At 41.8% G+C, this 70,862-nt stretch overlaps 5 protein-coding genes across 7 annotated transcripts in view; 2 read left to right on the forward strand and 3 right to left on the reverse strand.

Moving 5' to 3' along the window:
* The window catches only part of mylk5 (myosin, light chain kinase 5), a 10,261-nt gene extending 5,644 nt beyond the window's left edge, over positions 1-4,617 (forward strand). For both annotated transcript variants that reach the window (XM_038704407.1, XM_038704414.1), the window contains 9 exons: positions 24-132; positions 516-719; positions 836-1,053; positions 1,847-1,970; positions 2,730-2,879; positions 2,960-3,089; positions 3,177-3,264; positions 3,411-3,551; positions 3,741-4,617. In XM_038704407.1, coding sequence (XP_038560335.1) covers positions 24-132; positions 516-719; positions 836-1,053; positions 1,847-1,970; positions 2,730-2,879; positions 2,960-3,089; positions 3,177-3,264; positions 3,411-3,551; positions 3,741-3,946 — 1,370 coding nt within the window. In that variant the 3' untranslated portion in view covers positions 3,947-4,617. The remainder of the gene's footprint in view (positions 1-23; positions 133-515; positions 720-835; positions 1,054-1,846; positions 1,971-2,729; positions 2,880-2,959; positions 3,090-3,176; positions 3,265-3,410; positions 3,552-3,740) is intronic.
* Positions 4,618-16,833: 12,216 nt separating this feature from the next.
* On the reverse strand, positions 16,834-17,554 carry LOC119892252 (complement C1q-like protein 3; the record flags this gene model as incomplete). Its single annotated transcript, XM_038704435.1, has 2 exons — positions 16,834-17,261; positions 17,350-17,554. Coding segments are annotated over 2 exons (492 nt in total), but the record flags the coding sequence as incomplete, so codon positions are not given.
* A 619-nt stretch (positions 17,555-18,173) lies between these two features.
* si:ch73-141c7.1 (coenzyme Q-binding protein COQ10 homolog, mitochondrial) lies at positions 18,174-22,208 on the reverse strand. Its single transcript, XM_038704423.1, has 5 exons — positions 21,951-22,208; positions 21,285-21,437; positions 20,600-20,792; positions 19,841-19,942; positions 18,174-18,738 (listed from the first exon to the last, which is right to left on the reverse strand). Exons 1-5 carry the CDS (start codon positions 22,052-22,054, stop codon positions 18,586-18,588), a joined length of 705 nt encoding a protein of 234 aa, XP_038560351.1. The 5' UTR covers positions 22,055-22,208; the 3' UTR covers positions 18,174-18,585.
* Positions 22,209-23,429: 1,221 nt separating this feature from the next.
* Positions 23,430-28,001, reverse strand: hsd17b1 (hydroxysteroid (17-beta) dehydrogenase 1). 2 transcript variants are annotated; one of them, XM_038704448.1, is made up of 6 exons: positions 27,874-28,001; positions 27,369-27,530; positions 27,115-27,294; positions 26,858-26,951; positions 26,626-26,713; positions 23,430-25,232 (listed from the first exon to the last, which is right to left on the reverse strand). In XM_038704448.1, exons 1-6 carry the CDS (start codon positions 27,968-27,970, stop codon positions 25,077-25,079), a joined length of 777 nt encoding a protein of 258 aa, XP_038560376.1. In that variant the 5' UTR covers positions 27,971-28,001; the 3' UTR covers positions 23,430-25,076. The 2 variants fall into 2 exon arrangements, with proteins under 2 accessions (XP_038560376.1, XP_038560372.1); XM_038704444.1 differs by having other exon boundaries at positions 26,530-26,713; positions 27,874-28,000.
* Positions 28,002-47,236: 19,235 nt separating this feature from the next.
* stk17al (serine/threonine kinase 17a like) lies at positions 47,237-59,098 on the forward strand. Its single transcript, XM_038704461.1, has 7 exons — positions 47,237-47,569; positions 50,969-51,181; positions 55,034-55,178; positions 55,978-56,104; positions 56,211-56,259; positions 56,582-56,761; positions 57,388-59,098. Exons 1-7 carry the CDS (start codon positions 47,457-47,459, stop codon positions 57,677-57,679), a joined length of 1,119 nt encoding a protein of 372 aa, XP_038560389.1. The 5' UTR covers positions 47,237-47,456; the 3' UTR covers positions 57,680-59,098.
* The last annotated feature ends 11,764 nt before the right edge of the window (positions 59,099-70,862 follow it).

Below are 70,862 nucleotides of genomic sequence, written 5' to 3' on the forward strand. Positions count from 1 at the left end.
AGCCATTGTGTCTTTGTGTGTAGATTTAGACAAACCACAAGAAGAGGAGGCCCCTCAAGCATATATCTGTGTCACTATTGACTCTTCTCACAAAGTCACAGATCACTACAACTTGCAGGAGAAACTGGGAATGTGAGTATCTGTCAGGAACAACCCCCTTTTTCCACACAGGTTTTTTCAGAAAGCACTTTCTTTGGAAATTAAAATAAACAAGAGAGCTTAACATTTCAAGGGAAATTATCTGTTTTATTAATGTTGATTATCTGGAAGAGGGGAAATCCAGCCAAGCGCAACAGAGGGAGGATTAAAATATATGCATGTAGAGACACGGCTCTCTCTGCTCTTAGTACACCAATGCAGGTTTGAGAACACCAGTGGCTGCAGTTAAATTGGCAAATTAATAATGGAAAGAGATGTACGGTATCTCTATTTATGATAGACTCACACTACCACATTTTTCAACACCAATTTCGTAAGGTCCAGAGATAAAATGACTGAACTTGTCGCTTCATTAGGGGAAAGTTCGGGCTGGTGTTCAAGCTAACCCACAAAGAGACAGGACGTGTTTGTGCTGGGAAGTTCTACAAAGGCCGACGTGCCAAAGAGAGGGAGGCTGCCCGTAAAGAGATAGAGTTGATGAACTACCTCCACCACCCCAAACTAGTTCAGTGCCTTGCAGCGTACGATCACAAGCCTGAGATGGTCATGGTCATGGAGTTGTGAGTATCATCATGAAAGCCCTAAGTGGTTGCATTCTCACAGCACCTTCACATTCTGATTGTACACAAAGAGATGTAATAACCATTTGCTGTCACTGTGGTATGTCTGTCTGTAGTATCGCAGGCGGGGAACTGTTTGAACGTATTGTGGATGACAGCTTTCAGCATACAGAGCCTGCCAGTGTGCGCTACATGCAGCAGATCCTGGAGGGGATTGCCTACATGCATCAGCAGAACATTGTCCATCTGGACCTCAAACCTGAAAATATTGTGTGTGTTGACACCACTGGCACCTCCATAAAGATCATTGACTTCGGATTAGCCAGCAAGCTTGGTATGTGAATTGAAACTCTCTTAATATTTACTTGTCGTTTTAGTGTGTGTTTCTTTTTTGTTTCTTTTTTTTTTTTTTTTAAACCTGTCCTGCCCAGCAGCCTGGTATAGAGTATAATGACCTGGATACCATATTGTGCCAGACAGATTTTACTTTAACAAGAGAGTATTAAAATACTCCTTTGTCTGTTTTATTATTTATTTAATTATGTATTGATTTGTCACCGGGCCGGACAGGGGGGCAGACACGGGGATGGGGGGGCACAAACAGACAGCACAGAGAAAGGACAACACCTGTAAGAGAAGGGGGAAAGGGGGATGGAGGGTGGGGACAACAGGGAAAAGCTGTGGGAAACACCAATTGCAGAAAGCAACGAAACCTGCAATAGAACAGAGAGGGGGGCTTGGGGAGGAGAAAAACAACAACAACAACAAACACAAACAAAAAAACAATAAAAATAATAATAATAGTAAAAGACAACCAGCCGAACAGCAGCAATAAACAGCTGACATTATTAAGACAACTAAGAGAACAATGAAAACAAGAAACAGTCACACACACTAAATAAGCAACACAACACAGCCACGAGAGCTGGAATAATAATTAATTTAAATAAGTAACTGAAAGAAAGGCATCAGGAATAGTTCTACCAGGGACAACCTAAGTTTGTTTGTGTCTGTGTGTCTGTGTGCGTGTGGGTGAATGTGTCTGTATGTGTGTGTGTGTCTCTTAATATTTACTTGTCGTTTTAGTGTGTGTTTCAATATCAAATTATGTCATTTATATTTAACAGATGGCGACACACCTCTGAAGGTGATGCATGGGACTCCAGAGTTTGTGGCACCTGAAGTGATCAACTATGAACCTGTGTATTTGGCCACTGACATGTGGAGCATTGGGGTCATCTGCTACATATTGTGGGTCACATTATCACTCCCATAGCCCATGCTACAGTAAATGAAGAGTCTGACATTTTGGGAAACATGCCTATTAGCTTTCTTGCAGAGTTAGATGAAAATACCACTCTCCTATTTACGTATATGAAAAATGAAGCTGCAGCCAGTAGCCAGTTAGCTTACACAGAAAAAAGGGGGGAGTGAGCTTTAAAGTGCTTTAAGATGCTGGTTGGTGGATTTTGTTACCTTCAGACAGAGCTAGGCTAACTGTCAACCCCTGTTTCTAGTCTTTGTGATGAGCTAAACTAACTGGATGGTGGTAGCTTCATATTTACAGTAAAGCTGCATCAAACGTATCATCTAACCCTTAACAAGGATGCGAATATGCATATAAACCAATATGTAGAACTTTTCCTTTGTACATTTTTTTGTGTCACGCATATACAGTGTGTTTTTTTGCATCTAATTTGGTGAGAGCAGATTTTCTGACAGTGACTGGGAAATTTAAAGCACACATCACATCAAACTAGAATTCAGTCAGTTCAGCCTTTCATCAAACTGACCTAATCCACTCAAAGTCAAAAGGCCTCAACTACAACTCCCAATAACAACTTTGAGAAATGTGAACAACAGACTTATAGGACTGTGTTAGTAGTGATGGTCATGATGGATCAACAGCCTGTTGTTCAAATGTTTTACAGACTTTTATTGCCACCTAGTGGATGAGGGTTGAAACAGTCACTTTCATGACACTGTTGTCTTTCTCCCTCTGGGCTTCAGACTGAGTGGTGAGTCTCCATTCCAGGGTAACAGTGATGCAGAGACCCTGGCCTTGGTTACAGCTGCCCAATGGGAATTTGATGAGAGCTTTGATGAGATTACAGACGAGGCCAAAAATTTCATCAGCTCTTTGCTCAACAAGGACACTAGGTGATTTCCTTAAACATACAGCTACAGCACGGCCTCCAGATAACGTCTTATCCTCACTTAACTAAAACACTGTTTCCCAGGCGGAGGATGTCCTGTGTGGAGGCACTAGCCCACCCTTGGATGGCAGCATTTGACTCTGGAGATCTCATCACCACCAAGAATCTGTCCAAGGATAAGATGAAGAGGTTTCTAGCCAGGCAGAAGTGGAAGGTGACATGCCAGCACAGTACTTCTATGTTTTGTTTGATGTGTCGTTTTTGTTTTCTGAACAAAATGTTTTACATTTTTGTTACATAGAAAGCAGGCAAGGCCATGTTAGCCCTGAAAAGAATGGCTCTGCTGTCTAAAGGTGACAGCGCTGGATCCCCCACCAGCCCTGGAGAAGGTAAGATAATAAAAAGAATGTGAGTACATTCTTTTAGTATCTTATCAGGACCATTTTGGTTTCCTGGTTTAATCTGTCTGTTGAGTAGTTTGGGGTTTTTCCCCCTCTTTCATCCGCTTCCTCTTTCCTCCCCCTGTCTGTCCCAGACTCACCCCTGAGCCAGGAGGCAGAGCATGCCTTGCAGTCACTGGAGCTAAAGATGCAGGGGCCACCCCAGTTCACCCAGAGCCTGGAGGACCAGACAGTAGCTCAGGGATCCACTGCTCGTCTCTCATGTCACCTCACAGGTACACACAACTTCTTGAGTCCTTCATTGAAGAGCTGGTGTCAGTTTAAAAGGTCATAATTCGGGCCTCAAAGACTTGCATCTTGACTTGCTTGTGGAAGAGTTGACTTAAACTTTCCCCTAAAAGATGTAAAAACTTTGTGTTGCAACCTTTCGCCCCTGTCCTCACACCACCCATCTATCTTGGCAGGATACCCTGACCCAGAGGTGGTGTGGCTGTGTGGTAAAGAGCCTGTGATAGAGTCAACCACAGTGCAGATCGAGTATGAAGAAGACGGCTGCTGTACCCTGGTCTTAGCCAAGGTTGGCCCAAAGGACACCAACGTTTACACCTGTAGAGCCACCAATGACCACGGGGAGACATTCTGCTCAGCCAAACTCATTGTTCAAGAGTAGATTCATTAAATCTATATATGCAGAGATAAAATGTGTAAACATAATGTTCTTGAGTGCCTTGAACAGTTGTATTGTACTTTCTTGTGTTAATACAAATCGGGACCAAACTGTACATCCTGTACTGCTGGAAATACATAATGCATGTATTATTATATAAAAATATTTAAAAAATGTATGAACAGAAGAATATTGTTACAGAGCTAAGCATAGATAAAGGTTCATATTTGTTCATGGGACTAAAAATTGGTTATTCACTGTCTTCAACCATGAATCTATTTCTTTATTTTGTCTTATGAGTGAATCATTTAAAAATTTCTTTCCAAACCCATCATCTGGCAATATGGATAAATAGATATCCCTTTAGAAAAACATACAGGCTTGCAACCTGTTTGAATGAAACTATCTGAATCACATAATTTTTGACCAGGAAAAAGACTTAAGCAGAAGATTTTTTTCAAAAACTACTTTTAAAAAATTACGCAATGGAACAATATTTTTTTGTGTGTAACAGATAAACACTGTACATCCATTACAATATCCAAAAGACATCTTTGTAAAACCAAATGTGCAAAAAATTAAGGGGTGTCAAAATTTTAACACAGCACTGTAAGTAGTAACAGTTACCTTAGGAATGTGTCTTTGAATTGTATTAAAAGATATACTCAAACCATCATGCTGTATGTATTACATGCTACATGTCATTATTTTTTCACAATGTGAATGTAAGACTGAGATGTCGCTTGAGTTGCTGCAGACCGGAGACCTTTGAAGTACGTGCCATTTACCAATGCTTTTATGTACACATGATTTATGAGCACTTGTACTGGGGCAATGCGAGGTGTGTTTTTTCAAATTACTAGTGACTATAACTGCCAAAGCAGGAGAAACTGCGCATTTTGGGCTCATGAACAGAGAGACACAGTTGAGTGGAACCTCCCATCCAACACAGAAAAAGGCAAATGATCGTTCTTCATTGCTTTTTGCCTCAATTTGCAGGTTGCCATCATAGATTCTTCGACAATATGCTGAGAAACCAACTCCTCAAGAATCTCCGTTTTAAGAAACTCCTCGTTCGCAGTTCTGCTGCAGTAATCCTGTGATCTGCTCACACAGACTGTAAAGTAGCCCACTCTCCTTTGCAAGCAACTGATACTTATGACATTCCTCCAACCCACACTTTATCTGATGATGATTTTCCCATGTTTTACGCTGTACATGGATCGGCACAGAAACCCCATAAGAAACTTTTTGGACAGCAAATGTTCCCAGTGTTTCATCAACACATATATTTTTTAGATGTGAAGTAATATCCCTTAGCCTCGCAAGCTTCTTGTATAGGCACCCAGTGCTTTTATTGTTAAAGCGAGTAATGTGGGCACCACTCCCACTTTGAACTTCTGACACGGTGAGATGGCAGTTTCATTGTGTCATGAGACACTGCAGCAACCTCGACTGAAGCCTCAAGTGAACAGGCATCTGTGCTAGAGACCTCAGGTTGTGAAGCTGTTGGAATATTGCTTGATACTGGTGAAGCTACAGGGGAGTGGAGAGAAGCTGGGATTCGAAGTGTGTAACAATAGTCTTGATCAACAAGTCGCATTAGACTCCATAGCCTCTTCCAGCAGATCCAGGAAAGTTGGGTGAGACTCTGAGTTAGGTACTGCTGACATTGCAGGTGGAGAAGGGGGCATTGCCAGAATCGTAGGAGGACATGTGTTGAAATTTCCTGGGAAGCAGGAAGATACAGCTGTGATGATGCTAATTGAGGAGGCACCGCCCTTTGCTGGCTACCTGCGTGTCTCGTAGCTTTGTGTTGTGTGTAGCCTATGTATGAACAATCTTTACTGGGTGCGCCATTAATGAATATTTCAGATTTTTGATTTTAAGGTCTTCAGCTGGTCATATTTGTCGAAACCTTTCAGCTCTAATCAGGACTCTTGATGGGTGCATTACTTTTTTATGTCTTGTCCTGTGTGTTCACACTGGTTGTCCTTTCTGTTTATATTATACAGTATGTTGTGTGATGTGAGCTGGTGGCAATTGAGTTAAAGTTAAAATAAAGTAGTAATCTAATCACAATAAGGGTGGTGCCACTGCCAGTGGCAAGGGAGTTCCCAGTCCATCCATCCATCATCAACCGCTTATTCTGTGTACAGGGTCGCGGGGGGCTGGAGCCAATCCCAGCTTACATTGGGCGAAAGGCGGGGTACACCCTGGACAGGTTGCCAGTCCATTGCATCACAGACAAACAACCACTCACATTCACAGCTAAGGATAATTGTAGAGACATCGATTAACCTAACCTGCATGTCTTTGGACGGTGGGAGGAAGCCAGAGCACCCGGAAAAAACATGCAAACTCCACACAGATGTGGGGTTTGAACCCACAACCTTCTTGCTGTGAGGCAACAGTGCTACTGCCCCACCGCCCTCCCACACATTCCTCCTGTATAATTGTTTTTTCACAGTAGGGGCAGTGATAATGACATGCTGGTCTGCACTGCTTGTTGCAACTGCAAATGATGTTGTTGTAGGAAAGATGAAAAAAATCTGTAACATCACTATTCAATTAGTAAATAATGCAAGTTCTATAACAATAAACCTACCTTAAACATGCAATGCAGTCTTCACAAGGGCATCCATGTGTCTCTGGATCTTCCTGCTACTGTAGGCTTGAATTTGGGACACAGTGAAACAATGTCTTGATCTGGAGACCGAGACTAAGTTTTAAGAACATCAACCGTGCCTCAGGTGGTTGTACTCAATGAGAAAGTGTGTTCAGGATGCAAAACAATATTCAAAGTAAGTGAAAAAATATCTGACATTGGGAAACTTGTTTGTTGTTCTTCATTTATGAAAATGATTTCCCTCAAAGTTACTTGTTACAGTAATTGACGCTTCTTCTATCAGAATGAACAGGTAAAAAACAAATGTACATTGTATGTCCATTTTGCATTTGATAGAGACATTTTAGATGTAAGTTAGCTATTTTGTCCCCATAATGAGAACAGCTGCCCACATGAAAGCACAGAAGCACATGGATACGTGTGTAGTGAACAACGGTGTGGATTTGTACATTTTACATTGAATAAATTTGGAGCTACCCTAAATTCCTTTCTCCTCCCCAGAGAAGAAGGGGAGGGGTCAAAGTTGCTTTCTCTAAGTGCTACCCCGACCATAAAACTGGCACCTTTTTGATTCCGAAGCTGATAACGCGGGGCCTGACTGTTAAACTGACAAAGAGACACAAACCAGCCATTGGCATTTCCCTGAACAGCCTATCAAAACTGGCCCCCCACACGTGTTACCGTGGCAACTGACCTTATTCTTTGTTTTATTACCACATCAAAAAGGAAAACCCCTGTCTCACCTAAGTGTGACATGGTCCAGACACTGAACTTTGGATGACAGAGGACTGCAGTCTCCAAAGACTCAAAGCATTTAATTAAATCTAATTAAATCTTTAGTTACCTGATTACGTTTGCCTCTATTTGAGTAGTTATGTTAGCTGTTGTTGCTGTCTGTTGTTGATATTAGTGCTGAAAAGAAGTTACTTGTGCAGTGTTTTTATTTTCAGCAAGACACTCCTTCATCTAATGTAATCCAAGCTTTCCTCATGTAACCTGAGCTCCCCCAAGTGGGCGAAATAAGTATTACATGCCCTCGTCGGAAATGCCGTTAAATGTATAAATATCCTGACCAATAATGTGACAATTGTTTCCTGTTACCAAATGCTTAGTACAGTACAACCGTTCAACCATTGAGGTTCGATTGTGGAAAATATTTGATTATAATACGTGCAAATAGATTTCTTTTAGACATTAAGTTTAGAAAGGCAGTCCCATGGGAAACCTGAGACGCCCCCTGGGAAACCACGCCCAGCGTACAGCGTGCCTCGCCAGGCAACGCCCAGACTCGGCCAGCGAAACAAACAGGCCCTTTTGTTCGCCTGAAGCTACACACCTGAAGTGCCGCGACATCGATCTGCCTTCAGTTTGTTTTATTTTCTTTATTTCTTTTGTTTGTTAAAGTTATCAGTCCGTTAAGTTACACTGGACTAATTCAGGAACGACCAAGTTCCATTTTAAGCCTTTTTCGTCGAGCCAACTTCACCGAGGTCAGACCAAGCCACGTGGTCTCGCCAGCTACAACGAAGGAAACCTGAAAACAGCCGAATTGCCAGACGGAGGAGGCGTTTTCAATCAGACACGGAGAACCCTGGAGAATCCCTAGCAAAAAGCCAGGATCGGCAGCTAGAGTGGGACCCGTGCAACAGGCCAAAAGCAGACTGTCGACAAGCAGTAAGACTTAACACACGTTCTGTGATCAGATGTCCATTGTAACTCCTAAAATCATAGCATTAGTTTACTTTCAGTAGCTCTTCTATGCCATATGAGTCAAATGCTTCCCACAACCGAACCTCCAGGCTCATTGTTCAGCAAATGTTTGTTCCCTGTATTCAACCATCTTTTTATCACCTTTAGTTAGAGAATAAATTCACTGTAATATAACCAAGAGCTGTGTGTGTTGCCTATTTATAGTTCCTGCCAAGAGAATTGACCCTTTAGATATGAGACTGACTGACTGATTTAAGATAATTGAGCGATTATTAACTAACTAATTGTATAATTATTCAAAACTACCTAGAGGTCCGGAGACTCTAGGATTATAACAACTCCGGTGGTGCCCTAAAACGAGGAATTAAATAAAATGATTTTATGAATCTTAAAAATTCATAATTGGGTATCAATTCTTAGAAATGTATTAAAATGCATAACTAATAAATTTAGGTCTGCTACACGTGTTTAACATTGAGAACTCCCGCTTTGATGAGACACTAATGTGGTTTACACACTTTCTTTGACCATGATGTTTTGAATGGTTACTCGCCTCACAAAAGAGTTGCCACAGATGTACGGTCAGTATCTTTACTATGGTGCTCAGCAATAACGACTGTGTACCACACGACTTCTTGAAGGGGAAGATGTTGATGTTTTGTGTGTGACCTGTGTTTTTGTAGATTCTTCTTTTCTTGCCTGTAGTTTTCTTTGTGTTTTGATGGGTCTGGTAGTCTAGTTTGCACAGCTTTAATTCAGTTTGGTTAGGTTTAGTTAAGGTTTCTATGAAGATTCTCAGTCATCCAGGTCATAGTTATCCAACGAAGGTTAAAATCAAGGGCAACTGGACTTGGTTGAAGATACTGGAAGACGTTTCGTCCCTCATCCAAAGGACTTCTTCAGTTCTGACTGCCTGGCAGGGAAACTCAGCTATTTAACCTCAGTGGGGTCATTGGCCCGGGTCATCGATACCGCTGGTTCGTTAGTGTTCCTGGTTGCTGTGACGACAGTCGTTACAGTTGTTAAGACTACCGGTGGCCAAGACTGAACGACCATCGTTGGTATCTTCACCTGAGGCCAATAGGTTACGTTTGTTGAGTTTCCTGGGAAGTGATGAAAGGACAGCATTGTAAGTGGGGGATAAGTGGTGGCGTAGACCCCCTCCCCTGTTCAATGACGGCTTCTCAACCCTGGGTTAGATGGCTTCCTTGACACCTCTTTCAAACCATCCATCTTCTCTGTCTAAAATGTGCACCTGGTGGTCCTCAAACGAGTGTCCTCTGTCCTTCAGATGTAAGTAGACTGCAGAGTCTTGACCTGAGGATTGGTTTAGGGTAGCGGGAAGCTTCCAGATTCTACGGCACTTTATGGGCTGGGTCTGGAGGACTTCCCTTTCTTTTGTTAATTTTGAGTTTAGGGTTGATTTTGAGGCATTTTTTTGTAATTTAATTAACAAACTTTATTTTTTGTTTGCAACTCTTTGATTCTTACTATGTTAGACCTCTTTGGTAAGGAGCTTTGCTGGGGGTTGTAACATCATGCAAAAACAATAATCCATATATACAAAACATCACAGGCACCAGAATTGTTATATTATTTTTAAATTTTATTTTCTATTGAAGTTTTTCAAACATTTTTACCTTCATTACAAATAACCATAATATTACACCGCATTGTAGCTACAAGGACATGATCAAATCAAGACATTATGAGATGAAAATAGAGATACAGGCATTGCACAAGGAAAGCTTGGCATTTATTCTCAAGCAAATTTCTCTAATTTGCTGCTTTTTCAGCTAAACACAGAATGAATAAAGTGTATTTTCATTTTACTGTCAAAGCATTAGACCCATTCAGACCTAAAATCCTGTTGTTTAAATCAAATAGTGAAGAGCAGAAAACCACTGAAGGTAGTTCATGCCATCATCATAGACCATCCTGTTTGCTTGGAGCTCCACGTACACGTTGTCTCCCACCTCGAGGGGATGACCACAGCGTTGCTGCCCATGTCATTGGCATCAGACCCTGTAGTGTCCCAGACAGATGTTAGCCGTTCACTGTTCTTCATGAGGCTCACAACAGAGTTGGGAACAGGATTGAGGTTGTTGAACATGGAGAATCGAAAGAAGTACATTTCTTTGACCATTGCTGTGAAAATACCTGCCAAAATGAGGATAATTGTTTAAATTTATTTATTTAAAACTTACTTTTCTCTCTGTGTCTCTTTCTCTCTCTAGTATACACTACCTGTTGAAGGATTGTAGCTATTGCCAGTGTTGGAAAAGACCTTCTTATACTGCAGTGGGGCAGCAGTGGTGAAAGGTCCAGTGTTTCCAAAGCCAGATTCCCTGAGAGCTGCAGAAAAGGCCACCTGAGGTGTCCTTGAGAGCATCACATTACCACAAACACATCAGAGGTCAGAATTTATACAGCAAAGAATTATTTCCCATCTCTTTCCCATTCTCATTAAAACATTTGCTCTGTTATCTCCAGTCAGGTTTTGCAGCTCCAGGACTTTTTTTTCAGTGTTTTGCAACTTATCCTCCAGGAGTGTTATTTTTTCCGCCATGTTTGTGATTTTCTCTCCCACTGCTCCCAGGTTTTGAGTGATGGAGGTGAGACAGCAGGTGTCACAGCAGCTGGCTGATCCTGAGCATTGACGGACGTTTTCATTAACTTGCACTTCACATAGACAGCAGCTAAATGTTAGAATCAAGACTGCAATCTTCTTCATCCTTGTGGTTTTGAAGTCTCTGCTTCTATGCACTCTTTTTCTGTCAAGCTTCCCCCTTTTATACTTCATCTGACATTGTCCAAAACAAGAAATACCAATTTCAGGAATGACAACATTTTCTTTTGTTACAAAGCAGGTAAGGTCACGTTAGCCCTGAAGGGAATGCCTCTGCTGTCAAACAGTGACAGCTCTGGATCTTCCACCAGCCCTGGAGAAGGTAAGACACTCACATTCTTCATAATCAGGACCATTTTAGTTTCCTGGTTGAACATGTGTGTACAGTAGTCTTGGGACATTCCTCCTCCTACATCTGCTTCCTCCTTCCTCCCCATCTCTGTCCCAGAATCACACCTGTGCCAGGAGGCAGAGCATGCCTTGCAGTCTCTGGACGCAAGATGCAGGAGCAGTAGCTCAGGGACCACTGCACTTCTTATCTTCAGAGCAGTGATTTTGAGACTGGAGTCAGACTGAAGAATAACGAAGACTTTACTTAAAACTTAAATCTAGACACATTGCTTTGAAAGAAATATTTAGATAATGTCAGTTTAATGTTTACCGTTAAGGCCTGAATGATTTGCTCTTGACTTTCTAATGAAGACTTAACTTTTCTTATTCCTTTGAACGACAGGGCTCCAAAAACTATTAAAACCACATCAGTGAGCCACACTGTTGCACTGGGTGACATTGTTCTTCATTACCATGAACATAGTCATTGTAGATTATTTAGAGTCAATCCCATATACATTGTCTTGATGCCATACTCAATAGTGCACCAAATCAGCATCGGAAAATAGTCCCCAACAAACATACAATTTGTTGTTTTTATTCACTGCTATCCTGCTTGAGTAACGTTTCCTAAAAACTACAGTTTTCAGCAGAAAGCAAGGATATAGCTAGCCTTATCTTTAGCATCAGTATGCAGTTTCTTATCTAATAACTAGCAAAATGACAGTAACCCATGGTACTTTGGCCTATGATAGGCATAAGTGCTGAACTCACTTTAACTGGGTTCCCCTTCGAGGGAACTCGAACTGCGTCGGTTACGACACTATGGGAACGCCTCTAGGCGAAGCAGGTCTGAACGTGAATGAAATCACTCCAATCCTATAGGCTTGTTGCTAGAACGGTAAGGTGTGACGGAATAACCGGAGGAGTATAAAGCACACCTGTACACACTCATCATTAGCTTTTTTCTATTCAGCAGGCGCTCTGTATGTTGTTTGAAGAAAGCTCCAGTCCTACAAGCAGTGTGTCTTACATGAAGAAGAAGTCTACCAGCATGTCCGGCAACCAGATGTACAGAAGGTGTGTTTTTTTTCTTGCCCTCGGTACATCACGGATGGAGAGTCTCATGAGATGTGTGTCTCATGTTTGGGGATGGAGCACGCCCGGGCAGCTCTCGAGGGGGCTGCCTGCGCCCATTGCGAAGCCCTTTCCGTGCGGGTACTGAGGTACAGCATGGCTCTCTTTTCCGAGGATGGCCGGATGTGTTTTCCCCGTGGTGTGGGCCCTGCGGCCGCTGGGGTTCACAGCGTGATCTGTCGGAGGATTTCGGGACGGCTGAGGCTTTTTCCCGACCTTCATCCGCTGGCTCCGACGCTTCCTTTCCTCGTTCGGGAGCCCGTTCTCGGCTTCTCCCGCTCGCGGTTTGGATCCGGAGACGCAGCAGCAATCCGACTCCGAGGAGGCGGACGTGCTCAGCGTAGTGGACGATGACTTCTGGGTGTCGGGGTGGCGTCATATGGCGGCGCCCGACTATGACGTGCTGCTGGAGGTGGTGACTAGAGCCGTGGCTAAGCTCAACATCAACTGGCCACAGGAGGAGAAGACACCACAGGCTAGTGGTAAGCTTAATGAAAGGTTTCTTAAGCACCACGCACCACCTCCACGCCGGTCTCTGCCATTCTTTCCTGATTTACATGATGAACTGAGTAATCATGGGGCAGACCCTTCTCTACATGGCTTTCCACACCCCGATCACTGAACTAGGGACCGTGGTTATGGGAGGATGCCTCGGGTGGAGGATGCGCTTGCGAGCTATCTCTCCCCTCGACTTGCGTCCTCCCTGGAGGAGCCGGCGTTACCCTCCAGCCATGTTGCACCAAATCTACGCTCGTGGGGAAGGCATACATGGCAGCGGGCCAGGCAGGTGCGAGCTTGCACACAATGGCGGTGATTTAAGCCTACCAAGCCGACCTGCTACAGGAGATGGTTCAGAGGGGGGGCCCCTCTGAGGATGATCTGGCGGAGCTTCGCAGAACCACGGAGTGTTAGACGCAGGGCGAAGCGTTCAGCCAGTACCTCCCTCGCCGGTCTGGACCCAAGGCAGCTGAGGCTGCCAGGTGTAGGTCCCTTCCCTCTACGAGCTCCTACGGAGAGGAGAGGAAGTAGAGTGTCGCTTCTCGGGGGCCCCCCGAGGAGCTGGGGCAGCGAGACGGCGCTCTCACCCTCAGCCTTCTGAGAGACGCGATCTGAGGACCGTCATCCAGTCCCGACGGAGCTGAGGGAAGACCGGGGTAGGGGAGTCTTTCTCCCCTCCCGCCCCCAACGCAAAGAAGAGTGTGCTGGTGCCCACCCAACGGACTACGTTCCTAGGGGTTGTATGGGATTCGACAATGATGCGGGCACAATTGTCTCCGGCAAGTGTCGACACCATATTGGCTGCCGTGAAAGGGGTGAAGTTAGGCCACGCCATCACTATAAAACACTTTCAACGAGTGTTGGGTCTCCTGGCGGCTGCGTCCAGTGTAATACCATCTGGACTGCTGCACATGAGACCCCTGCAGTGGTGGCTAAGGACCAAGGGTTTTTCCCCGAGGGGAAATCCTCTCCGTCTGATTTGGGTTACGCGCAAGTGTCTTCGTTCCCTATCAGTTTGGAAGGAAACTTGGTTCCTGTCCCAGGGGCCCGTGCTGGGAGGGTCTTGTCGCCGGCTGGTCATTTCGACATACGCCTCCCTCACGGGCTGGGGCGCGGTCATGGACGGCCGCTTTGCAAGGGGATCCTGGCAGGTGCATCAATCCGAGTGGCATATCAACTGTCTCGAGATGTTGGCGGTGTTCCAGGCTCTAAGGAGTTTCCTGCCCGATCTCCAAGGCCACCACGTCCTGGTTCGTTCCGACAACACAGCGGTGGTAGCCTATCTGAATCACCAGGGCGGTCTGCGCTCGCCGCCCTCTGTACAGACTGGCGCGTCAGATCCTCCTGTGGTCCCAGCAGAGGTTACTATCGCTCAGGGCGATGTATCTCCCGGGGACGCATAATCAGGGAGCAGACCTGCTGTCGAGGCAGGGGCTGAGGCCCGGGGAATGGAGACTTCACCCCGAAGTGGTGGAGCTCTTGTGCGAAGAGTTCGGCCCCATAGACGTGGATCTGTTTGCGTCTCAAGAGACTACGCACTGCCCGCTATGGTTTTCTCTCGTTCCTCCAGCCCCGTTGGGTCTGGACGCCATGGTACATTCGTGGCCGAGGCTACTTCTGTACGCTTTTCCCCCGTCGCTCTGCTCCCGGGGTTCTGGAGCGGGTCCGCCAGGACAATGTCGGCCTACTTCTCGTAGCCCCGTTCTGGCCAACCCGGGTGTGGTTCTCGGACATCATGTCGCTCCTGGACCTAGAGGCGGGTCTAACAGCCGGAGCAGTCGAGACCCTCCTGAGCTCCAGGGCCCCGTCCACACGGAGGATGCATGGCCTGAAGTGGAGCGTTTTCTCCACTTGGTGTAGGGAGCGGTCGGTGGACCCTGTTACCTGCCCGGTGGTTCAGGTACTTGAGTTCCTCCAGGACCGGTTCTCTGCTGGTCTTTCCCCTTCCACCGTCAAGGTGTACGTGGCAGCTATTTCGTCTTTCCACACCCCTCTGAGGGAGGGGTCCTTGGGGAAACTTCCCTTGGTTGTACGTTTCCTCCGTGGTGCCTGGAGGATGAGACCTGCGACTCGGTCCAAGGTTCCCACTTGGGATCTGGCGGTGGTTCTTGGGCTTTGCAGGATGTTTGTTTAGCGGCTGGCTGGGCCACTCCGCACACATTCATTCGGATTTACAGTCTTGACCTTCCTTCGGCACCTGGCACTCGTGCGCTCTCTTCTTAGTCGTGCCACTTTATTGCACACAGGGGCAGGCGGGGTTTTCGGTTTAGTGGGTATCTCGTTCCCATAGTGTCGTAACCGACGCAGTTCGAGTTCCCTCGAAGGGGAACGTCTCGGGTTACGTATGTAACCCTGGTTCCCCGAGAAGGGGAACGAGACACTGCGTCGGCCCGCCGCACCTCTCTCCCCGCCTGAAGCGCCTGCTTCATAGTTTAAGCTAATGATGAGTGTGTACAGGTGTGCTTTATACTGCATATACTTAGTCTTGGCCGAATTGTGGACTATCTGGCAGTTTGCGTCAAGCCGCACATCCCAGCAAGCCGCTCTCACCAGGGCCCACTGGGAGGCAGCCACAAAGCCATGGTTGCGGCGTCAGTTGCCAAGGTGGGCAAAAAGTTTTTTGAACACTAGCACCCCTGCGGCTAGCCCCCAGCCTGTTTCCCGGCCCGCTAGCGCTGCTAGCCCCCAGCTCCTCGGTCCGAGCACCTCAGCCCAGCTGCGCCTCCAGAGCACCCAAGCTTTGGGTGCCATCCTGCTCAGCCCCCAGTGAGTTTGCTGCCTCACTGTTGGCCGTCCTGCCAACCCCTTGAACTCGGCCTGCTAGGCCGTCCCACTGAGTTGTCTGGCCCCCGGCCCAGTTCTCAGGCCAGCCGCCTGAGGTTCCCCCGTCTGGTCCCCTGTTCTGCCCGCCTGCTGAGTCGACCTCTGGGTCGGCCGCCTGAATTTGGGCCCCTGAGACTCGTGTTTTGGGTGTCTTTGCCCTGAGCTCCATGTAAACCTGTTTTAGTTTTAATTAGCTTTAATTGAACTGCATCTCCTCTCGCCTCGCCATTGTCTGCATTTGGGTCCTCACCTCAGTCTGCATTCAGCGCCCTGACCCGTGACAATGAGGGTCTTTCGTGTTACTGTGATGAAGTTTGACATGTAGTGCAAAATGGAGGCTTTTCCCAATTAATGGATGTTCATTTTCTTCAGAATTCTCAGATTTCTTTCTGAGCCATGGCAAGGGCACTCAGTTTTCGACAATCTGCTTTACCCGAGTTCTGTTTTTCGGGGCTGCTGGTCTTCCTTCATGAGGATGAAATGGGGGGGGGGGGGGGGGGGGGGGGTGTATGTGTTGTTACAAACCATGTGCAGAGTCATATAGGCAAACATTTGGGAAATGAAAAGAAGGTCAACAATACCTCTTGGACTTTCTGTTTGTAGGTTGAATTTTAGACTGTACACAATGCCATGGGAGCATGCAACCAAAGACCATCCACCTGTGGGGGGGGATGTTTTCTGGCTATTACTGATCTTCTTATGTCACACTTTATTCAAACTTACCAGCGGTATCCCACAATAGAACAATACACATTGCCAACTGCACATGTGCATACGAGGGCTGTTCACTAGAGTGTCTGTATGGAAATATGAAATCTGTGGATAACTCAAAATAAAACAATCTTAACTGTTTGAGTTATATAAAACTCGCTGAATGACCTATTTTGCTAATCATTGTCATTTACTATGGTGGAGTCGAGAGTTAATGTTGTCCAGTGGCTTTGGCCCAGAAGACCCACTGACCTATTCAGCTGAATTATTGTTCAGAAAAGGATTCTGTGTATGCATCTACAAAACCTCACATGCACAGGTATTTTTGTATTGCTTTTATATTTTTATTTTCTTTTGTATTTTTTGAAACATACAGGCATTTTTATGGTCAATACAAATAATCACAATGTTAGGTGAAAGTACAGATACAGGCGTTGCACAGGGAAAGCACCACATTTATTTTGATAGTTATTAATAACTGTAGTAGCAGTGTGGATAAAATGTATATTCCTTTTACTTTAAAAGCATGAAGACTTCTTCAGACCTGAAATCCTGTTGTTTAAATCAAATAGTGAAGAGCAGAAAACCACTGAAGGTGTTGTAGTTCATGCCATTATCATAGACCACCCTGTTTGCTTGGAGCTGCACATACACGTTGTCTCCCACCTCGAGGGGGATGACCACAGCGTTGCTGCCCATGTCATTGGCATCAGACCCTGTAGTGTCCCAGACAGATGTTAGCCGTTCACTGTTCTTCATGAGGCTCACAACAGAGTTGGATTGACAATCAAGGTTGTTGAACATGGAGAATCGAAAGAAGTACATTTCTTTGACCATTGCTGTGAAAATACCTGCCAAAATGAGGATAATTGTTTAAATTTATTTATTTAAAACTTACTTTTTCTCTCTGTGTCTCTTTCTCTCTCTAGTATACACTACCTGTTGAAGGATTGTAGCTATTGCCAGTGTTGGAGAAGACCCTCTTATACTGCAGTGGGGCAGCAGTGGTGAAGGGTCCAATATCTCCAGAGCCAGATTCCCTGAGAGCTGCAGAAAAGGCCACCTGAGGTGTTCTTAAATGCCTTCCATAGACTCCAAGACTATTACTGTAACTCTGCCTCAGACACACTGTATGCCCCACAGTTTAAATAAGTATTTATTGCAGTTTATATCGTGAAATACATTGTCTGCTATCTAGAATATGCCTCCTATCATATCTTTGAACTGTATGAGCTCCCATTGTCTGTGGATGGACCATGTCTCGGTATGCACTGTGACATAACCTTATGTGTATGTCTCTGCACCAACACCACCAGGACTGACTGGACAAATGTGTTGCAATGCTTGTTGCAAAACCAACTGATATTGTTCTTTGTTTGTACTGTGGGCTGTTAAAATGGTCAAAGTTGTTGGTTAAAATTGTCGTTTTCGATGTAAAAATCAGCACAGTTTAACATGAAAACAAACCATCATCTACCAAGTAAAGCTAGTTGTTTTCAGAAGCTGAACAGCTTGATAGGGAGGGGAGGAGGAGCGCTGTAGCCTCAGGTCATTGGTACTGCGCTTACGCAACTGTTCTAGAAAGAATCCCCCCCCCCCCATACTCTCGCCCAAACACAACAATTAGAGATGTAATCCACTGCACTGAAAATTCTTGCTTGTGTATTGCAGAGTCGCTGGGGTCTATTGCACAATTATCAAAAATAATCACACAAAAAATGTTATATTTATGAAAAGGTAGAGCTATAAATGACACTTGGACATAGATTTACCAAAATAAAAGCTTTTTTATTCCACAGACGAAAAAAAATGCTGTACAAGAAAATGCTCGTTTTTAGTTGTTTACACACTGAGCAGGAGTCACTTGTCTGTACATTATCCCACAGTTACATAGAAAACATTTGTGTTCAACATGATAATTTGCATCCATGCATTTATTCCTATCCCTAAAATAAATAAATACTGTATGTACAAGAAAGCAAATAAATTATCTTGTGGATTATATATGAATAGTTATAAGTATATTCCTAGTGCATGGCAACTCAAGTATAACATATAAGTGAGTGCACAAAGAAGATCCAGTCTCCAGTGTAAGACAAGTGTTGATAGTAGTTAGAGCAGGGTTTGGTTAAAAGTCCCAGTGGATATGAAGGACAGGAGGTCAAAAGGGTCGCCTCATATCGATCGCCTCCTCAATGACGCCACTTGCTGGTTGCTGTAAAGTGTCGCTGCCCGTGACTCAAAGGCACTGACCATCTGCTTAACCACTTCTTCAAAGAACACGCTGGCCAGCTGTGAGTGCAGTAGAGACTTGAACGCAAATGACACCTATAGAAGACACAGGAGGGGGGCAAACATGTAAGCTGTAAACTGTTTGTGAGACTGTTTATTCGATTGTGAGTTGCATTGATTTCTTGTATATCTATTGAAATCCAACCGTAAAGGAACTTTGGAGCTGGAAAGTGGGTAAAAGGTGAGCCACAGGTCATACACATTCACATTCAGGTCACTTGCAGACCTAGAAGCAGAATGCCCTCTGTCTCTCAGGCAATACTTCATGCTGCTTTCTATCTCTGTGGGTGCACTGCCTAGACAGCCAAGGGCGAGAGATATAGTGATCCTCTTCAGTCTGCTGTTTACAGACTGTCTCCCCTTAGAAGGTAATTCATGTGACCTCTTAATTCATGACCTTAGGTAGGCTTTATATTTTAACATCCAATAAGATGGTTATACATATTTAGGCCAGTAGAGGATGATCTGTGGGGGGTACATCGTAGACTCTATGGGGACAATAAAGGGACAAATATTGTGGACCAAGAAGGGATCTTCAGATGTGTTTTTGGCATTATCAATTTGTACTGCATGTGCCGTTCTCCTCAGCCTGAGATCCAGTAAATACTGCTGTGTAAGACATTATGAGTTTCCTGAAACCACCTTCATCCATAAGGGTTGACCAACTCACAAGAAGAATTTCCTTCACACCAACCACTTCCTGGCTGACACTAAGGTAAGCTGAACCAACAGTAAGGTCAAACTCATGCAGCTCCTTAACACTGTTCCCTGCCCTGACAGCTATTTCAGGCTTCCAGGAACACCAGCATGCTACTCAAGACTAAATGTAGAGCATAATGAGATTTTACGCAACACTTCCTTTCAGTCAGTAATCCATTCAGGATTCGTACAGGAAGGAAGACATGGAATCAGTCTCTCCTTAAGCAATCTTGTCTATCAGTCTCATGGACGAGTCATTCATTTTACTGATGGATTCACTGTCACTGCTGTTTCATTCCTTTTGTTGTTTAAATTCTATTTTATTGCAGTATTATACAATTTCCCATTTCTCTATATATCAAATTGCTGTGGGTGCTGCAAAAACCTGCTGTCCTCTTGGCCCTCTTGGTCAGATATTCATTTTATCTTATACACTTACATAAAAATCCACTTTGCAGGAGTCTGGTAGATCTTTGGCTCCAGGGGCAAACCTCCATATTGTTTCAAGATGGCTGAAGAGGGATCCATCAGTACACACAGCCTGTTTTAGAGAGATGACCCGTTATTTATCATTGACTGTCAAAAGGCCATGAGCATAGCCCTGGTCAAAGCCCAGACTAAGGTGTTGTAATCTTTATTCTCTAGAGGAGCACAGAATCAAGAATCAATAATCATGTAGTCTACTAATGCAAACTGTCAGTTTAAGGTATTGTGCATGATGCATACATAATGACAAAAGTAAAATGCATACAAAGAGTGTCATGCTACCAACAGAACAGTGTTTCTAAAGAAATAAGACATTTTTACTGTGAAATAGGATGTTGTAGCAGAGCCAACAGGAAGTTGTGAAAGAAAATTGCAGTTCTTCTAATGCCTGCTCATGCTGGTTCTAAGAAAACTGTACTGATGCCAGTAAGAAAATGCTTCTCTCTTAAAACACAAAGTCAAGATAGTTGTTCCCAAGCATTAATATTATTCACTTCCAATGTGTGCTGGTTTGTGGCAACCTGAGCCTCATTTTTGACCATATTAAGGTTTCTTAGCTTCAGTAATTTGCAGCGAGACAGAAATCATAACAGTGGAGATTTTTTAACAAGCACAGGAAGTGTGCTTTGATAAAAAAAATAGTGTATTGTCTGAGAAAATAAGTGGATATTTTTAATAACTGTTATCTGGAGTTACCAAGACAAGGACTTACCCTGACTTGGTGGTTTGGGACAGCGGTGACCTCAGAGGTGTAGCGCTCCACAATGGGGGGGAAACCTATTTCAAGCTCTGCCCGGACGTCACCATTACGTCCCTTCATGACCCGAGACTTCTTGCACCAGGGAACAAATTGCTGGTACTGGTCCACGCTGGCCACAACATTGTACATCTGCTCTGGAGTATACCTGAGTACAGCCACATGAAGACAGAGACACATGCAATGAGATGATATTGCCATTTTAGATTTGTGTGAGTTTGTTTTTCCATTTAATGGTCAGTTTTAAGTTTCTTTGTAACACTTTTTTAGGTTTACTTCTACACAGTATTTATTTAAATCCTATTTTCATATAAATCATCAAATGGTTGCAGATTAATATTCTGAATGTTGACTAATCAATTCATTGACAGTTTTTTTCAGCTCTATTCCTCTCCAGGCCTCTCCAACCTCTCCATGTATGAAGTTAAGATCAGGTGTTTGATGTTTACATTTATGTAATTTTTCAATTAGCCAAAAAATGTTCCTTTACCATGCACGTGAACAAAAACACGTCATTTGATTTAGATTTTAAATGTCTTATTTACTATCACATACACTACTTTCAGTTAAATGTAATATTTTTTAGAGGGTTACTTGTCTCATTTCAGTGGTTTGTTGTTTATTACATCGGGGCACTCACCCTAATGTCCGGCACTCGGTATACTCCATCCTGCGGGTACTCATGGGAGCAGCAAGGTTGATGAAGCTGCGGCTGGGTGTGCTGATGGGGGTGGCGGGGCAGAGAGGCAGGCTAGCCCTTCTCACTGCCAGGACCCCACAGGAGCCCAAGTGTCTGAGGAAAGGAAATAACTATAAATATAAATAAATAATATATACACACAAATTAATTTGTGTCACCTGATGGATCAATTTGCATTTTCCTGTGCATATAGTCTGGGTGATCTTAAGAATAACAGTCCCCCACAGTATTTATGTTGTGAATTAACACTGTTTGATGTGTGAGCATAGTATTCATAACACTTTTCTGATCACTGAATTCACTGTATTCATATGTCCCTTCTGCTGATGATCATGCTGACTTTCACATCACATGAGCTATTTTGTCTCACTGAGGAAACTTCTTGACAGTTTATTGAATAAAACAAGTACCACAACAGGGAAAAATGCCTTAACTAGTTGTGCTTCACTCACAAACACTGGACATCTAATTTACATTCCATCCATAATAAACGATCTCCGGATTTTTAAGATAATTAGCCACATTTCAATAACCATGTGGCTGATAAGACTGAATCCAAACAAGCTCTATTGAACTTTCACCTTTTTTTGTCCCATTATCACTCACCTGATATTTGCTCTTTTAGCGTTTCCTCGCACAACTTTTGATGAGTGGGCTTCAGACATCTCCAGCAGCGCCTTAAAGAGGAGAGGAGTCGTTTTGTTGGGCATGGTGAAGTTTATGCGTTAAAACAAATACAGGATCCTAGGAGAAAAGTCTGTATTTTCACCCTGGCAGCAGCAGCAGCAGCAGCAGCAGCAGCAGCAGCAACCCAGCTTTGTTCTGGCTGATTAGGCGCTCCACATGCCCACTAAAGGCCAACAGTGACGTAACGGGAGATTGGCTCTGGCCAATCAAAGAGAAGGGTTGATAAAGTTTAAAAGTGAGATTGATCTCTCTTAGCTGATTCTTGAAGGTGACAGGTAATTCCTAAATGAACAAAATAACCAGTTAAAGATATTCAGAGACTTACAGGTTTTAGTGACTGACGACAGGAAGGTCAAATTAAACTGTTTAACAATAAACTTTTTTTAAAGAAGAAAAAAACAGAAGTATAACTATACATAGTGTCAAGACAGACCCATCCATTTTTATGTTGTGATTTTATGTCTTTTTGTAAACTATTCTGTAGCTTGTTTTTATGATTTTTAAATGAATGTGTTATTATAAGTTGTACTGTTATCAAGGAATGCAGGTTTACAATAAAACTTTGCGAGGCCATGACTCATGAACAGAATTGAGATTGACATTTTTACTTTTGTTACACAAAAAATAAATGATAAGGAAATCCAAATTTGTTGCCTTATTTGGCTTATTGTAAGCCAGTCTGGCACACTGAGTTCCCAGGATTCTGAGAGGTTTCTAGGAGCAAGCCAAGGTCTATGATAGCCTACTGTGGGGTTTAGCCTGTGAACAACTGAAACAAGGACATGACGCACCAGACTTTGGTGCTACACAGGAATAAAGGTCTACTTTTGATTTAACTTCATTAATGTTTAAAGCAGAGCAGTAACAAACAGCATAGACTAAATAAAAATGTTTAAATGATAGTAGCAAAATTAAATGTGATTTTAATATATTTTACGACAGCCTTTACCTAACTGATCTCCACAATACTAAAGGGGTTGACAACTCTTAGTGCTGATGCATTACGTGGCTGTGGTAACGGCCAGAACTAGTCATGCAGGATCCTCTTCAGGATCTGTAGACTGGAATTAGGGCACTTGATCAGGGAGGGATTTAAGAACCTCAGTCAATCCTGTCAAAGATAGGCCCAACACGTAACTTGGATGTACAGACAAGCTAACCCGTCTCAGGTCATAAGAGAACATACTCATGGGCTGATCCAAGCCCCAGCTTGATCCAAACATTACACAGGAGATGGATGCGGTTCCAGCTGGCTCTCATTCAGTCTTTGATCCCTGAACTTTATACTGTTCAGTGATTCAAAAAAGCCCAACTGAGGCATTAATACTTCTTCCTTAGTGTTACGACCCCCTGTTGGTCTAGGGGAGTGGGGGCCATAACATATAGGCACAACTGGTATAGATCTTAAAAAGGTAACTTTTATTGGTAACACGGAGATGCAGACAGGTAACAATAAACAAAAGGAGGGTGGATGAGGGTGCTGCAAAAATAACAAACCAAGTTAAAATAAAAAGGTCCTCAAAAGAAGGCCTGTGCCTATCCATCTATTTAAGCAGAGTTGATTCTTGCTACAAAAAGAACACAAAGAGCACAGCACCCACTCCACCTGGTGAAACTAACACAATAGTAAACAAAAATACTAAGTGGTTTACTCCACTGCGCACAATGTAGAGCTAACAAACAAGGTATGCAAATTGTTTCACTAAACACAATGTACAGCCAACAAGCAAGGTATGTGGATTGTTCCACTAAACACAGCTAACAAGCAAAGTATGCAGTCATACCAGCAGCACACAAGTCAATAGGCGGTGACAAGCTGCCTGGAGCAACAGGTGGACTCTCCTTATGAGCAGGAGGTAATCAATGTGGTGACGAGCCATTGGTTGAGTGGAAACAGAGGGAACCAATGGGTGGGACTGATGTCAGCACCCCAGAAACCAGGAAGTAGGCAGGTCTTCATTCCACAGGGACACAGCCTACTTGGTAGAGGTGAGACAGAAAAGGGGAAACACAAAGGTGACAGCCGTGACACTTAGTAACAAGAAGACTCTTCTTAACGTTTTTAGATTTCTACTGAAATATGTACTATAGGTCATTTTTCTTTCTACAATCCTGAATTATGTGACATTAGCTATTAAATCTGAAAAAAGTCTGTTTATGCAATTTCACTGAATATCCGTTTTATTTCACTCATTTTTTAACCCTTATGCCCTACTCAAATTTTGCACCCTCTAGACACCTTCATGGCAAAAATGTGCATGCACAAATAAACTGCTATAAAATCTTTATACATCAATATTTTTTGTCTGCTTTTTTTTCATAAATCTCTTAACAAATGTATTAATCACTCAATTCAGCCAACAAACCAAAGAACTAACAGTGTGCCTATATATGTCACCCAAAGTACAAAATATATATAACCATGCAAACCTCTCAGATGAAGACTCACATGGATTCCTGCTAGACTTCAAGGATTACAACAGTTAGGTTAAAATACTTTAATCAATTAAGGGGCATTTTAAGGCAAGTGCAGAACACAAAAGATATACAACATGTAAGATAATTCATTCATGTAAAAATCATGAAGATTTTCATTTTGCTGCCAGTGGAGAAACTTATGGAAGCCTGATTTCATACTTTGGAATGAGGAAGTTGTTCCTGTTTGCTTAAAATAGCCAGTCAAACATTACATAAGAAAATTCTTAGAGTGTTTTCCCATTAACAATGTGGTAAAAACCGGTCCAGAAGCACGCCTAGCCCAGTGTGGTAAGAACACTCTCAAAGGACAGGAATGCAATGCTGTCTAAAACACAATCCTTATCAAATGTTTCATCACCAACCAGAAAATGGTCTATTTTTACATTTATATTGTGATAAGGAATGTAACCTTTGATAAGTGACATACAAAAATAGAACCATGGAGTCACTCCCTCCTGTGAACTCTATTCACGCCACTCTGAAATTACTGTCCTTTCCGTTTGAGCAACTGTGAAAGAGCAAAATGTTGACTTCTGACCATAAAGTAAAAGAGCTAGTCTGCACAATTTATTGTTCCTCAGCTGAGAAAATGATTTTGCTCATAGCACTGATGTACTGCGTGCCATCTGGTTGTGTGATCTTCAGTTTGGTGAGCGGTGGCACTACACCGCTGGTGAAGTATCTGAATGCAGGGCTGGGTGACTGGATGGCATCTAGAAAAACCTTGGAGACCAAAACAAACACAAAAGTAGTTAAATGAAGAAATGCTCTTAAATTTACACATTATTTTTGTAAACTTGTGATAAACTATACCTATATCAGGATTCTGATCCTCTACTGAAGAAAAAGTAGCTATATAAAATACACTATTACAAAAAACACTATCAAAATGTTATTCAGGTAAAAATCTAGTAAAAATAAAAGTAGTATGATAGAAAAATGCACTTTAAGTATTATTATTTTTTATTTAAAAAAGGGACAGCGTGGAGTGAAACATCAACATTACCATTTGATGCACTGTACCAGATTATAGCTTCAAGCTAATTCACATCTGCAGTCCCTTGGCAGGTCATGTTTAATAACAATACAATAATAAATACATTTGCTAAGGATTACTAGTTCATTAGAATGCCACCAAGATCACAACATCGCCAAACAGCATCCCAGTCATATCGCAATGTCCTCCAAAACAATCACAACATGACCCTGAGCCACTTTGCTCAGTCCCAGCACAAATCAACAGCATACAAAGTTACATAAACACACAAAGTTACATAGAAAAAGACACAAGTGAACTACTCACAATGAAACATAAACATTTACCGTACTAAAGTAAAAGTACCATGTGCAGAGTGGCCACATGTTTGTGTGATATTATTATATTATTCAAGTGTAGTTGAATGAGGTGGAGCTGATTCTAATTACTTTATATACTGATGGCTTAATCTATAGCTGTGCATCATATTTTATTGTATTAACTGGCGAATTAACTGTAAATCAAGTCAAGTCAACTTTATTGTCATTCTTAAGTGTTCAAGTATAAAGCTGAACAAAATGTTATTTATTGTGGACCAATGTAAGAATATACAACAATCCACAGCATACTATAATAGACAGAGAAACACAGCCCTCAGACCATTCACATAATACAATGCACAGTAAGTAGTGAATGGTGCAAATACATGTATTGTAAATGTAACAGTTTGCACTTAAGTACAGTAACTAAGTACATGTGCTTAGTTACACTGCACCACTGTCCCATGTAAATACTAATGTGGAATTGTGCAAGCTATAAAGGAGGTGTTTAAAGTCATGCACAAAGTGTGACCCACCTCCAGCATGATAGAGGCTTCTCCCTGTCCACAGCCAGCAAACATTTTATTTTTAGGTAGCAGACCAAAGAAACTGTTTCAGAGTGGTGTGAAAGGGTTTAACTGTAAACCAGCATTTAAATGTACCTCACACACCCAGAATTGCTTCATGTGTCTCATGCACTTATGATCTCCTGTAGACAACATACCTTTACAATGTCCTCAGTGTCCTGTGCTGCATTTTGGAAAACAGAGTCACAGTGTTGCAGGTATTTTTCATAGAGGCTGAGTGTGTGGGTATCAACCTGTTGGAGAGATGCATCCCCGAGCTCTGCTTTCTGCAGGTTGACCAGGAAGTCGGTGTTGACTGGACCACACTCAATGAGACTCACACTATGGGATGAAGTATCAAGTCAACAGTCTCTCCATATTTTCAGTTACTAGATAAAATAGTGTGGGTATTTTTTTGGGGGGTTTTTTTACACCCGATAGCCTCTAAACTAAGGAAACTAAGACGCAGATAACTTTAAAACTCACTGTATATTGAAGTGTTGCAGGAGGACAGCCAAACTCTCACATGCTCCCTCTATTGCAAATTTACTGGCACAGTACACCTCATTAAAAGGGAGACCTGTAAAAAAGCATGAAGTAGAAAGGTTATTTTGGCAATTTCATACAGGGCAGCAAGCATCAGCATGACTTGTTTTTGGGATTTCTGTCCAGTCATTTAAAAAAACTGCACATGTGGAACACTGTAGACATTCAGTGATTCCTCAACCATTTAGTTGTCTCACCATGAAGCCCTCCAGTGCTGCCTGTGACCAGAATGCGGCCCTGGCCTCGAGCTTTCATGTCTGGCAGGAACACCTGGATGGTCTGGATGGTACCTAGAAGGTTGACCTCCAGAATCTGCCTCATCGAGTCCAAGGATTGCACCTCCAGCGGCCCCATCAAACCCACACCAGCATTACACACTGTGAGTAGTGAGTATAAGCCCATGAACACACAAAAATGACGATAATCAAAGCACATTGACACAAGAGCATACCCAGAATGTCCACTCGTTTCTCCACAACCCTGTCCCTCGCATCCAGGATGGACTGCTGTCCTGTCACGTCCATTTGGAGTATGTCCAAGGTATCTCTGTGCAGGCCTTTAACACACTCTAGAAGGCGCTCCTTCTTGGCCAGGTTTCTCATAGTGGCATAGACTAAACAGAAAGCAGCACTTAATTTTTTTTATACAGATGCAAAAAGGAATACACACATTGGACTCAAAAGAAATAGTGGATGGTAATCATAATGCTTTTAAACATTTTGTATTTATACAAATCACATATTGCAGAATATCTCTGGTTGCAGTGTCAATGCAAGTTATTTGTTTAGTACAGTATTATATACAGCGCAATACAACATTACATACTATACAGTCTCCATGAACTTTGAACGTCTTTAACATCGACACTTGCTGACTCAGTGCAAGCTCTCTATGAAGACGCCTTAGCACAGGAATACAACAAAAGACCATCATTAGTTGATGTCAGCTGTAGTTACCTTTGAAGGATTTGTTGGGGTCAGAGGCTAGCTGGACAGCCAGGCTGAGACCGATTCCCGAGGAGCAGCCTGTGATCAGCACCACCTTTTTGTCCATGGAGCCTGGCTAACTAATGTTCGGCTTCAATACAGAGCAGCGGGACAAAAGAGGATAAGATGAGGCCATGTGAAAACACACATCTCAGTGTTTTCATGTCTTTCGCTATCACAAGGCCAGTTAATCCTAAACATCTTCTCGTTATCCGCCACCTGGAGTCCTCCCATTATTTTCTCATGTCCTTGTTATTATAGTTAAATTTTTCCCATTGAGACATGTGGGAAACATTACTGCTTTTGTGTGTATATGTGTGTGTGCGTGTCTAAACGCTCAGTGATGATAAGTGTAAATTAAATGTATCTTTGGAGATATATACTGAACAAAATCATAAACGCAAACACTTGTTTTTGTCCCCATTCATCGTGAGCTGAACTCAAAGATCTTAGACTTTCTCTATGTACACAAAAGGCCTATTTCTCTCAAATATTGTTCACAAATCTGTCAAAATCTGCGTTAGTGAGCACTTCTCCTTTGCCGAGATAATCCATCCACCTCACAGGTGTGCCTTAGGCTGGCCACAATAAAAGGCCACTGTATTGGGGGGTGTCCGGGGTCTGGTCTGAAAACCAGTCAGTATCTGGTGTGACCATCATTTGCCTCATATAGTGCAACACATCTCCTTCACATAGAGTTGATCAGGTTGTTGATTGTGGCCTGTGGAACATTGGTCCACTCCTCTTCAATGGCTGTGTGAAGTTGCAGTCAGGTTGAGACCCTGATGAGGACGACGAGCATGCCGATGAGCTTCCCTGAGAAGGTTCCTGACAGTTTGTGCAGAAATTCTGTGGTAATTGCAAACTTGTTGCACAGCTGTCTGGGTGGCTGGTCTCAGACGATCTTGGAGGTGAAGATGCTGGATGTGGAGGTCCTGGGCTGGTGTGGTTACACGTGGTCGGCGGTTGTGAGGCCAGGTGGATGTACTGCCAAATTCTCTGAAACGCCTTTGGAGACAGCTTATGGTAGTGAAATGAAGATTCAATTCACGGCCAACAGCTCTGGTGGACATTCCTGTAGTCAGCATGCCAATTGCACGCTCCCTCAAAACTTGTGACATGTGTGGCATTGTGCTGTGTAATGGAACTGCACATTTTCGAGTGGCCTTTTAATTGTGGTCAGCCTAAGGTACACCTGTGCATTACCCATGCCATCTGATCAGCATCTTGATATGCCACACCTGTGAGGTGGATGGATTATCTCGGTAAAGGACAAAGGGCTCACTGACACAGATTTTGACAGATTTGTGAACAATATTTGAGAGAAATAGACCTTTTGTGAATACAGAGAAAGTCTTAGATCTTTGAGTTCAGCTCAAGATGAATGGGGGCAAAAACAAAAGTGTTGCGTTTATAATTTTGTTCAGTGTATGTACTAGACTTTCTGTGACCGCTGTGAGTTGGTGCGCCCTGAGTCATTGACCACATCAAGACAATGAAGCTGAGAATAGACAGAAAGGAGCACAATGATTTTGAGTAAATGATCTGGAGACCTTGCACCCTTATCCCAGGTTTGTTTTGAGGGAAAGTTTTGTTTTAGGCATGTCTAACAGTGTGTGTAACAGAGTTGTCATTCACTGATGCTTTTCAGTTCTGGTAGTTTTGATTCAGACAAACCATCTGACAACATATAAAATTAAACAAAGTGACAAAGTAATCTCAATTCAAGTTTACATATTCTGAGCTTTTAACCGCATCTAAGCTCTGATAAAGGTAGCAAGTGGACCGTTGAGATTATTTTTCCTCACACATACTGTTTCCAAGATTAAGAATGAATGTCCATGCTGGAAATGTGTAAATGATTTTAAGTCTTGCAAATCAGTGGATTCAGGAGACTTCAGGAGATTCGAGTGCTGAACTAAGATAGTTTTCATTGTCTAAATTAATCTTAATAAGTCCTGTCATCTGTGATCACAAGTGTTTTGTATTTAGGCATGTCAAACAAAGGCATTGCAAAGAAAATGTTGTTGCATAGAGAGGAAACTAAGGGGAAACTTGGCCCAAGTAAAAGTAAGACTTTCCAACAAAAACCCAGGTGCAATAGTGTCTATTATTCAGAACAAGTAATCCATCATGCAAGTTCTGAACAGTGACTGGAAAATATGTTGTGAGTACAAGAAGTCATCATGTGTATGTGAGTGAGCTTTCACTAGGTGGCGACAGATCCTCAGGTAAAAATGATTCATCTATCAGAGTTTGTGTAAATTTAGTAATTATGAATATAGGATCTATCTATTATAAACTGTAACAAAGAAACACTGGACGTGCCATTACATTTTGATAACTTCTTAGGTAAAAGAAGTGTCACTTATTCTCAGGCACTGTCATATAGAGTACCCTCTATATGTATACAGTATGAAATTTTACTTCTTTCTGTTATGATACTTCTTGCATGAAAGTTATTTTGTAGCTTCACTCCAGAGCCAGTATTTATGTTAAAATTGTAAACAAGTTTTCTCACTGGCCTCTGCTATATCTTCCTCTTTTGTTGCTATCTTTATGCATTTAAACTGGTTACCATCTCATTTGCATTCTCCTACAGCTGAACAGTCAAAAGAACTAGCATCTTTATGCAACATTTCAGCAGACTGATTTGAAAAAATTTCTTCTGCTTATGGGAGCAAACCAAGTAGGAATTTCCTGCCATTTTGTTGTGTTCCTCTCCTTGAGATGGCATCAGCTTGGCTGCTGTCCCAGAGTCTGGGGGACAGATAACAGCAGGCCGACCTCTTTCAAATATCCACAACTGCCAAGCATTGAACTGCTTGACCTCAGACGTTAGTGAGTTTTAGCTATTTTACAGTATAAATCCATTTGTTATTTTTATGACATGATTATCTTGTTCAGGGTCATGAAGCTTGAATACACATAGAATACTTTGCCATTATGCATGTCTGCATGTTTCATTTTACTCTTCCTGTGAAGCAGTCCAAGTTTCTGAGGCGGCAGTGTGGAAAATGCTTTAACATGAGTGAAAAAACAAATGTCAGTGTCAGTCTCTTCTGTCCTCTTTGCTCTCTCATTCATGCAACACTCAGAGGTTCTTCTGAATCCATCCTGATAACATGGTACAGTCTGGAAAAACCTTTAGAGTAAACAGACTTTTAAAAACCTTACAGTTGCCCAGGGAAAGAGCAAGGACATCCCATGTGCAGAACCATGGGTCTCTGTGGCAATTTTTGGAGAAAGTAAAGTTTTTGTTAAAAAGGAGACAGCAGGCTGGCCTCATGCTCAAGGGAGAAATACATGTGATGGAGCAGTCATGGATTCTGCACTGTGACTGCAGTGCCAACAGCAAAACAAGTATCTGTTACTACTACAGGAGGAAAAGCATAACAGCTTCCTGGTGTCAGTCCATTCATGTGCTCACCCTGTGGAGGACCCAAGTGAATCACATTGGACTGTGTTATTCTAGGGCAGATACATGTAATGAGTGCACGGTGCTGACACAATACAAGGTTTGTAGCAACACTGGGTGGCTTCAGAAGCAGATGTACATGACAGGATGTCCCATGTGAGAGTGATGAGCAGAAGTGAAACAGCTGAAGATCTGTGCGGTGGATGTGGTGAAGCTGAAATGTCACGCTATACCTGGCAGTAAAGTTTAAATGAGGCAAATTTTACTGAGGGCGTTTCAGCTGAACTGAATAATGCAGAGCTTACATTTCTCAGAGATGTTGTCTCATAAAATAGGTGCAATATAAAATAGTTTAGTGACCTTTGGAAGCTGATAAGATAAAATGTGTTCTAAATTTTGAAAAACAGTGACGTAGTTCAGTGTCTGTCATTCTTGTGATCAGCTAACACCAGCCACCGTCAGCCCAGTAAGATGAAAAAGAAAGGGCTCCATCAGCCCAGTAAGATGATGAAGAAAAGGCTCCCTAAGGACACACAGTTTACAACATATTGATCTCCACCATGGGCACCTGTTGGGAATTACTTCTGCATGTACATGAAGCTATGACATCTGAACTTGCGACCAAGAGTGCATGACAAATAGTAGAAAAGCTAAACTGTCAGGAACTACTCATTGACATTCATACAGCGATGTTTCCATCTGATATCAAATGAATTCTTCTCTGTCTGAGAGGTTTTATTTCACTTTTGTGAAACCACAGTTTGAATAATTTGGTCTAGACCTTTTCTTGCCTTCTGAACTCACAGTATATACATTTAATCTATTTCTTTTCTTTAACTATGGCTCTGATAATTCTTTAAATCTGCAGCCTCTCAAATATTTCCCTGGAGATGAATTATTTCTGGTTTCTCTACAGAGTTTTTCTATTTTACTATTGTATGTATGCAAGTATGTAGCTCTTTGCTCACTAGTGTAGTAAATGTCTGAAGTAAACTGTCACTGTTTGAAAGACGTTTTAACCTTGTGTTTTGCAATTGGACATTGTACTCATATATTAGATGTTGCAGAGATATGTGGTAAAAATAGAAAGTATCCGCTGTTCTGCGAAATCCATCCGGCCTACAGGACAACTGGGACTGGAGTGGGAGATGAAATAAGTCCCTCCTCTGAGAATTTAATCCAGGATGATGAAAACTCAAACCAAGGAACTATAACTTTATATGCCTTTTTATAAACTGCAGACTGGCGAGAGATGTGGCTCAGACTGATCCTTCTGTTCTGATGACATATGACAGGTTTACTTCGATGAAGGGTAAAGAGAGAGCCTGAGAAATCCAAAGTGCATTTTTCACAAGGTAATATAAAGGGAGTGGGGCTCTCTCCTTTCTGGTAAAATCATCATGCCTGAAACAGGAGAGGACATGTGGAAAGTATGGTTTTGAACACACGTACACAAAGGCAGAATCAGCAAGTTTTAAATTTCTAATCTACAGAATGAAACCATTTTAGTACAACATGCTCAAACTGAATTTTTACAAAGATAGATTTCCTACCTCGTAATTTTAGAATTGTACTTACATGCTCCTCATATTATTATATCTGAAAGTATTATCAATGAGAAAGCTGCAAGTCCATAATTCATTGTGCTTGGTGTAAGAGTAAGACTGAGAGAAACAAATATATAGTCATATTTCAAGCAAAAGAACATCATAATCTTGCTGTGAGTCCAACGGAGGGGTCTAGTCAAAGCAAGGTCAAAGGTCACTCAGGTCCTGTCATGAGAGGGGATTAGGGCATCATGTTTTTTATACATGTATATTTTCCCAGAGTTTTTGATATATGGGATAATGCAGGGGTTATGGTTGCCTGCTGGACATGAGGATTTACGCCATCTGTAACCCTCAGGGCCATTGCCTGACCTGCCTTTTTTGCATTCCAGTTTGTGCACAAAACCTCAGAGCTCCAGGAAATGGCAGGGATTGTGTCATGGGAAATGTCCCCTCCGTCTATAAACCGCTCGGGGCATTCTTTCTCTCTGTTGCATTAAGTACATCCGGTTCCTGGCCTTCAGGCGCTCGGGTCTGTCCTGGGACTAGACCTGACCTGTATTTTGCTCAGAATACTCATGTATTAGGCATAGCTTAAACTGGAGGCCAAAGCAGGACAGTTTCTGCTTGTATGCATAACTCCTGCAGCTGTACCATCATGGGGACTTTCTTCAGTCGACAGGCACAAACGTATCTGAGCTATGTATCAGGAGCTTGTTCCACTGAGATATCCAGCTTGTTAGATAACATACATGAGGAAATTCTAAGTGCAGATCTCATCAGTAGAGGTTTGCTGGGTCAAATCCCTGGTCTGGCTGGGAAAAAACTGTTGCAGACGAGACTATGGTTGCGACTAAGGTTGCAGTTTCAAGGGACCAGAGGCTGAATGTGAAGCATGGAACCACCAACAAGTGTGCAAATGCTAAACATTAAAACAAAGATAGAAAAGAAGAAAAACAGTATTCTTTAAATATAGGGTGGCTGTATTGGTATATTATAATTTTCCTTTCCTGTGAAACTGTCCAGGAGCACACATTCCAGTGTTTTTTCTTTTCTCTAGGCTCTCTGCCTCTTTGCTCCAGGTGCAGCAGGTGGAGATTGCCAGGCACTCCATGCATCACAGTACCTCACCTGTGATGTGGTGAAATGAAGTGATGGGTGGTGTGTTGGGGCACGACAAGTGACTCAGCCATGCTGGTATGTACCTGATATCATATAAAAAGAGTTCTTGGCAGTAGATGCAGGCATGTTTTAGCACCACCACTCCGCTCAGTTGTCACGCCAGGTGTTGTCTTTTTTTTCTATCTCATAGTGTCCCTCAGTCTCTCTTTTTTTATCTGAATCATTTCAAAATAATGCTTCTCCATGTGCCTTCTTGCCTTTCCACTGATAGTGATGAAATCAGTGGCGCTCTCCACCCACCACCTAGTAACCTGGATACCCTCTGTTTACAGCTGTGTCTGGACACACTGTAACTAAGTGTGTAGACATAACAAGTTGCATTGTGTTAGCATGCATGACAGTAAGTGGCAAGACTTCCTTTACAGACCTTACCACAAACATAAACACACATAACACACCCTTTTTTTTAGAACACGCAAACACTTTCATTTGCATTTTGCAGCCATAATTGCCCCTGCCTCTCTTTACCCAAAAGCTCTTTACAGTGTTCTCATGTGCAAATGGTTACCAAACCCACTTCCCCTGGCTCTCAAATGCATACAGTTCACACAAAATGAGATTAACATGCTCTGCATTGGCATATGAAGTGCTTAGAATAATGAAGTCTTGTGTTGATATTTGTGCATTGTTTTTTCTTTTGTTTTCTGCTGAGGATACCCCACCTATTTTATCAGCTTGCATAAGCTTAAAGGAAAGCTGACAGGTGTCTGTCACCTTAGAAAAGCATGAAAACAATCCATTTTGCCAGCCCATCCCACAGTTACATAATCACTGCCTCAACTTTCAGTTCCCAGGAGCCAATAACACAATGTCATAAAGTTTTACACCTGTTGCATGCAAACTTGCTGAATGCCTATCACCGTGAGCACTTTTTCTCACTCATTCTCCCAACTGACGGGTTTATAGGATAATATTTCCTCCTAAGGCCCAATATGTCTCTCACTCCCACAGTTGAGAGTTAATCCTTATTATTACCTCAACAAATACTTCTCTCACACACCTGAATAGAAAAAATGTCACCTTCATTTCTAACATACCTGTTCTGATTTGTCATTGTTTTTTGGTGTTCTCATTGGTTGATTCCTCCTTTGTTCTTCCAGTGAAACGGAGATAGCCTTGCCCCACAATAAAAAACTAAGACGAAACTCCACCTTGTATCTCTCCAACTGCTGAGAGTATCTGGGTGCGATGTTTGCTATATGCGTTTGTTACACGTTGTGCTGTGATTACTGACAATTTCAACTAGAACGGGTGGAGAAAGAAAGCTTTGTTTTCTAAAGGACATCTTTAAAAGGTTTAAAGTGAGAAGTCACCTTTAAAGTTATTAAAATGCCTCGATTTTTTCATCAATTGGTGACAACACATTATGTAAATTGGTTTGGCCCAGAAATCACAATATGAGGCTGATGTCTTGCCACATGAAAGTGCAAGTACAAGTGAAATTCAAATACCATAATTACTCATAAAAATAAAAATATGCCCCTTAAAATCTAAAATACTTTTGAGATCCCTTAGCACAATAGAGAGTTATGTGTTATCACAGGGCACTTCTACTCCTAATAAACTAGGGATTATGTGAATGCACTTTTTCTACACAAGCTCCCAGTCTGAGCTAAAGATGCAGATACAAAACATTCCCAAGGACCATCTGGGTCTTATCACCTCTCAACATCGTTTCCTTCACATAAAATGACCAAGACCAGGAACCAAGTCCCTAAAGTATGGTGCTACGTGCTTATCACACATCACTCCCTATTCTGTAATGTCAGTGAACCTTTATTTTATTGCTAATGTGAATGAGAAATTCTCCTGTTTTCTTCTTCTTTTACTAATACTAATCTCATGCTCGAATGTTTTCGTCTTTTAAAGTGATTAGAGGGAGAGTTAAAGGCTAAGGTACATTTTGACAGAGATAAAAAGGGTTTCATTGACATGTTGGTGAATTTCTCAGACATCCTTGTGGTAGATGGCAATTAAATCTTTCTTGTGGTTATGAGATGACAGAGCGAAGGTCAATAGAAAGCTCTGGGAATCGTGCGTTGCTTCACGATCCTCCGGGAGCTGCAGAAGTCCTGCAACATGAGCAGATCTCTCGGCTGTATCTGGGGTAAACGGTTTTGCTGACAATTTATCATACTCAGTAATTATTACATAAGAACGTTTTGGCCTATAATTTGGGTTTAGAAGGCAGACTTCTGTGGAGGCAGCAGAAAACGTAGCAAAAGGAGAGGAAAAGCCCAAACGCATGATTATTAGCTGCTGGTTATATGAAATGTTTTTTTCCGTAACTTCTCCTACCCAAGAAATGAAGTTGACAAGTGACATGCATAGCAATCTTCATGATGGGCATGACAGGAATGTATTTGGCGTTACAGCCTAAAATGGAAATTGCACTGAGCTGATGGGCCAGTTTGATGAGTTTCTGTTCATCAAGCTGTTATGAAATCACATTCACATTCCTTCCTTGTTTACAGCTTAGTTCTGGTTAGGGACAGGATTAGTGTGTCTGAAAGTATGGGTGGTGGACATGCCCTTCACACAACAGTTCTGTCAAATGTTGTTTGATCCTGGCTTGAGAGTTTCTTACGTGTCCTATTGTGTAGAAAGCAGGTATACCTTTGCAAAATCACTTTTCAAACCATTGCTTTAATTAGCCATTTATAGAGATAATTGTGGGGTTGCCGGATGTAAAAAATCCTCCAGCATTTTGCTTGGTCTTAGCTGTTTAGTCCATCACAAAGGTTCTTCCAGTGCACTTCCTGGAAAAGAGCTGCAGAGCATCCAGTGATGTAAGAAGTATTCAGATCCTTTTCTGGTAAAAGTATCAATACAACAATGTACGAATACAAAATAACAAGTTAAAGTCCTCCAAATCATACACATCAAAAATAAAGAAGCATTACAAGCAAAATGTATTTAAAGTATAAAAATACTTGTTCTGCATAAAAATACTTGTTCTGCAGTAAATTGGCCCCTGTAACTGATATATTATTTAATACTGATGCATCAATGCATATAAATCACTTTACTGCTGGTCGAGGTGTAACTAGTTTAAACTGCTTTATACACAATTAGGTATTTTAATCCAATGCTTCCCAACCTAGGGGTCTGGCCCCTCCGGCAGGTCACAAGATATATTTGACCTTTACTTTTTCTGGGAGTGTATGTGCATAAAAGCAATGAGGAAACACACCTCTGGTCCTCATCCTTGTGAGCTTTGAATTAATTTAGTTCATAACTGTCTTTGCTGTCTGAGTCTCACAGTAAACTCAGCCAGATCATATGACTGACCTGTCTCCTGGGTCTTTGATCAGTGCTTCGGATCAAATACTGCAGTGGACATATACTGTTCTCCTCATTAACGTTACACTCCAGACAAAGGTGAAACTACATCAAAGGTACTGGAAAACACATGAAAGAGATGTCAGGCTTGATTTGGGGAGGTCATTTTTTTTTTTTACAAGATTTGTATTCTCCTTTCTATGGGAGAACTTTTTGTTCAAAGTCAAATCTTTGATCCGACAGCTGTTTTTGAAATGATAACATATGATATGACTTTATTGCTCACACTACAGTTTGGCCATGTAAATAAAAAGAAGATGAGACCCTGAAGTTGTTCTTCAGTTAAGCAATAAAGTGATCTGTTGTTTCCAAAAAAATCATCTGTCTTCAGTGCTTTAACATGGATGTGGCAGCAGATTCCTCTGGCCTGGCCTTGCGTCAGCAGGGGGATTCCTCAAGATCCAGCATCTGGGCGCTGCATTCTTGCCGTCCCTACACATTGCCATCACAGCGCTCACGAGACACAACACATTTTGACAACCTCAGTCGCAGACAGAGTCGTTTCCTGTCCCCCAGCTGGAGTGAGGGGTGTGAGAAACATGCTCACTAAGCTCAGAGTTATGGCCAGAGAGGCGAATGGTAGCACAGAACCAAAAAGCCCCATCCCACAGTGACGATGGCCCCTTCTCCAACAGACACTCTACTCAACAGACGAGGAAGAGAGACAAAGGAGCAATTCAGTGTCTGTTAACACAAGAGGCCCTGTCTATAATAAATACTGAGCTATGAATGAAGATAAAGATATGTAGGCTTTGTGACCAAACATGAAAATCCTACTCTGAATCCTCAGACAAATCATTGGAATTGATTAGGAAGAATATACTAAATCCTAACAGATGGTGCTAACGCTTGCCTTTATTTGTGTGGGTTTCAGGGTCTCAAATTAGAAGAGGGCCTGTCTGGGGCGGCTGTCCCAACAAAGTGGTGACACGCCCTCAGTGTGGCCACAGATGATGGCCCAAAGGGCGGCGAGCTCCATCTGAATTCCTGCCAGAGTGTTTTATGCTCCCATTCAGCCTGAGGAACGTGCTGGATACCCTCCAACTATTTACATATTATTTATAGGGAAATAACATTTACATATTCTGTCGCTAGTTGCCACCAATATAACTCCAATTACAGTGCATGTACACTTAAAATCATATATTCATAGGGTTTTAAAACAGTAGCGCAAAATGTCCGCTTCTTCTAAATGGAAGCCAAACAAATTCCTTCCTGTGGAAAATTGTATGTTGAGACCTGCTCAATTCACTGTGGGTCACTTGTCTGATTTGTGATGTGATCAGCTGAAAGCTGAGGGGGGTGATAAAGATGGCAGGAGGAAGAAGGCTGGGAGGAAGCATGAATAACTGGCTGTCGAGGCAAGCTATAAGTCTTAGCTGTGGGGTTTCTGAGTGCTAAGCTAGTGGAAACACACACATACGCACAGTGCATACACTTAAGTCTAGGTGTCTCCCTGGGAGGTCTTGTAAGGGTAAAAGCAAAAGGACTAAAGAAAGTGAGAGCATAACATAAAATTATGGGAGCAAATGAGCAGCCGAAGTTCATGGGGGTCACGAGCCAGCCTCTGGATTTACTGAGGCTGAAGAAGTATTTGTTTTCATGAATGACAACAACAGGAACACAAGAACAGTGTCAGGGCCACAGCCAGCTCTGAGCTTCAGAGTCTTACATGAGCATTCAGGGGAGGAAACAGGTCTGCATGATTTTGGTTAATTTTGTGTGAGCTTTTTGCCTTCTGTGTTAAAGCAGGTTGGTCTCTGTCCAACTCTTTCATCCACTGCAAATATACTTAAGGACATGCAATTTGGTTTGGGTATGCAAAGTCCTCAGAGGATGATTTCTGTATTTTGTTGATCCCTTAACTTTCTACCACCACTGTCAGGACACAGTGCCCCCTAAACAACACTTTGGTCAAATACTGGAAACACAGAAAACAGCTAGCTTAGGCCTGTCAAGTGGTATCAAAATCCACCTACCAGCTGTAAAGCTCAGTAATTAACATGTTATTTTGTTGTTACTTTGGATAGAGCCAGGCTAGTTTGTCCCCCCCTGTTTCCAGTATTTGTGCTGAGCTAAGCTAACCAGCTAGTTGTAGAGGACAGATATGAAGTCAAATATGTGATCAAATACAAAAACACCAATACAAACATGCACAGGAACAGGCAAACACAAATCACACATTTGCTTAAAAGCCAACACACATGCACACTCTGGCCCTATTTGGTGCAGTGTAAACTGTTAAAATAAGCATTAATTAATACACAATAGATTGCTGGGGTGTCTCATGCGAACCTGTGACCTTTTAGCTCCTGAGACCTACCTTGTGCAGTTTTCTTCACCATTGTGTTTTTTTATGAGGCCAGTTATGATTTTTCACTTCATTTTAGTTTGAGACCATCTCACAAACTAAAACCACAAAGCTCTCTCCAACAGCCTTGTGGTGATAAAGGGCAGAAGCTAACCTCTTTAAAGATCTACTTGGCTATGGTATAAAGCAAACAGATTTCAGATTTCATAGTCATAAAACTTTTGAGTTGTGTGTTTTAAGCCTAATTTCTGAGCTTATGGCAAGATGATGATAAAAGCTGGTATATGGTGGTGGAAAGTTCGTGTATTTGTTGTGTGTGTGTGTGTGTGTGTGTGTGTGTGTGTGTGTGTGTGTGTTTGTGTGCAGCTTGTTGCACTGTCACTACGGCGATGCAAACAAACAGAGAACCGAAGCAGCACGCTTCAGCAGGTCATCATTAGTAGCAAGCCAACCTTTGACCCCTACCATGCCTCAGATGACATATGGTCGCGTCTACCTGCTGTTACTAGAGTCACTGGGCTGTGTTCCCCAATGTGATGTAAATGCAGTGACCTGCAGCACCAGTTAGATTTGTTTCATGTAGACTGTAGGCTCATTGACAGAGCGGGTGCAGGTTTAAGTACAGCTTGTACTTTTAATCTATCAGTTTTTTCTTTCCCGTGGTATCGTGTGTCCATCTGTCATCTACAATTGCTGTGCAGGGGAATATTTCCTTTTATGAAACAAACCTACTTTTAAAAAAAATAATCAGGAAATTCCCCTGGCAAGAGCCTGCCACAACAAATAGCATAAAAATGTTAGCAAATGACTGTTGTGGCTGATTTCCTTGCATACATGCATCTTTTGTGTGTGTGTGTGTGTGTGTGTGTGTGTGTGTGTGTGTGTGTGTGTGTGTGTGTGTGTGTGTGTGGTGTGTGTTAAAGTGCTTGTTTACAATTCTTAATTTAGAGGAGTTGGGCTTTACAAGAGGATTTTCTTTAAAGCATCATGAGTTATCAGTTGTCTTCATCCCCCCTTTCAATTTATCTTTGTTTCTTGACACTTATTTCTCAATGATATCTCTGTCTGCTGGACTAACACCACTGTATTTCTCAACACTTAACACCCCACCTCCTCCTACCTCCCATGCTTAGTTGCCAATTAAAATAATTTTTTTCTATTTCTCCTCTGAGTCAGACATTCCAAATGGATTTCTCAGCTTCCCCATTTCCTCTGTTTCTTTCTCTTATCCCTCTTCTACCCACTGGCATGTCTTCTTCTATCACTCTCCTTTGCGTTTCTACCATTTATATTCTTCTTACCCTTACTGACTGTAGTGTTAGGTTTATCTGACCATCTCAGAAAGGAGTGGGGAAAAGATTTCCCTCCACCATTTTTATCTCGGTTCGCTGGGAAATCATGTTTATTACCGTCTGACTTTAAAAACTTTATTTTTCCATGTCATCAAGCCCCAACTGAAACAACAGTAATTTGTTTGGCAACCAACCCACACAGATAAGCTTTTGATGGATGGCCAAGGGTGCAGGGCTGTGTTAGCCAGTATTTTTCATCTGGTCGAAGAAGGTGTCTGCTTTTTCAAATTCCCAAAGTTGTATTTAATTCCATTGGACATTATCTGAATAATACTAGTATTATGTAGGCATAAAGCATGTACAGTGAATTGAGCAGCGAAAGGCTTAATGCTGGCTGTTGTTGGATTAATGAGACAATGATGTGGCTGTGAGGGGGGATGTAGACCGCAGACAGAAGCAACAGCTGAGAACGCCCTTTCAGTTTCTAAGTTGGTTTGTCTGGGCTGTGTGTCTGTCCATGGTTAAGCCTGGCTGCATCTGTTAATGCCCACACCCCAACAGCCTCTGGGGTGGTATAATATCTAAATCTGCATGCAGCTATTTTGGCCAATCTAGACAAGCTTTGTTAAGTGGTTTGGAGAGTTATTGCACGTACAGTTAGTGAAACAGAGCTCAATAACATGCTGCATATATTCCATACTTCGTTGAGACAGAAGAAAAGATGATCTGATAACTTTTATCCTATATGAATACAGTACTGCATGGCTAGCTTTTGTCACAGCATCACTTACACAAGTCCATACTAATTCATCTGCCTGTGTTGAACATGTTTATGCAGTTTTTTCCCATATGCCTGAAGGAAATAAGCACTTTACCACAATCACTGCCTTTACGTGCAAACAGAGTCTAGCAGACGTGCACAGCTATAGTTATGAATTCCTCCTGTCTGGGAGGTCACATTGCCAGAGAGCGAGGCAGGATGTGGCAAAACGTCTCTTCTTCTGCCTCTACCTGAATGCAGCTTTCATCTTCTCTCTGTCTCATCCTTCTCTTCCTGTGCTGCAGGTTTGCACCAACCCACACAGTGTGAGTTTCAAGAAAACAAATCAGTTGCTGCAACCAGAGGAAAAAAGTCTGTAAAAAGGCAATTTCATATTTGTGGGCAAAAAAGATGTGCACTTCACACTCAAGCTTTCCACTGCAATCAGTCAGCCTGCAATTTTAACACAAGCATTTCCCAGTGCTCTACTCTGTCTTTCCTCAGTGTTTCCTATGTTGCATTTATCCTGAACATTATGTCCATTTTTCCCCGTTGGTTTTCTGGTCCGGAGAAATGAATCAAAACCAGCTGTTCAAAACACACCCATATAAGTTGCCCCTTTGAAAATATGAGTGCACTGAAGGTGGCTGACTTTACCACCATTGACGACTGTAACACCCATAGTGTCCAACATGACTGTTCTTTTTGGCTGAGATGCAATCACAAGAGACATTTTACAAATGAGACTCCACTGGGATTGAGAGAAGTTGAAAAACATGTTCATTTACTCACTTGAGACATCAGGGTACAGGGTTCAACAACATTGGCATTCGTTTGGAGCTCTCCTTTCTCTCTACAAACTCCAGCCTCGTTAGCTGCTAAATCCTTAACTGTGTTCACCAACCAGCTGCTAACTGTGTCTGTCTTTGGAGTTGAGAAGGTAGTGATGCGTAACAGAGTTTTTAGAGCTTTTTCTGTGAAAGCAGCTGCCTTCTTTGGCCAGAAACAACGCTATGAGAACCGTGAGATTGTTGGGGTAGCTTGTAAATGCATGAATTTGTTTTTTGCACTTGTATGATTGCAATTAAAAAATATTGGTGAAAATAATACCTACCATTCAGTTAGTTAGTTAAAGATGAAATTACAGATGTGCTCTCTATTCCAATAAAATAAATAATAAACAGAATGTGTTGAATCTTTATGCCGACAATAGAAAAAAAACACTGTAACACCTTTCCCCTACACATTCAGAAACATTACCTGTGGACTTATCTTTTCTTTATTCACAAATATTATACATAACCATTGTCATCATGAGGGACTGTTCTACCAGAAGTTCCGAGCTAACTTCACATTACAGAACAATAAATGACAGAAATCCAAGTTGAGGATTCTCAACAAGGCCACACACCACTTCCTCTCCAGGCCTGTTTGCCATGTGCTGTCTTTAGATTACAAACAAGGCAAAGATATCTCCAGCCTATTCTGATGTCTTATTTTTATCCCTGCTTCAGTGTTTTTTACTGTTGCCAAAAGGATTAGGAACTTATCTTTTAATACCACTTGAGCGTCAGCTCTGCACGTCATCCTGCAGTCCTGAGGTGAATGACTCCCAGCACCAATGTTTGTGAACACACCAATCCTCCCGTCAGGCCACAGAGGAGATGTTTGTCCTTATTGTTAACCACAGTAGTTGATGTGGCAGAAATCCCTGCAGTTGTAAGGGAGAGAGAAAGGCTTAAGATGTGGGTGGTGTGTTAAGCATTTAAATCAACCGGAGCAATTTGGCTGTTTAGTTTTATGAGGTGTGAGACCTTTGCCGCTCCATTCAGACTGCTTTACACTGAGGTCACCGTATATGGATTAGAGATCACACCAATGTGGGACCTAGGCTCACCACCGTTACACCACTGCACAAATGATTCATAGAGTTAATAAAAGCATGACATCATGCTCTCAGTCTTCCTTATCCCTATAAGTGGCAACATACACGCTATCTACCCAAGCAAATTAGGGTCTGCCAGTGCAGAGACATAGAGCTTTTTCGCCAGTGTTGTTTGTTAATTACAAATTGAACAACACATGACAGATAAGATATGTATTCAAGCCCTTTATAAGCAACCAAAGAAGACAGGGAACACTTATCGACTGAGGTGAGATTACCAAGTAGCCCTCCTGAGCCTGAACCCTTTCATTACATGGAATCCTCTTTCTGCATAAACAGTCATTTACAACTAAGAACCATAAACAGAGAATTTATACAGCTTGCAATAATGCTCTGTAAGGTTTCAGCATTTTGCAATTTTGTCTTTTAGGTCTTGTTAACAAGTCAAATTTCTTAAGAAAGGTTGATTGCTTTTTCATTCTCATGTAATGTTGCTTGTGTGAAAGCTACTATCAGCAGCCATCAGGTGTTATCCATCAAAGATGGAGCAAAACAAGGGTAACCAGGAAAAGGAAGCATTGAAAGAAACTCAAAAACATTTTTATCATTGAGAGCTGACTTTCATCTACCTCTTTAAAACACTGTCTAACAAGGACACCTCATCAGTCAGACATTTGCTGGTGTCAGATGATGGCCTACTTCCTCAGTTATATCTCCACCATGTTATAAGCCAGGGGTGGAAACATTGTGGTCCTTCAAACATAAAGGAAAAGTCTGGGATGTTATCAGAATAGAAGGCTTTAACATGACTGGACTGGCCTCCAAGTAGACTCATAAAGGAATCGCAGTTAACGTTTAACAGCACAGTGTAATGAGACCCCACCCCCTCTTATTACACACCCATGGGTGACAAAAAACGAGAGGAGAGAAAGGATATCTGAAAATATGAACAAAAGACTGCCTTTCATTCTAATACATTTACCTGAGGGACTGCTTAGCAGTGTACATTTACCCTGATCCTGCAATGGTCACTTCTTTAACACCAGATTGCCTTTGTCCCTCCATCCTCCACCTTTTACATTCTCTGGCTCTTTAGCAGCTCTGCTCTCAGAATGGCAACATTTATAAAGAGCTGTGTGAGGATAAGATGCCTGCTCTGTGTGTTAAAATTAAGAAATTACATTATGAGCATCCCTGCACTTCACACAAACAGGCAAAGGTTGAAAATCCTTCAAGTACCTTTGTATCCTAGTTAAAGATCCTTTATTTACATCAATCACATCCATTTTGTCTACACTTTCTGGGAACAAATCCATTTGTTACTCTACAGCCAAAGTCTTATAAAAAAACAAGAGTTGTGTTTTCTGACCCAGTCATGACAAGGCTTATTTGTTCCAGTGTCTCAGAAAGTGTTTGCGTTCCCCAGGTCATGGCTGAACTTCTCGTATTTATGTTAGCTAAAATGCAGGCTGGCAGGCTAATTCACTGGTATGTGTTTTCATTAGGTCTCTGGGGCCAAGTAGAGCTCCCTCACTAACGGAGACCCTGTCAACTCTGACCCCAGCTTTAATGGGAAGGCTGGCAGAGAAAGAGGGTCAAGGCTTCAGAGTGGGCTCAGTTAGACTTAAGGTAACAATTTGAGGAGGCGTAACAGGTTATGTAATCTTGTCGCTGGACACTGATGACTCTGAAGGGTCTGAGGAATCTCTACTCTCAATAGGTCTCTTTTACATCAGTTGCTGTTTGTGGCAACAAAATTAGCTTTGGTATGGTAAGATTAGACAAATCCTGCTCTGTTTGCTAGATAACAGTAGGGCATGTGACCAACCACTAGCAATGTGCTCAGCCACGGGCCATAAAACCAGTACAGAGGGACCTGTCTTCCCATCATTTCTTCTTTTTATTCACTCCATCCCTTACCTCCCCTTCCCTTCCATCAAGGAAGCACAAACACTCATCTCCTCATTTAGAAACATGAAGAATACAGGCTGGTATGAGTCTCTCCTTCTCCTCTTCAGGCCTTTGAAACAATAAGTTAACCATTGATAAACACATTTTAGTAAGTGATAAGTTGTAGGCTCAAGCTTTACAAATATAAAACTGCTCTTCATTCTTTAATATCATTGTAAATAAAAAATATTTTGCTTTTAGGCAGTTGGTCAGATAAAACAAGCAATGTGAGGATGTCAAATTGTGATCTTATCAATTAACTATGTTGACTGACTAACCACTAAATACCAGTGGAAATAATTATTATTAATGATAAGCAGCAGATGGCAATGACTGACATCCAACATGAGCTTCTTGCCAACATGCAACAGTATAATGCTTTTGAGGAAAGCAAACACATCTTGCTGTCTCACACAAGGTGTAAACTGATGCAGAAAACCACAGCCTCCCCCACCTATTCCTTTATTGTCTGAAATTGAATCTCAGTTGGGGGAGATTTGCTGTGTGTGTGTGTGTGCTGTTCTGTTTGCTTCAGGTCAGTCCAGGCCTTGGTCAGATTCACAGTTTCATAGCTTTAGCTTCAGCAAGCCTCTGGAGCTTAGGTGACACATTTCCCATGGAGTCCAGGCCATCGTCACACAAGCCATGAATACCAATCACTTTTCCTCACTGGCTTGTCTTCATGCTCACTATCCTGACTACAGGGGGACTTGTGAGAGTGAGTTTTCTATTTCTGATTTAGATATTAGATAACAGAGAAAAAACTGAATCATGTGCACATGATTATCACTTTCCTTTCCCTTCCAAGCCAAGTATCTTTGGCTGTCTCACGGACACTGATGAGTTGTCAAATGGGATGTTTTGAATTCTTCTTTAATGACACGCAAGTTCAAAGGACAGACACACAACTCTTATACACCAAGGGCACCAGCATGACTGTTGTGTGAGAAAAAGTCTCACCATAGCACGGGCAAGCCCAGAGCAGGCAGCATGAAAACACATACCAACAATGCCTACAAGCTAAAAATGTTTGTGTGCTTGAGTTTCTATTTAAATATGAATATACTGTGCTTTGTTTTGACTTTATGTTTCTTTAATGAGTAAATATTTGGGTAGGTGGTTACAACATGGGGTGAGAAATAAGAAAAGAAAAAGGGTTCAATTACTGTTGAGGTTTGGTTACCATTCAAGTGTATTATTAATTAGACCTAGCAAACATATTTTAACTTTACCTATACCTTATTTACTTTGTTTACATGATCTTTAAGACTGACAAATGTCTGTAAATCTAAACTGATAGTGTATATCTTAACTTTTATTAGACAGCTGTAAATTGTAAGGGTGTTGACCACCCTTATGTTTTAAAGTTTTATGTGTGTGTTACAGCACTTCATGTTTATTCAATATCATATTTTTATTACTTTAAGACATCACAAGAACTATCAAACAGAAACTAATGATAAAGTATTTGTTTATGTTTGTGTACCTGAGCAAATAAGTTGCTGTCACTTGAACGCACCACTTGCCAGCCTTTTACACCTTGGGACCGTCCCCGTCGTCTTCAGCAAATTCATTGGCTTTGACTGCAGAGCGTCAGCGCAGGGGGCTGGCCCTGACTAGGAGTTTATTGTCAGGAATGTGTAGTAGCACTCAAACTAATTTACCACACCGAGTGTGTCACGCTCCCGCATCATCCTCTTACTTGGGACGCGCTTACTGGATTACCTCCCGGTAGTTTGACAAAACTGCTGTTGGCTCTAGTCGACTCTTTATCATGCTAGTTTTTACTTGAGCGGACCAGAAATCGTTTTTGTTGTGTGGGTTTTTTTGGTGGAAGAAGATTGTTTCATTCCAAGCACGACTTCAATGCCAGATTCCGCAACGATGAGCAAAAAAGGAATGCTGACAACAGTCCACACGAGGATAAGAACTGAGCCGTTCACAGCCAATTACGAGTTGGTCGGCAAAGAACTGGGCAGGTGAGTTTGTTTGCTGCGTGAATGACTTTGTTCGTGTTCTGGCGGAGCGGAATTTGCCATATTATCTTCTGTAAATCTGGTAATCATATTATTATATTTGCTCTCTGCACATATTAATGGGACGCGTGTTAATTGAACATCCCCGGAAAAGGCGCAGATGGAGACGCGCTTTGGCACGCGCAATGGTAATCGATAGATTGATAGAAAGGTACTTCTTTCATCCCCGTTTGCATCTTTGGGTGAAAGTTTCTGAAATGTTTTAAGACTTTATTATCTCTTAATGCATTTAAACTTAAAAATGAGGTGGACAGTTATGAGTTAAAGTAATTTTGTGAGATAAGGAGGGACTTAAAGCTAAATTTGCACTTGCCCCACACACTGTTCTTATATATCTGACAGCATGGAATTTATCTCTGGGTTTTGAAACTGCAAAACTGACTTGTGTGGTCCAGTAGATTCTAGTGTATGTGGTGTTGAAATAAAATAAATAAATTTCAAATGCCATAAGTTAGTTTGGTTTTTAATGTATGGCTGTATTACAAGTGGGATGTATAGTGACAAAATGTACACAAACAAGGCTAATGAGAGAACAATATATGAAAACACAAATGGTATCCATATTTACCATCAGCCACTTTTCTATGTCTCATCAGCCAAATGCATTTTGTGGGTCACACTCATTGATGTGTGTATCCCAGAAACAGAAGTGCACATTCCAGTGGTATTTAGGCGGGGATTCCCCAATGTGCCAGACAATAATGAATTTCCTCAAATGCATTTTAAATGACCAATAGAGCTGCAATTGACATCTTGGGGTTTCATTTAACCCGACAGCTGTTTGACTGCCATCTGTGCCAGTTCTGCGTCTGTCTCTACAACTCCAATTTTCACACAAAGGTTGCTCATCTGCAGTGTGTGGTGGGAGAGACTAAATAAAGAGTAACTTGGTAGCAGCCGGTTTTCCTTGTTAGACACCCTGGCTAGGGTGACCTATGGGAGGTAGGCTTGAAGCTGCCTATGAAGTGTTGGCCACAGCAGCCTCTCCCTTCTCTCACCCTCATACCTCAACCCTACATCCTTCTTCCCTCCTCTTCCCATGAGTCCAACCCAACAACATCCTGAGATCAGGCCTCATAATCGTGTTAAGTGCAGGAATGTACGTAGTGCTGCATGCCAGCAGATCGACTATATACATATATATATATAATCTGTACATTAGGAGGAATGTTGACCATTAAAACTTGTAGATGCCTGAGTTGAATTCTTCCACCAAAAGCTTTGTTTAATTCTCTTGAAGTTTTAAGGAGCAGGAAGGCTCATTAGACTTATTTTCAAAACCTTCTCATCAAGCTTTGCATTATGAGTTGTGGGCCCCTACAGAACTGTGCACAAAAATATGCTGCGGCCAACTCGAGAGCAGTAAGAGGATCTCATGTTGTGTGTCAGTCTGTGAAACAGGCAAATGAGAGCTGTGAGAGCTGTCATTTCTCGTTGCACTCCAGACATGAGTCAATGCCCCTGACTGAGGGAGACAACGTGCAGACTCCACAGGAAACCAATTTCTCAGTCAAATTATCACCATCTCCAGTGCTGGAGAGGAATCAGTTTTGTGTGTCACAGTAAAGTTGTTGATTGATGACAGACTAGTTTCAGACAGATTCTACTGATGATAACCTTGCAAATGAGCTGTTTGAGCTGCAAAATTGTGTCTGTGGATCCAGAGTTCCCTCATTAAGGAAAATAAAGAGGAACTTAATGTGTAACAATAAATAAATTACTTTAAAGGAGTGTGATGTGTATAACTAGGAGGTTCTGTGCATCTGCCTAGTAACATGGCTGAGTGTGAACATAGCCGGCTAGAAGACAGCCGTGTTTAGTTACCCCTGACCTGTTGTCAGTCTTTAGAAAGACCTCATGTTGCTCCTTTCCGTGGCCAGCGGTCATTCCTTTTCACTCCATATGTAGTTCCCAGCCCACAGTGAGCTGCTCTGAACTTGGCTAATTAAGGATGAAAAGGCTCTGACGGTTTTTGCCTTTTCACTCTGAACAATGAGTCGTCACCATTCTGTGAGACTGTTAAATGGAAAAAAGAGAAGAAACAGACCTCAAAGCAACCGGGGTAGTAGCCAAAACAGAACCAAGCTCTGGCCAGAACAGTTGCTGTTTTTGGTCCACAGCACAGAGGGCTTGGAGTAACGCTGTGTGGGAAAATGACAGGCACCATGCTGACTGGACCTTTCTGACTTGGCCACTTCATTTAGATTCTGCCCAGTACATAGTCCTCTTATCACATCCCGTGTTCACTTTTCCTAAGCCTTCTGCAGCGTATCTGTATTGTGTAGCTTATTAAAATATTGAACTGGAATAAAATGTTGAGGTTACCATGTCTATTTTAACATGCTGTTTAGGCTCCAACCTGACTGTAACAGTAGTGACCCCTTGCTTGGCCTACCCAGCTGCGGTCAGGTGGGTGGTCCTGATCTCGGAGCTGCTTAGTTAACCGACTGGTCAGCTTTTGTACAATAGTCAAAGGAGAAGTAGACTCTGGCAGAGGGTCTGGGTGGAGGTGTCAACACAATTCCATTTGTCCTTGCTGCTGTCAACTGCGAAGAAAGGGAAGTGAACAAGGCCTCATTATCGGCCTGGGAGGGACAGTTGATGATTGTGGTTGGCTTGACACAGGCAATTCTGGACACATCGGACATCCTGCCCACACCCACGGCTGACCCTTAACACCTCCTATGAATCCATCAATGTATATGCAGAAAAATGAATAGTAGTGATAAGGTTGTAAAAGTGGGTGTTCTTTTCTTAATCTGTTTGTTTGTTAGCAACCAAGCTGTTGCATCTCTTTGTGACCTACAAAGTGGCCATAGCCTTATCAGGTCTTTGCCCACTATTCAGCATCTATCTTGCCAAGACTGTCAGCCTTATCTGCCTCCTGGCAGACCCTCCTGAGGGCTAGAGGAAGAGGAGGAGAACAGGGGAAATCTCTACTGAATGTTTAATGACGACGCCTCCTTGGCTAAGTATATCAATGGTTAATAGCAGTGGCTGTATTTTCAAATGATGCCACTTAACCTTCTTATCTCTAAACTGTTCTGTAACCTCGCCTACAGTGTTGCACTCGTGGCCGATTGGCCAGTTTCCAAATGTCTTGCACTGTAATCTAGGTTTCAACTCCTAGCAGTTTAACTGTCATGAGTATGTCCAGTAAGTTTAGCCTTTCATTTGCTGCAGTTTAAATGACCTACATTTATTCCAGTGGTCCAGTTGGCTACTTGGATGCAGAACACAACCGTTTCTGACCAAATATATTTGAAAAGCCAGTAATGTGGTTGTGATTATTCTCTCTCCTCACTAATCACTCCCTCACTCTCTCCCCTCTTTGTTTCTCAGGGGAAAGTTTGCAGTGGTGAAAAAGTGCATTGAGAAGGCAACAGGGAAGCAGTATGCTGCCAAGTTCCTGCGAAAGCGACGGAAGGGCGAAGACTGCCGCATGGACATCTTAAACGAGATCGCTGTGCTGGAGTCGGCCAAGGCAAACCCCTATGTGGTTGCACTGCATGAGGTCTATGAAACCAACACCGAAATCATCCTCGTTTTGGAGTGGTAAGGCAGTACTGTAGATATTACAGAAACAACACAAATGTCTTTTTCAATGTTCTCTGAAAAAAAGATTATATGTCACATTTCAACATCCTTTTCTGTGACTCCCTTGCACTGGCACTTATATGATTAAGAAGTGATGGTGGTAATCTAAATGGCCTTTAAAAAATTTCTCCGTGTTTTGAGGCATGCCAGGAAAACTGAAAAATGATTAGGCTCTCACTCATTAGGGAGATGAAAATCCTTTTAATCATCACTCACTAAAAACTTTCCACGACTGGAGTTTTTCTCATGTAGCATGTCTGAGATATTTGAGGACGCCAAACTGGCTTCTAGCAAACTTATTGATTCATTTCTACTTAATAAGCAACTATGTTTGAGTTAGTAGAGCCTCACATCAAATCATACATTCATATCATGCAACATCCTGTATTTAACGAGAATATCACTACTTTTGTGTTTTCATGTGGATTTCCAGCTTTCATGTATTTGATCTGTGGGGGAAAAAAAAACCTTACTGGCTTAGTTATGTGCTAGGTGCTGATGCTACAGCTGAATGTCACTCAAGACATTCTTACCTGCAAAAAGAACCAACAACCACACACGTGTGAAATGCATAGCCTTGCACTATTGTTACACAGACTCTGCCTTAAATGGAAATTCTCTCTCTCTCTCTGTGGTTAGTCACTTGTCTCGTCGTAGCCTCAACACCTCACGAACTGTCATTTTAAACATCAATGTTGCAGAATCACACCACGCTGATATGAAAATAACAAGTGTTGAGCTACAAATGAGTCAGTTACTGTGAGAACAGACTGCTCAGAACTGTAGACTTTGTGTTGCCTTTCAACATGCAGGTGAATTGGTCAGCGGCTGAGTCGAGTTGCTTGTGCAGTGACATAGTCATTCATTCTGTCTGTTGTGGTTGGGTGTCAGTAAGTGTTCTCTTACTGCTCTAATGACAGCCTCTAATTAGGATTAGGAAAGGTCATAGCATCTTAATTACGTTGCTCGCCTCATTACAGGGAGATAACACTGGGCAATTAGGCTTGAACCACGTTCTCCTGACCCTGAACTGCTTGCTTGCTATTCAGCCAGGAAGCCCTCTCCTGCCCAGTCCCTCAGTCATCCCCATCACAGACATGGAATTCCTCCGCAGAACAAAGGCCTCTCTGTGGGGTGGGGGCTGTGTTTGACCTCTGACTGAAGTGTGAAAGGGGAAGTAGCACCACAGTTCACCCCTGCATGCCTGCAGAGAAAACACGACAGGAGATCAGTCAGCACTGGTCCACAGAGTCTTCAAGCATAAAATCAGCAGCCAGCACATGCACAATATTTTAGCACTTGATGAGCTTTGCTTTTAAATGTCAACTCATTCTTTTGTCAGTTAGTCTCTATTGCACTGTGCATTTGTCCTAGAAGCTGCAGGACCACTCGCAATGAGACCTCTGACCACTGAAAAGCTGCATCTTCAAACTGTGTGACCTCAAAATAAGTTTCAAGAATTGCAAACCATTTTCCATTTCCTGTGGGTTTAAATGTAAGCAGCAAGCATGGCTCCCAGAAGTAGAACAACATCACGCTGGTATAATGTGTTGTGCATGCGCGCACACACACTTCTCGTAGCCACAACCACATCCTTACTCATGTCAGAGAAATGGAAGCGAGAAGTTTATATTCTAATCATCTTTGAAAGTGTAGCTCCAGCATGCGTCAGTTCCACAGAAACTCCCGGCATAATGACTAGTTTGAGAGATGAAAAATGAATGTGCATCACCTCTGACCTCTAAAGCTGTTTATGCACAGTAGCTGAAATGGTCACTGTGATGAATTCTCCAAGGCTCACTGTCATTCGTTTTCTGCTTTTCCACAAATACGAAATGTCATTGTAAAAGAGTGGGTTTTAATTGCACTGTATTGGAGTATAAGTACTGCCCAGAAAATATAGCCAACAGACAGGTTAGCCTGTTTGACACAGTGATGTTAAAATGACGTCAATGAGCACCCAGCTTGGTGGTCAGCCAAGAAGGGCTATGACCTGCAGAACTAAAAAGAGATTGACTTGGTTTACTGCTTTTAAAATAGAAACATTTTTGCCTCTTTGCAGTTTAATATCCTTTTATTCAGAGATCGAGGCTCATCTGTTCTTGGCTCTTGTCTTCAAATGGTTGTTCAGCTTCTCGGTGCCCTCCTATTTTTTTTTTTTCTTCTTCTTGCGGCTTGGTGCAGAGGAGGATGTCTCCTACACACTGAAGTAGTGTGTACATTAAATTTCTAGGAAGGACAGAGCGCATGGAGAAAATATTCAGACTTGAGGCAAGTATCGGATCATTCCTAAGTGCTTGACTAGAATGTGTGCAGTTGGTTGAATTTAAACAAGACGGTCTTTATCAAGATTTTATATCCTCTCAGGGCTTCTGCTGACGGCAAATACTCTGTCATGTCACGTCTTTAATTGTTCAGACAGTAATAGGTCAAATCTATGTTAAATTGACAGATTCAAGTTCATTTTCTATATAACACCAACTCAGTAAGAGGTATGATGGGTTTTTTTCTATTGCACTTTTCAACAATTAAAATACACCCACACACACCTTTCATTTCCTCTCCCAAATGAAAACACTAATAGCAGGCTTGCTTGCATGTAGTATAAATGTGCAAATCAGTGTAAACACATTGAGTGCGGAGTTTCATTGTAAGTCTCTGCAGCTCTCTAAACTCTTTGGGGATTGAGAATGTCAGCAACAAGCGGGGTAGGTGGCAGGTCAAGTATTTGGTGCTGTGAGCAAAAAAAAGAGAACTAAATATGGACCAATGATGGATATCCGCAAAATCCCGCACAATCATGGGTGCTATTTTCACAGCTGAGGATAGTAAAGGGCGCAGAGGGATTGGGTAGTGCTGGTTATGTAACAGTCATGCTCAGGGCCTGGTCACAAAGTTTTTTTTCCTCTAAAGATAAAAAGCATGTGTGCCATCTAAATCCCCCACACATGGTTCTAGTTTTTTTTGGTTGAACTGTCAGCTTTAGGCACTAATCTGACTGATGGCGCATCCACCATAAATCCAATGTCTACACTTTACTTAACGTTGTTACACAAGCGCAGCAAGACCAGGCAGGAGTCTGACTATTCCTTCCACAAAAATGTGAGAAGTCACCAATGAGTTGTCTAATTACTAAATTCCACAAAGGGATAATCCCTTACACCTAAGTTGTTTAAGCCAACAAGCAAAAACGCAGGCTGAGGCTCACACAGTACTTGATAATACTTTCCTGCCACCTTCTCTGGCTCCATTTGTAGCTAAAGAGCTGTTCCTTTCAATATTAAGAAAATGTTTCGGCTTTGATTAGTTCGCCAGTGTTTGCTTCTGTTTTCTCAGCCTGCAATATATCAGCCTGTCTAAGGCATAACTGATCCTGCTGTAAGTTTATATGACCGTTCTTATCTCCTGTAATATTCCCTAGAAGGTACACACACAGGCGGGGTACAAATAATTATATTGATTCATGCTGGACTCGCATGCTATGTGTAGATGTGGATGGACTTTGTTTCTCCAAGCCAAAGTACACTAATGAGGAGTGTTAGGTAGTTTTAAAGAAAGTGGAAATGACTTTAGGTTTGTTCACTAAAATTGCACTAATGGGATAGGTCGGAATTTGTTGTCAACTTGTGTAATTCAAACTGAGAGGAAGGGCGTATCTGTAAAGTTTAAGTGCAATTTATTATGATAAGTTGAAATGAATAATCTTAAATGAAAGTCAGCCAAACTAAACTCCACTGGGTGGCTATCCATGTACAATGCTTTTCTTCTCATCTTCTCATCCTTGTTTTCCTTCCTGTGCTTTCCTTTCAGCGCTGCTGGTGGCGAAATCTTCAACCAATGTGTTGCAGACAGCGATGAGGCCTTCACAGAGAAAGATGTGATCCGGCTGGCCAAGCAGATCCTGACTGGGGTGGCCTTCTTGCATCGGAACAATGTGGTGCACCTGGATCTGAAAGTAAGTACAATGAGAGATTATATGACAATATAGGACAGTCTATTCCCTCGAGCGTCAGACTGAGGGAGATGAGATGTCTCTTATACAACCAGAACTCATTCAATGTGTCGTGACCCTGTTCCCACAAGGAATCAGTCATTGAAGGTACCTGAGTGAATTATTATGTTTTCTTTAATGGGCCCTGAAGTAACAAGGCAGTCATCACTGAGATTTTTTTTTTTTTACCTCAGCAACTCCCAAATTAACAAAGTATCTGGTTGCTGGATACACGTTCTATGATTCTTTTAAAAGTGAATAAGTGACTGGATAACACTGGATGTGTTCCAGATCAAATGATCAGTTCGAATACATCACATCCTTGGTTTTGGAGGACTGATGCTTTAAAATATTTTCTATATATAAACATAGTGTAAGTTCAAGAGGTGAATCAGGCCTTGTTGTTGGTCTTGGCTTGTTTTATCTCAGATATTCAAACCAACCCTGGAATTAGGCAAGTCTGACCCAGAATGAAGCACAGTTGTGTATATACACAGTATTTGGTCAGGGACCATGGAGCCATACTAGTGGTTGGCAGGGATATCCTATCCTGTTTTCAGTCTCATTTGATAGGCTTAGAGGAGCAGCTAGTAGCTGACTGATGAACGAGACTTCAAATCCCCTTGAAACCATTTACCTCAAATGCTTTGACTCATTCACATTGACATGTAATTAATGACCTCAATGTTAGACCCCAGTCTTCTTGAATAATCAGTCATTATGTCACAAACCTCTGTCTAATCTGTGTGTGCATCTTCTCTAGCCCCAAAACATCTTGCTGACCAGTGCCAGACCTCTGGGGGATATTCGTATTGTGGACTTTGGCTTGTCCAGACGCATGGACAACGTCACAGAAGTCAGGGAGATCCTGGGTACCCCAGAGTATGTGGGTGAGTCCTGCTTTTAGCCCTGAAATATAGAGAATCACCTGTGTCTTTTGAATTTGAGTGCAGTGTATGCCTGCAGACTAATTGGGGCCATGTGTTTGTGTTGCAGCACCAGAGATCCTGAACTATGAACCCATTACCACTGCTACAGACATGTGGTAAGTGCACTACTGTAGTTAATGAGACTATTTCCACTTATTTTAGTGAGTGCCATGCAGAACTCATTTAGTCTGTGCTTCTGGGAATAAAGACATATTCAGGACAGTGACATCACTTCCCTAACATGCAAAAGACAGTCTAGACCTTTGACCACAAGATCATCTTTGCTGCATGCTTGCAGTTAATTATTGACTCACCACAGCATATTGAGAGACTGCCAAATCGTTTGTGCTACAGTGTGTTGCAAGGCAGTTTCTGTAACCATCAAAGTTGACAAATTGCCTCATAACATCTTTACCTTTCTTCCTCCCTCTCTGCCAGGAGTATCGGGGTCCTGACCTACGTCATGCTGACGGGCGAGTCTCCCTTCCTGGGTGACGACAAGCAGGAGACATTTCTCAACATCTCCCAAGTCAATGTAGACTACTCGGAGGACACATTCGAGGGGATCTCCTCCCTGGCTGTTGACTTCATCAAGTCCTTGTTGGTTAAAAACCCCAGGTGAGGTGGTTTACTGTAAATATGAAGATATGATCAGATGTTCAGATGCAAAACTACAAGTTTCCATCAGTATTGCTTTGAGCTGATTTACACAGTAAGGATGTGAGTCAGGTTCACACCAGCACGGAAGTACATCCGTATGCGTCTAAATGAGTGTATGTGGTAACAAGATTTGCGTCACTTAGGCGAGAAGTAATTTCCTGGTGGTGGTTATAAGCTCACCTCGTTTAAAAAAGTAGATCATTTTTAGGCCAGTATGTTCTGTTTTGACATTACACCAAATACTGATACTGAAGTATCTGCTTTAAGTGTCACCTTCTTAAAATAAAGAATAGTTTAAACTAAGGTGATTTTCAAAGGAAGCTATGTAACCATATTGCTGGTGACATTGGAAAAAGTGCAAGATTCCTCAGTGTTTGAGTAATTGGTGAGAGATGGAGGGGGGAAAATTGTTTAGTGAAAAGTGCTTCTTTTGTGGTTTTCCAAACCAAATGTTGAAAAGTAATATGCCTGACGTTTGCAAGAGAACGGATTGAGTGAATCGGAAGATCCAGGCAATCCATCGGTTATGTAAACTCTTCGGGAATTTCCACTCATCCACAGTGTTATTGTGTTTGTGTGTACAGGAAGAGAGCCACTGCAGAAGAAGGCCTCAACCACCCCTGGCTGAACTCGCTCCCCCATCCCCACTCCCATCCGCACCTCCATGCTAGATCGGCCTCCTCTTTGGACGAGCCAGAGACGAGCCAATCAGAGTCAGAGCCAGAGAGCCCGGCTCCCTCCCCCGAGCTGGACTTGATTGGGTCATACCTCATGTGCCCAGGCCAGGGTGAGTTGAAGACAGGCCGTGTTGCCTTCTCCTTCAGCGGGTCCCCCTATCCCACGCGACCTGACATACAGCAGGAGCTGATCTGCTGAACGACGTTTCACAGGTGGAGAGAGATTGAACAAATTTAAACTCCACAGAGCAGACACTGAAAAGCAGTGAGCCTGCAGCTTCATGGTCTTGATCTGACTCAGGGCCACGCTATATGGATGCTGTATGCTGCTGGCTGCCTCTACTGCTGTGATGTCTATGAACTGGGTTGTGTGTAGTTTAATACCTCTGTGTGTGTATGTTTGAATAATACACGCTACTCCGTGCTTATTTTATAATTGCACAGAAGGAAGGTGAGAGAAATGAAGATGCAGGAGAAAGAAGTGGGAGAAGACACACAAGGATTTTGTCGCAGGACTGCACTGCTGCCTTAAAAGTGACAGAACTGAACTGGGGTCAGCTTAACACTGGCTGGTTCACCCCTGCACGCACACTGGTTTCTCTCTTTATCCAATTAGCCTTTTGAACTGGGTGTCCGAGGAGAGGCAGCCTTTCACTTCCCTGGGAAATGACTTCACTCACTGTGTAATGTCATCAAAACGAGTTATGCTTCAGCTGACCCATTCTGCGAGTTTTATTGAAGGAAGTAAAGGGTTTATACAGATGGTTCTACTTAACAGAAGAATTAAAGCAAAGGACAGCACCTACGCAGAAGCCATGTTAGCTGTTCCACTGTTTTTATGTTTATTTATGTGTGTTTGTTATACCACTTCACCCCCTTAAATATACAAAGCCACATCAATGCCTGAGTTTCAAATGGAAATGGTAGCATTCTTATTTTTTTAAGGACAATTTAAGCACTTTTCGTTTTGTTATTGGACTTCCATGTAATAGTAAGAAACCAAAGGCTCATCAATCAGTCAGCTGTCACACATTGTACTGTACATTTTAACCATTTTCCACCACCCACTGTTTTGGTCACCTTTTTTCACAAAGTGCCACTTTTCAACCTCACTTGTGTGTTAATATTATACTTTTATTTGTTTTGTTTGCTATTGCACAAGATGTTTTTTTGTACTTACTGCGAGGTTGCTACTAGATTTTGTGCTCTTAAAATATTGTGAAAACGTCAGTTTTGGAAAGAGGAAATGGCAAAGTTTGAAAGGAACAGTTCAGTTTTGTTAGACTTGTATCAACAATGACATGGTTAACTATCCCAGATTTATAACTATGTGATGTTTGCCTTCAGATGCTCGGGAGCAGAGAAATTGGGGAGAATTTCTCAAAAATGTACTGAAATGTATATTGTGAGTTAGTATTAAGATTAACATCAAAAGCTAATTTTTTTTTTATCAGTGTATAAAAAACATCATTATATCATGTCTTATTTTGTATGTTAACTTTTACTTATTCTTTTCTGCTTATGAATTTCAGGCAGGTTTGCACTTGTCCTTGTGGACATTATGTTAAAATGAATAAATGTTGATGGCATGCATTGCAAAATGTATCTAAGAAAAATACATGTGCATTTGTGTGATGTTTTTTGCCTATAGCAACAACAGCAATGACATTTCACTCAACTTGATTACATTCTAATTTAATTTGAGGGTTCACCTACATCCAGACTACAACCGTGACAAATAATTGTGCCCAAATCTAGAATCATGATTTAATTAAATCCAGGCTTGTTTTTCATCCACATAATCCACACAAAAGTTATTTTTAGCCATGCTACCAGCATGGTTCTAGGGATGGCAATGTTGGTCAACCAAATAGATCAAGGGCCTGCTGAATTAAATTAAATGATAGATGGATTGCCATAAAAATATTTAAATACAAACACTAAGAGCTGAAATCAACTTAACCATCTTTTTTTCAACACTGTCTACTAACAACCCCTCATCACAGGTTGAATATGTCTATGAATGGCAAGTAATTTAACCATTTCAGATCAATATTCCATGCTCAGATTGTTTAATTAAAATATTTTTTTAGAAGCTTGACTTTCTCTAATATTTCATAATAAAATGCAACAATAAAGAAAAGTAAGACCTGTGTAACAGGGTTTTGGGGGGTTTTACTCTTATTTCCTCTGTTGTAAATCATCTTGCCACCGTTCTGATTGATACGACAAAACTTTTTTGGATCATCTTTCCTTCGATCTTTTGTATAATCCCACCATATATTGTTATCCCTCTATAAGCTGCCATATGTTCTAATTATCTCATAATACTGATGATAAAGACCAATATCTAAGTGTTTCTGGTTGTCTCATTAGTTTTTGTTCACCTGCGTGTGTAGTCAGAAAAAAGCAGATTTCATACCAAACAGATTACCCATGTACCAGATCAAATGTGAAGCATCTGCTTTTCTTTTCAGTATCTCTATTTAGAGAAACACAGTATCGTAAAGAAAATGAAAGTCCTCTGTTGGGCCAGTCCATAAATATCCACAGTCTCGCTGAACAGGAAATACCAGCATCCTGTGAAGAGGAACACAAAGTAATGTTTTCCACTGTAGTAAAGTTTCTTTTTCTCTCATGCACACTCTTGTACTTGTTTACTTGTGTCAGGTTAAGCAATATCCCTGCCTGTCAAAATCCTCAATGCTTTCTTTAATGTGCTCTTGTGGTTAGCACTGAACCAATTCAGCTCTGTTATGGCCAATAAGGAGAAAGTGGGGCTCCCCGCAGGGTCCTGCTCCGGTGACTCTTGGCTGGACTGTCCACTACCCCTAATGAAAACCCTGCTGCTGCATGGAGCCGAGGAATGCCAGAAATGTTTATAGCTAGCCTGGTCCTTTTTTCTAACATCGTCCCTTATGCCCTCTCTTCCCTCCTTTTCCCCTTATGGGGTTTGTTTTCTCAGTGGGAGGTGGTATTGTTTCCATACTGCATATAGCATGCTCGCACACACACACACACACACAAGCATACAGTTATTGAAGTGGTTGATAAAGTGGCTGTTTCTCAAAAGGACTCTCAGGATCAGCTGATGTGACTTTGAAATTTAAGGTGACCATTAGAGGATTATTTAAGACAGATGTGGAGGCAGTTTGTTCTGTCTCCTGACTGGTGAGTGCACCGCAAAATCTGGCTTTGTAGTAAAAGAGCACTTGGCTCCCACAGATCCAAACAAATTCAAAGGGTGGACAAAAAGCTTGCTGTGACATCCAGATAACCTGCTCTCACTAATCTCTGTGGATTTAAACTTATGTCCTGTTTAATGGTTTTTGATGGTTATCAAGCAGCAAATACTGCTTTTAAACACCCCAGGCAGGCACTTTGCTTTGAAATTGTAGAAATCCATTTGTCTCTCTTGAGTCTGTGTAACAACAGACAAAACAGATAACATTAATTTTTGATTATATAAATACTGATTTTCCTTGCCCTATTCAAAACCTGACATCTGCTGGGCCGTAAGATATTTTTGCTGTAGGCACTCAGCAGGTGTTTCATCTCATGCTAACCAGCCGCACATCCTAGTATGTCAACACCTCCAGCCATAACACATTGATCCCTTGAGGTTTGTGAAAATCAGAAACTGGGATTTTAAAATATAAACCTCTTGGGAAGCTGGAAAGGCAACATTCTACACTGCACAGGTCAAAATGATCAGTTATATAACCAGAGATTGTTTGACAGCAGGTTTAAATTTTAACTTTTTCATTGATCTGCCACAGCCAAGGAACACCCAACAAAAACGGTATGAGGACTATAATCAAACGCTTATTTATGGAAAGGACTTTTCTTTGTCAAAGTCAAATATATTCTGTTATCTAAGTGAATGAAGAGAACACCCCTAAATTTGTTTATCAAAAAGATAAAGATTTACATAAAGTACCACACCAGATAGTACCAGAAATAGCACAAAATAGCAGAAAGTACAATAACAGCAGCACAAAGAACTACACATGAGGATTTAACTAAGAATATATATAGCTTGTAACAGTTTTCAGTATGTCTAACATTTTAACTGTGTTAGTGCCATTGCTCTAGGGATGGCAATGCCAGTCCACAACTTTGGTCTAGACTGAAATATACATTTTTTTTGATGGATTGTCATGAAAATTTGTACAGACCTTTGGATCCGTCAATGCCTTTACATCAAAATCTCTTTTCGCTCTCAGTAAAATGGTTAACCATATGAAGTCACCAACTTGCCCGTTGGATGTGGTCCCTACCAAACTGCTGAAGGAGACTATGCCTAAAGTTGGCCCTTTCATCTTGGCTATTGTAAATAGCTCACTGACCTCCGGCTATGTCCCTGCTTGTTTTAAAACTGCTCTGGTTGAACCCCTCCTTAAAAAAACATATTTAGATCCCTCTGAATAACTGCAGTTACTGAATCTGTTAGACAATAACTTTTTAGAAATATTCCATATCTCTAGCACTGAGACTACTCTTCTCAGAGTTCGTAATGACCTTCTGAGTTTGACACAGTCAATAATAAAGGACTTTTTTTATTACAATAATTATTTTAAGACACAGACTGACACAGAGTGGCTGCCCCTCTCATATATCTCTGAGCTTTTATCCTCTATGAGCCAGAACACAGACTGAGATACTGGTTGAGTGCTGCTGACCTACAGAGGCCCTAAGGTTTCTTGTGCCCACCAAAACGTTTTTGGCATAAGATGTTTTCTGGTGCGCACAAAAACTAAAGGAGATAGGGCCTTTGCTGTCAGGGCCACTACACTATGGAACAAGCTACCAGAGGAGCTCAGGCTCGCAGAGTTTGTTCCCGGTTTTAGCTCACTTCTAAAGACATATTATTACAAAAAAGCTTTTACTGTATGTTGCCTATTTTATTTTTACTTATTTGGTTATTGACTTGTTTGTGTTTATATACTGATTGTCGTAAACCACTGTGTGAGGCCTATTCTTATTTTCAGCTTATTTGATCTCGACTTGTTTATGTTTTATACTGACTGTAAAGTAGTACTTTGTTACCTGTACTGAAAAGTGCTGTACAAATAAACTATTATTTACATCAAAGCATGGCTATTCTGTCTATTGGTTAAAAGTATGTTGGGTGTTTTTGACACACACTGTGATACTTTGTGCTTTGTTCTACTTTTACGACTGTGTGTGTGGCACTTGTAGAAAATTGTTTGGCCCTTTCATGATACTTGAACTGGAATCCATCTGTGTTTGTATTTTAAAGAGTTAAAATCAAAGGCCAGTACACATGCATATATGATTAAATGTTCTACTGAAGACACCCGCAGTGGACTTTTTTCTATCTCATCCTAATGTTCTAGTCCAAATCTTCATGAATGGCCTGTTTCTATCACTTGTTAGACATAAACAAAGTGTTCCCAGCTCCTCGTAGCATTCCTCTCTGTCTTTCTGCCTGACCTCCTGCTCTGGCCATCTCCTCTAACGTTGATGTTTTTTGCTCTCCCTGTCTCTCTCAGTCTCACTATCTCTAGATCTCTTTCAGTGTACCAGTTTTCTCAGAATTAGTTTCCCTTGCACCTTATATAATGGGGAAATTCCTTTACGCTTATGTTCCTGATTATACCACCATTTTGGTCCTTAGTACACTGATGTCTGAAAACTCAACAAAGTGTGTGCGTCTATCCTCCAGGGATTGAAAAACAGCTTACCTCTCCAACCCCGTTCATCGTTGATTTTCAACTCTACTGTCTTTAATAGATTTAGGCTCAGCTGACCTTTACATTGTAGCCATTTAGGCAGATGATCTCAATCACGCAATCTATGAATAATCAAATAATTTTCATTTCAGCCCTTTAGGAACCTGCTCCGGTACATCCACAACCCTGACCTCTAAGTCACTTCCTCTAAATTAGTTCACTCCTGCTACATTCCAGCGTTGACTTTAGTTACAAATCTTCGCAAGGATCTTTAAGATCTACATAAAGCCCGCAATAAGTTCAAGAACTGCAGCCTCTTGATGCTGATGGATATCAGTGGCTGATAGAAGTGGACCTTAAGAGGTTGAAAACAGGAAAATTCCTGACAGTTACCTGGGATTCTTGTTCCCAGAATGCTGAAGTATTCCGTAGAGACCATGATAAATCAAAAACTGGTTGAAATTCTCCATGTTTGCTTATGAGATGTTGTCCAAGACATTTCTTTAGGAAAGAAATCATAAAGAGAGAGAGAATCTCCGATAGAGGCAAAACACTGGTAATATGTTTCTCATAGTGGTGCATTTGCGAGGGAGGCAAATGCCTTTGGTTAAGCAAAGCTATTTATTTTGTCCCTGGAAACAGTTGAAAAACAAAAGCGCTCTCAACAGAGTAGCATGACCTGATGCTGCTGCCTGTTTTCCTCTGTCTGCGGTAACTGTATGCTCCCTCAACATGGGGGCACTACTGGCACACATCATACTCAAAAAGCCACACAATAGGCACACTCAGCTCAGAGAGAACTTTTCAACTCAAAAGCTGTGTAAAGAACCCAAGCAAAACAAGGGACACTGCTAAAGTTAATCCATAAAAGGTTCAATTTCAATGTGGGTAAGCTCATGGAAAGAAACAAAAACACTGCCAATTCTGTTGTTTGGATTTGGAGGACGCGGTGCACACGAATGCCCACTCACATGAGCTTAAACTGTAGTTCATACACACACACACACACACGCCAGAGTACCCAAAGTGAACTCTGTACGCTGACTCGCTACAAGCTTGGGAAGGAGTCCAGGTTTTCAGACTGACAAGGAACAGATTCTGGTGGTCTGGATCTTTTTGAGCTCTTCAACTCACAGCGCTCTCCTTCGGTACTGGATTAGTAAATTATTTGGAGAACACACACACTCACACTCACACACACACACACACACAAGCTGGCAAGTACCTACATTCAGGATTCAGTTTGTAAAACAATATAATAATCACAAGTTAAATGTTGTATTTAAAAAGTTATGATGACATTTTGTGAAGATTCTCAGTCATCCAGGTCATAGTTATCCAAGGAAGGTTAAATCAAGGGCAGCTGGACTTGGTTGAAGATGTTTTGCCTCTCATCCAAGAGAACTGACTGGCAGGGAATCCCAGCTATTTAACCTCTGCGGGACCAGCTGAGGCTGTTAGGATTGTCACTAGTTTTGCAGGTATTTGGTCATAAACCAATGTGGCTAGCATGGCTAAAAACATATATTGTTTTAGTAGAGGGCTCTACTATAATTTGAAAAAAAGTAGGTTATAGTGAGGAAACTTGAATCACTTGTACTATTTCTTACAATGGAGAAGCAGTTATATTTGTAATAAAGGCTCTAGTGACTTTCAAGGTTAATTTTGTTTGGTTTGTGTTGGATGTGTGAGGTGCCACTTGTTGATTTGTCAGTATTATGCGGGTGTGGAGGTTTTCAGATGAAGAGAGAAGCAAATTTGTGGAACTTTCTGGAACTTGGTGATTTTTCACTGGAACTTGTTGCCTCCAGGAATATTTTCAGGGTTTCCTGGATCCTGGAACAATTAATTAGTCAAAAAGTCAGCTGTCACACTTGTTTACGTGATTGTCACTTTTTTTCTCTTTTCCTTTTCCCCAGGCTTTTTGTGTTATGTAACTCTCTTCAAGAGAGGTATAGCGATGTGTGTATGTTTGTGTGTGTGTGTTCAACATTGCCATTGCTGTCAAATTTTCATATTGTCTGAAGCTTCCTGATGTAATCTGCCAAATCAGTGTGTGAAAAAAGGGCCTGGAAACAATGGCTGGAGGTCAGACAGGTCATGGAAAACTGTTTGAAGAACAATGTTATCTGGACACCAGGTAATAAAATCCCAGTGGTGTGGAAAGGTACAAGCCCTTTGAATAAAGAGCAGTTTCCGCCCTCCCAGACTCACCTGGGCAATCTATTAGCCAAATGGACCTGCTTGTCAGTCATTTCTGCATGAACAAATTTACCTTCTCTGTCGTCAGCCCAGATAATTCATATTGCGAAAAGCTGTGTCTGTATTGACAAAATGACAGGCTTTATTTCTACTGTGTGGCAGATGAATGTCAAGGGGGATCAAGAGCTACAAATAGCAGTGACGACAGATTGTCTTAGCCCTTTTAACACTGAAAATCTACACTCGTGGCTTTATGGATGGTGATGTTGGTCTACCGGTTGATCGGTCGCTTTGATCCAGACTAAAATATCTCAAAAACTACTGGATGGATTTCCATGAAATTTGGTGCAGACATTCATGGTCCCCAGAGGGGGAATCCTATTCACTTTGGTGATCTATCCCCTGACATTGTCAGGTCAACATTTAAGATTTGATTAATACTTTGGTTTATTAATAGGTGTAAATCTAATGACATTCCCATCTTCCTGGGCTGTACTTCGTGTTTATTAATAATTAGCACATGATGTTAGCATGAGGCCTCATAGAGCCCCTAGTATGGTTGTGCAACTCTTATCTCTTTTTTTGAGTGTGTGCATGCATGTGTGCGTGTAAATAAACAAAATCCAGTTCAATTCTAACACTTCTTGTGAATACTTTCAGGTGAGATTTATTTATTAGATTTCTTAGTTTGTGCTTTAAAAATAAATTAGTTTAGTCTGTGTAAAATATAGTGCAATACTGCATAAAAGGCACATTAATTAATTAGGCATATTAATGTTTCTTCCATAACAACAGAACAGTGGCATGAGATGTGACATGTGCTGCTTGAATCATCTGTCTGTCTGGAAGTCTTACACTGGGCATGCAAATATGAGTGGGTGGAAAACAGAAGAAGAAAAGAGAACATCAATATTATTCCACAGCTGCAGAGTGCACAGTACCTTGGACGGGAAAGGATCCTTCTCATGAGTCTGTCATCCCACAGAGATGCATAAGATGTTTGAGGCATGCCATCAAGAGTACAGGGAATCCAAATCTTGTATAGATTCATGAAAGACTGTAGTTTGCATACACAGCATTGGTATTTCACATACAATAACATAAATAAACATTCCAAGGATCATTACTTGCAATTGCTGTAGCCATTTCTAACTTGGAAATACAACATCCCAAACCGCTGTTTTTCAGTGCCTGCCTCAAGAGGACACCAAGACCTGCAGCACTAGAACACCTGCAAAAGCATCTGTTATCCCAAAGAAAAGCTACTGTAACCTTATGAGAAAACACAGCACTCCTAGATACAGTTTTCTGCCAAACTAAAGTGCACTTACTGTTTGCCTTAGATAAAGGAGCAATAATCTCCTCATTGGGGTTCATGCTTTTAAACTGCAGAGTAAAAGTCCCTGGAAGTATAAACACAGTAGGATTTCTGGGGCTATTATGTAAGCTTGCTCTCACCCCTGATTATACATGACACGCTGGGAAATATCAAATTAAATGAGCTTGTCCAATAAGATTGTAACATAAATAAAGAGCTCTATTATTACTTTGTGCTGTTGTAGCTAATAACAGCCACCCCCCTCGAAAAAATACACAGTACAGAGAACATGATGTTCTTCATCCCAGAGTGGCTAAAGGTTTTACTGTGAGGCCTCCCAAGGTGCCAGCAGGATGAGACACTGATTTACACTTCATGTTGACAGTGACACCTCAAAAATCCTTTCCTTATATGTTTTGTGGCCTGAATCAGAGCGGAGGAAAGTACAATTTCATTATTTTCAGTTACTTTAAACTTCTATTGCACTACATTTCAGAGGCAAATGTTCTTTGCTGATTTGGATGGTTAATACAAAATATAATAAACAACATATGTAAAACAGAAACATCTGACAAGAAACAGTAATTATAACAAATCAAAATGATTAAATAACAAAATAATAAATAATAATTACAGCCAAAGAAATTTTTCAATGAATATGAAAATTTTGAGCATTAAACACTTAATTTCATGCATTCTGGTGATTTTTTTTTTGCACCAATTTATGGTGGAAATGTTTTTATTTATCTAACGAGAAATACAAAATTCAGGTGTATACAGCAGTAAGGCTCTCAGACATTCTGTGTTCCTTTCAGATATGTTTCTCCTGTAGACCAACTTTTCCCATGTAATATCATTCCTGCTGAGTCAGCCCACATGCAGGCATGATTAGGGCGTACTCACACTAGGCCTGGTTGCCTTGTACCGTGCCCGAGCACGGAACTCGGACAACTCGCACAGCACGGAGCGATCACACTGGTCAAACAAACTGGACTTTGGGGGTTAATTGTGCTCAGACACGGTACAGATCGCCAAGTGTGAGTGTGCCTTTAGTCTTCCCTTCTCTTTGTCTCTTTGTATGGGGAAGTAACCTCTTTAAAGTAGTGATGACAAGTTAGACTCTTTTGACAGACTCGAATTTATAGATCTCGTTCATTAAGATGAACTAATCTTTTTTGAGTTATTTCGTTCATTTGAACTAGGCTGGTTATTGTGGCACTGCAGCCCTCTAGTGGGCGATTAAAAAACAGCGCCGTTCTCAAACACGGAAGGCTGTCTGGCTTGCCTTAATTGACAAAGTATAATGCACAAATTCATCTCTTGATCATTCTCTATCATCATTATATACACCCCTTGGGCCCACAACCAAATTCAAACCATGTAAAAACCACAGAAATATGTTGTCTATATGCAATCCACTACTCAGGAAAGATTGTGACAATGGAAGGATTTGGCCGGAGTATACAACCAGATCTGCCTCTCATTCTCCGGCGCTGGCAGTAACTCAGCCGGCCGAATGAACAAAAGACTGAAGAGGACCCATGTGAGAGGTGAACAAGTAGTTCATTTCTGCTCCACAGTAGCTGAGCTGTCACGTGACAAATGAACGACTCAAACCTTGAGACCCACAGTTGCTATGAGTCGTGAACTAATCAGTTCTGTTTCCTGTGCTGCCTGCTTACCACAGCCCTGTAGCCAGCTGTCACGTGACAAATGAACGAACAGACAGTTGAGAATCGTGAACTAATCAATTCTGTTTCCTGTGCTGATGATGCCCATGCAACTGCTGTGTAACGAGTGAACGTAATAGTCCAAGGCTATTCACGCATGCGTGAAAATGAACGAATTACTCACTGAGACTACCCGTTCAAAGGGAAAAGCGGATTCAAGCAGTATATACCCTGCAAGCCAGGAAAGTATGGGTTAAAGCTCTGGGTGACATGCGACATAATTACCAGCTATGCGTGGCGAATGCATTTATACACAGGCAAGCCCGCCGGCTGCGCACCAGAGAAGAACCAGGGAAGGAGGGTTGTCATGGAAATGACTGAAGGTATGGAGGGGAGCACGTCACATGTGACAACTTCTTATCCACTGGCGAAGAATCTTCTTCTGAAGAAGATTGCGATGGTTGGAACCATCAGGAAAAACAAACAAGATCTACCACCGATCATCATCCAGACTAAACAACGACAGCCAAACTCATCCGTGTTTGCTTTCCGAAAAACAACTGTGTCCTACGTACTGAACACCAAACACAGGGAGCCAAAAGTATCTGAGGGTGAGCAACACAAATCATTGATCATAGAAGACTACAAGCTCTGCTAGGGAGCTGTCGACAACCTGAATAAGGTATGTACTAATATGCATAAATTATGCACATAATTTTTTACTTTATTTTTTGTGCTTGTCTGAAATATAGGCGACGATTTAAATCATAAAAGCATTTAATAAGTTATTATGTATTATTTCTTGCATGCAACTTGGGTTAAAGGGGCATGGATTTTCCAGCGGCCACTAGCTGTGCAGTTCTAAGCTTGCAACCAGGTGTGTGCTCGTACGCATGCTCGCTTGAACTCATACTTTTCATACAAAAATACCACAATAAACGCAGGAACACCTGCATACCGGTTGTGGCTTTTCACTCAGACATGTCCAGGCTCTGTTACTTCAACATTCCCATCTCAGAGGCAGCTCAACACCGGTCGTACCTTTCATTCAGCGCAGCCAGCCGCATATCGGCACAATACTACCGAAAAAAGGGTGACAGCGGCTGTAGACAGACAGGGAGAACAGACAGAGCTGGGGACTCAGGTAAACTCCCACTGCAAAGCTACAAAAATAGTTTTATCAACTGCAGGTTCAACTAATCCATGCTCGTTACATGATAACATTACATTTACTGCATTTAGCGAACGTGCTACATCTTTACTATCTGTGAATCTGTCACTGGAGGCTCAGCAATGTGAGCACAGCTACATGTATTGGATCATAATGAAACGGTTAGTGAGCTGGAATGGATATTATAACGAGATTGAGTCACACTTTATAACAGTTAGACCACAGTAACTTTACTGTAACTAGTGATAGTAGATGGCTCTTCCTCTGTGTTGTTGTGACCGTTTTGTTGTGTCATGTGGGTCAAGTTAGTTACAGCGACTGAGAGGTGGAGAAGCTGTGTATCTGAGTATTGGTAACATCACAACAGTGATATAACTTTGCAATATTAGTAACTGCTCAGCGTTAGCCGACGAGCTAAAGTGACTTTGTCTGTGTTTCTCCAGCTTTACAAATTTTCACTTTGTTTTTACACGACATCATCTGAACCTGTTTGGTCTGATGGGCTTCAGCACAAAAGCCTTTATTGTTTTTTTGTATCCTTACGTGGAGCCTTTGTTTTACTGTGAGCCGGTTGTTTTGTGGGGTTAGTGGACTGCATGTCGTTAGCTGACATGTTGTCGCTGTAGTACCAGAGGCTCAGGAGCACGCACAGGGCTGAATCCGACCCGGAGACCTCACATTAAAAGCAGAATAGTTGCTGATGCAAGCAACTGAGAAAACAGGCGTGTGCTTCATTTCTAAGTAAACTTACAACCCATACAACTTATAGATTTTGTTTGACTAGGATGAATATATGTGTCATTTATTCATTTTTCTTTTTCTTTCTGTCATTTTTCTTGCAGGTTGTCAGTACCTACAGCTTCCAAAGAACACTTCGGTGGCCAATGGCACTGTTCCACAATGTTCTGGATGTGTCTGCATACAATGCCTTTGTCTTGTGGCCGCATCACTCTCTCACTCACACACCCCTGAATTTTTTTTTTTTTTGCTTAAATTCTGTTCTGAAGTCTTTATTCTGAACTTAAAAATAAATTGTGTTCTGTTCAAAGTGGTATTTTTGCTTTATTTCTACAGCAAACTTTGATAGGTAGTAATGATCAGAAGATAACAACTTTGAATAGTTATAAAAGCAATATACATTATCATTTAGCAGGTGAGGTTGGATACAGGTGGGATTTAATCATACGGTACAAAAAATAAAAATGCATAAATCACTGTTGCTGCTATTTATAGGCATAGCAGGCTTTAAACTCCTGATGTAAAAACAATCCACTTGGCATTTAATATACCAAAAATAATTAATATTTAGTTTACATACATACAAA

Source organism: Micropterus salmoides, unplaced genomic scaffold (assembly GCF_014851395.1).
Source record: "Micropterus salmoides isolate LMB-PRFRI ecotype aquatic unplaced genomic scaffold, ASM1485139v1 Ms_hic_scaffold_10, whole genome shotgun sequence".
In the NCBI taxonomy this organism is placed as follows: Eukaryota; Metazoa; Chordata; class Actinopteri; order Centrarchiformes; family Centrarchidae; genus Micropterus; species Micropterus salmoides.

What these genes read in the sequence shown, in the direction of transcription:
- si:ch73-141c7.1 (XM_038704423.1), bottom strand. Translation starts at nt 22,054, where the DNA reads ATGCCCAACAAAACGACTCCTCTCCTCTTTAAGGCGCTGCTGGAGATG. An exon ending in GCTAAAAGAGCAAATATCAG is followed by an intron (nt 21,438 to 21,950) that starts GTGAGTGATAAT and finishes TCCTTTCCTCAG; the next exon opens with ACACTTGGGCTCCTGTGGGG. An exon ending in CCTGCAAAGTGGATTTTTAT is followed by an intron (nt 18,739 to 19,840) that starts GTAAGTGTATAA and finishes TGTCTTCTATAG; the next exon opens with GTGTCATTTGCGTTCAAGTC.
- hsd17b1 (XM_038704444.1), bottom strand. Translation starts at nt 27,970, where the DNA reads ATGGACAAAAAGGTGGTGCTGATCACAGGCTGCTCCTCGGGAATCGGT. An exon ending in CCCCAACAAATCCTTCAAAG is followed by an intron (nt 27,531 to 27,873) that starts GTAACTACAGCT and finishes CTTTCTGTTTAG; the next exon opens with TCTATGCCACTATGAGAAAC. An exon ending in CTGCAACACTTCAATATACA is followed by an intron (nt 26,714 to 26,857) that starts GTGAGTTTTAAA and finishes TTCATCCCATAG; the next exon opens with TGTGAGTCTCATTGAGTGTG.
- stk17al (XM_038704461.1), top strand. Translation starts at nt 47,457, where the DNA reads ATGCCAGATTCCGCAACGATGAGCAAAAAAGGAATGCTGACAACAGTC. An exon ending in ATCATCCTCGTTTTGGAGTG is followed by an intron (nt 51,182 to 55,033) that starts GTAAGGCAGTAC and finishes CTTTCCTTTCAG; the next exon opens with CGCTGCTGGTGGCGAAATCT. An exon ending in GGGTACCCCAGAGTATGTGG is followed by an intron (nt 56,105 to 56,210) that starts GTGAGTCCTGCT and finishes TTTGTGTTGCAG; the next exon opens with CACCAGAGATCCTGAACTAT.